This window comes from Malaclemys terrapin, chromosome 5, assembly GCF_027887155.1.
Source record: "Malaclemys terrapin pileata isolate rMalTer1 chromosome 5, rMalTer1.hap1, whole genome shotgun sequence".
NCBI lineage: Eukaryota > Metazoa > Chordata > Testudines > Emydidae > Malaclemys > Malaclemys terrapin.
In genome coordinates, this window is record NC_071509.1 from 117,482,843 (window position 1) to 117,554,931 (window position 72,089).

A 72,089-nucleotide genomic window follows, 5' to 3' on the forward strand; every position below is an offset into this window, starting at 1 on the left:
TTACAGGGTGGTCGCTGGCATTAGCCAAAGAGGAGAGACCATAACCTGAATTACAGGAAGGTCAAGCTGTCAAAGTACCAAAGAGCTCGATATGTCCCATCCTAGAGAGGCTTGTGACATAGACCCTAATTACAGGGTTGTCACGCTGACTAATGGGGCAGAGCACGGCGTAAAGCCAAATGAGCAAGAGGGTAGAGACCCAGACCCCAGTTACAGGGCGGTCACATTGCTCAGTTTAACAAAGAGCTCAATGCCCCTCCAAAGACACGGGGAGGTGACTTGCACCCTGATTGATGAATGAAGGGCAGGTACCAAAATCCTTGATACAGAGTGGTCATGTTGTCCAGGTTCTAGCACATGCTTTACTTCCTTTGACCTAAATCACGCTCATTAAAGGCCATTCATTGCCATCAACCCACTAATAGAAATTCAACCTAAAGAAAGCAGAAGTGGAGAGAGATTCTCCTATGCACTAAAAGATGATATCTGAGCTTTTACTGTTCCCTTTTGTGGGGAGGAGGAGGATAAATATATTAATACACATTCAGCTCTTTTTCCAATTCTGAGGAGAGTAAAGAAAAAGCACTGCAGTGATTTAACTGAAAGAACTCAAAATAAATAAATAAATACAGATGTTCACACCCATTTGTATCACATGCACTCACATACACATACATACAAAAGAAAGGGGGACTTCCCAGAACAGAAGGAGAGCTCACTGCAATAGGTCACTTGACCCACAGTGTTAAACTTGACCAATCTTCCTCCCCTCCAAAAAAAAAGGGAAAAGGCATAAGACCTGGATCCTGCTTACAGGGGGGTCATACTATTCAAGGGATTAAAAGGTTTGAGATCCCCATACAGTGTAATAAGATGACTGGAGGCCTGATTACAGGCAGTTTACTGTGCCCAGAGTCCCTTTCCTTTGCCTCCAGCTTCAGTGACTTCTCTTCTTTCTTCCCCTTGGCTTGACATTCCTCAACCTTTCTTCTTGTCCACTTGTGTTTGAAGATGCCTGAAACAGAGAGAGGGAGCACAGAAGCATGTGTTAGTCAGACACCCTTACAACAACTCCACAACTCTCAGATAAAATTTTCCCCTCCTGAGTCAGAAAAGTACCAAATCTTTCGCGCTGAGCTCCTCTCCTGCATCACCTCAGCCATTCCGGCCCACCCCTTCAGAGACACCTCAGCCTTTCCTGCCCAGGCTCTGACACCCCCCGCAATTCAGAGTCTCCACAGCATTTCCCGCCCAGGCTCCGAACGCTCCCCCCGTTAGGGTCACCTCAGTGTTTCCCGCCCAGGCTCTGACCCACCCCATTCAGAGTCACCACAGACTTTCGCGCCCAGGCTCTGACTCCCCTTCCCCAACCACTTCAGATTCACCTCAGTGTTTCCCATCCAGGTTCTCACCCCGCCCCCACCCGCAGTTCAGAGTCACCTCAGTGTTTTCTTGCCCAGGCTCTGACACCTCCCACTCTTCAGAATCACCACAACATTTCCCGCCCAGGCTCCAACCTCCCCACCCCCTTAGGGTCACCTCAGCTTTTCCCACCCAAGTGCCGGACTCCTCCTCCCCAGCCACCTCAGACTTTCCTGCCCAGACTCCAGGTTCCTCCTCTGGTGTTACCCAGGCTCCGAACCCACCCCCGTTCAGAGTCACCAGAGATTTTCCCATCCAGGCTCTGCAACCCCCCGCAATTCAGAGTCACCACAGCCTTTCCCACCCTGGCTCTGACCCACCCACTTCAGAGTCACCTGAGCCTTTCCCGCTCAGGCTCTGACCCAGCCCGTTCAGAGTCACCTCAGCCTTTCCAGCCCACGCTCTGACACCTCCCCCTCTTCAGAATCACCACAGCATTTCCCGCCCAGGCCCCCACCTCCCCACCCCCTTAGGGTCACCTCAGCGTTTCCCGCCCAAGTGCTGGACTCCTCCTCCTGTGCCACCTCAGACTTTCCTGCCCAGGCTCCGATCCCCGACTCTTTCGGAGTTACCTCAGCCTTTACTGCCAATGCTCCGACCTCACCCCCCTTCAGAGTCACCACAGACTTTCCCGCCCAGGCTCTGACTCCCCCTCCCCAACCACTTCATTTTCACCTCAGTTTTTCGCATCCAGGCTCTCACCGCCCCCGGTCCCCCCCCGCCGTTCAGAGTCACCTCAGTGTTTTCTTGCCCAGGCTCTGACACCTCCACCCTCTTAGGGTCACCTCAGCTTTTCCCACCCAGGCTCTGACCCAGCCCCTTCAGAGTCACCTCAGCCTTTCCCGCCAATGCTCTGACCTCACCCCCCTTCAGAGTCACCACAGACTTTCCCGCCCAGGCTGTGACCCCCACTCCCCAACCACTTCAGATTCACCTCAGTGTTTCCCATCCAGCTCTCACCTCCCCATCCCCAGTTCAGAGTCACCTCAGCGTTTCCCGCCCAGGCTCCCACCTCCCCTCAGCGTTTCCCGCCCAAATGCTGGACTCCTCCTCCTCTGCCACCTCAGACTTTCCTGCCCAGGCTCCGACCTCCGACTCTTTCCGAGTTACCTCAGCCTTTCCCGCCAATGCTCTGACCTCACCCCCCTTCAGAGTCACCACAGACTTTCCCGCCCAGGCTGTGACCTCCACTCCCCAACCACTTCAAATTCACCTTAGTGTGCTGGTCTCCTCCTCCTCAGCCACCTCAGACTTTCCTGCCCAGACTCCAGGTTCCTCCTCTGGTGTTACCCAGGCTCTGGCCTCCCGCCTTCAGAGACACCTCAGACTTTCCCGCCCAGGCTCCGACCCAGCCCCTTCAGAGTCACCTCAGCCTTTCCAGCCCACACTCTGACACCTCCCCCTCTTCAGAATGACCACAGCATTTCCCGCCCAGGCTCCCACCTCCCCATCCCCTTAGGGTCACCTCAGCGTTTCCCGCCCAAATGCTGGACTCCTCCTCCTCTGCCACCTCAGACTTTCCTGCCCAGGCTCCGACCTCCGACTCTTTCCGAGTTACCTCAGCCTTTCCCGCCAATGCTCCGACCTCACCCACCTTCAGAGTCACCACAGACTTACCCACCCAGGCTCTGACTCCCGCTCCCCAACCACTTCAGTTTCACCTCAGTTTTTCCCATCCAGGCTCTCACCGCCCCCGCCCCCGCCCCGCTGTTCAGAGTCACCTCAGTGTTTTCTTGCCGAGGCTCTGACACCTCCCCCTCTTCAGAATCACCACAGCATTTCCCGCCCAAGCTCCAACCTCTCCACCCTCTGAGGGTCACCTCAGCTTTTCCCATCCAGGCTCTCACCGCCCCGTCGTCCCCCGCCCCCCCGCCGTTCAGAGTCACCTCAGCCTTTCCAGCCCACGCTCTGACACCTCCCCCTCTTCAGAATCACCACAGCAATTGCCGCCCAGGCTCCCACCTCCCCACCCCCTTAGGGTCACCTCAGCGTTTCCCGCCCAAGTGCTGGACTCCTCCTCCTCTGCCACCTCAGACTTTCCTGCCCAGGCTCCGATCCCCGACTCTTTCGGAGTTACCTCAGCCTTTACTGCCAATTCTCCGACCTTACCCCCTTTCAGCGTCACCACAGACTTTCCCGCCCAGGTTGTGACCCCCGCTCCCCAACCACTTAAGATTCACCTCAGTGTTTCCCATCCAGCTCTCACCTCCCCATCCCCAGTTCAGAGTCACCTCAGCGTTTCCCGCCCAGGCTCTGACCCACCCCCTTCAGAGTCACCACAGCCATTATGTTTATGTTTATGTATCTTTAGCATCCTCATAGCCAAGATGGAGTCTGCTCTGCAGGCAGCTCTGACCAAGAAAAGGGCCACGTGGGAACGCAGCAGGGAAAGATCCTTCTACCCCAGGGGCATCTGTTCCAACCCCGCCAGAGTGAACACACACACACACACACACCGGAAGAATATAGGAAAGGGAAATATTTGTTTCCACAGGGATGAAAGGAGAAAAATAACAGGGGGAAAGATGTGGGAAGCAGTAAGACAGGATTTCATTCATTACAAGGCCCCACTAGTATCACAGTCGGAAAGAACTGGGGGGAGAACGGTAATTCTATTTTGTAGAGGAGTTTGCTATTTCAAAATCAGATTTCATTCTGATTTGGAATCATATTCAAAAATTTTGAAATTCTGTGTGAAATGGAATTGCTGATCTCCACTGAGCTCTAAAGCAGCCTTGTAGGCTGCCCCAAAGCTGGAGATCCTTGGAGCCTTACAAGACCTAGCTCCACGGTAGCACACCTGGTGGGCTGTCCTGGAGCCATAGACCCTAAGAGCCCTATCTGGGGCTCCCGCAACTTTCAGGCTCCCAGCTTCCCATCAGCCCACCAGGCAGGCAGCTGAGGAGCTGGGAGCCTGGAAACCCAGGTTCCCCAGCAGCGTGCCACATGGTCTATCAAGGAGCCCGGCAGCTGAGCTGTCAGGAAGCCAAGCAAGTTCTGCCTGGCCGGCAAAATTCCATTGGAAACATGCTTGGTTTCTGGTGGATTCTGTCAGAATTGACACAGTCCTGCAGTGTGTTTCAATTTCAACAAAAGAGCAAACTCTGGCAATTGTTTCTTTCTAACAAGCTCCGCTAATTAGCAGTGGAGAGCAACACGACACAATAGTTTTAAACAATAAGGTCATCATAGACAAATCAAACAGCAGGGAAGATAATTTTTAAATAGGCAGAAGGTATGGTAATTATTCAGTGGAAATGCAACCTGCACCAATGCAGTCTTTGAGAGGTTTAGCCAACTTTACACCAGGTTAACTAGCAGCAACCTATTCTATTGAATAGTCAGTCCTGACAGATCTTTTGTTTAGCTGTGGAAGCCCTTTCTTTTTCTAGGTACGCATGATGACTCTGGCTGAGGTATGCTAGAATGGTACTTTGCTGAATTAGAGCCCTCATCATCATACCATCGGGTTTCAGGTCTCTCATAGCGGGCCATTCATCCTCTAAGAAGGAAGAAGCCAGTGCACCTGCGACTCATCAGCTGCCTCTGAATTGGGTTTAAGTGAAGGGGGAAAGGGGCAAGTCAGAGTACCAGTAAACAGAGAAAAGATGACTATTGAATCTATTGAAGTCATGGAGTTCCCCTAGTGTAACTGCAGCTGCTGCACACTTCTTCACGGGCTTTTTCTACAGCAGGCGAACAATCACCTAATATTGAGTATTTGCTTTCCAAGTTGCCCACTTTTGAATAATAAATCATAGGGCAAGGGTAATAAATAAAAAGCACATCCCCATGCATATTTCAATGGAACAAAAAGCACCTGGTATAGGAGAAATGAATTAACAAATGCAAAGAGAGAGAGGCTGTTTCAATTCATTATGCACAAGAGAGTTTTCTTCACAGCATTAGGAAAATTAATGCCTCCATAGTGAATTATATCTTCATGCACCCTACCAAAGTTAATCTCTAGTTCTCTCCCACCCCTATAGAATCTCATTTTTAGTAAAAATTCTGTTTAGTGCTTGTAGATCTCAAAACACTTTACAAATGAGGTCAGTACAATCATCTCCCCTCCCCCACTTTTTTTTTTAAATGGAGGGGGACACTGGCACAGGGAGGCAAAGTGACCACCAAGTGACCCAAGGACAGCCAGTGACCCAGCAGCAGAGGCAGGAATAGAAACCAGGTCGCCTGAATCCCAGGCCAGTGCTCTAAACCACTAGACCACACTACCTCACATGTATTAGCATATTGAAAATTGAGTGCACCGTAAAAGTCAATTTCTGAGAAACTTGGGATTGAATTAAATATAAAAATATTACATTAATCTACTTTTTAAAAAATGTCTGAACGGGAAAGGTGCAGAAACCAGGGGACCTTGCTAGTTTTAGTCCAATCTTATCATAGCCACAATCATATATTGTGCTCAGGAAGTGAGCTCTAGGGCCTGCAGATCTCAAGCAATCTATAAGCCTGGGAACAGTGAAGGAACCAAACAAAGGCCTATTCTTGTGCACCTTAGAAGCTTTAGGAGGGCAACCTTATGCACCTAAGTGGCAGTGCGATCTCCATCCTCAAGATCACACTGCAGTCTGCCCCAAACGTGTGATCCAAGAGAAAAATCAAACTTGCACCACTACAGGGTAGTTACTTCCAACGACCGCATGAAAAGGGTAAAAAGATGTTAATTAAATTAAACGTAACAATACCAAAATTCTTCACAAGTTTATCAGATTCCTTTTTGTTTAGCCAAAGAAAGAACTGAGACTATACTTGAATGTATACATTTTATTCATTGAATTACATAAATAGTAACAAATACATTCATAAATAAGGAGTTACAGAAAGCAAAGCAATGTGATATGACAATCAAAGTTCAATCCATGCATTTAACATGGGGTCGTTATCACACTTTTATCAAATAGGTATAATCAGACCTAGATAATTCATTTCACACATCAGAAAGCGGCGATTTTAGCAAAATCATCTTAATACAGAACAGAATTAACTACCAGTGTAAGTCCTTTAATACAGGTCATTGTTCAACATGGAATTGGCAGAAGTGGAAGTTTTCCACAATTATTACACTTTGAAAAGCTCAATAAGGTTTAAGGGATCCCCTAAAGCTGCAGAAATGCTACCCTCTTGAAAGTCTCTGGAGATATCTTTATTCTGCCTGGTCATCTTCATCCCAGATTTTGGAATTAGGAATGACAGTAAGAACTGAGGTAGCCAGGTGGATCCTGCATCCCTGTTGAGCTAAAAATTCAAACCTCAGTGCTTTCAAACACCTACCCGAAATTAACTTTCACACCAATCAAATTTCACCAAACAGGCAACCTCAGCTTTCCCCTCTAAAGACATCTACTAATGTACGGATACAAAAACATCTAAAATTGCCAACAATTCACACTAAACCAATACCAGAAAAATAGTCATAATCACAAAATACTGCACCTCTACCCAAATACCAAGACTTAACAGAAAAATACCTACCTAAAACATCCACATCATCATCCTTTGAATTCAAGAAGCGTAAAAGACTACTAAAACACCACGACTGCCACTTCCACCAATGGACACAACTACTAAAAACACTCTCACTTCTGACACAATAGGTGCAAAGTTAATATTGAATGTGTGGTACACTTTGGTTGGTGTGACCATTTAAGTAGAGTAGGTGTTTGAAAGTTGTGAAGTGCGGAGAGTAACTGCCAGTTGCCAGAACATTTAGTTTTGTTTGCTTCCTTTTAGAAATGTGTGAGAAATACACAAGTTAGGCCTTCTTCTCCACTTCTGCTTCATGATGCCTGAATCAGAGAGAGGGAGCACAAGGCGTGTGTAAATGAGAACCGCTTTCGACAACGGTCCAAAACCGCCCCGGACACTCACTTTCGGATCGTACCACCAATAGCATGTCAGGTCTCCAAGAGTCCAAGAAGTGAGTAGAAAGCAGGAGACTTGGCTGCAGAATTCCAGGCATGTTGGAAGCGCTGTTGGATGGGCCGGAACTCTGGACACAGTCTCATGGGGGTGCCAGAAATAGTAGTAGATAAGACCTGTACCCTGTTTACAGGGTGCTCATTCAGGGCAGTGGCTGCATTTGGCCAAGTGCCAAGAGACTAGAGGGCACAGACCCGATCCCTGATTACAGGGAAGTCGTTCGCAACAGGTTGTGAAGACAGCACGAGGCCAAGAGACCCAGAGGGCCTCGGAGACGCACACCCTAGTTACAGGGAGGCCAAGCTGCCCACATAACGGAAATGATTCTAATTACCCAGATTTCAAAAGCGAGATGCAACCTGTACCCTGATTACAGCGTGGTCGCTGGCATTAGCCAAAGAGGAGAGACCATAACCTGAATGACAGGAAGGTCAAGCTCTCAAAGTACCAAAGAGCTCAATATGTCCTATCCTAGAGAGGCTTGTGACATAGACCCTAATTACAGGGTTGTCACGCTGACTAATGGGGCAGAGCACGGCGTAAAGCCAAATGAGCAAGAGGGCAGAGACCCAGACCCCAGATACAGAGCGGTCACATTGCTCAGATTAACAAAGAGCTCAATGCCCCTCCAAAGACAGGGGGAGGAGACGTGCACCCCGATGACAGGGCAGTCACCCTCAATAGCCAGATAACGGAGCAGAATGTCAAAACGACACAATAGCACAGACCGGGACCCAGCTTACAGGGCGGTCACGCTGCTCAAGGTATTAAGAGGCTCGAGATTCCCCTACAGTCTAATTACATGACCTGAGGCCTGATTTGAGGTTGGTTACTGTGCCCAGAGTTCCTTTCCTTTTCCTCCATCTTCTTTTCTCCTCTGTGTGTGGCATTCCTGACACTTCCTTCTTCTCCACTTGTGCTTCATGATGTCTGAAACAGAGAGAGAGAGAGTGTGACAATGCAGTTCTGGCGGAACCCAACTGAGAGTGCCAACTCAGGACAAATTGCTAAAACAGGGCAGTTACAGCCCAAGGCTGGGGTTTTTCCACCTCTAAGGCCAACCAAACCAGCCAGACTAAGACTTCGGTCTCATCCCACTGGCTAACCGCAAGTCTCACAAGCAATCTCCTTAGACACTCCAGTTTCCCATTATTACCACCAGTGCCACTCGTTATGGGGACAAATGGTTATGAAAACCAATACCCCAGTAAAAGAAAAAGGTTCTCCTGATCCTAAAGGACCAAGCCCCAGACCCAGGTCAATATACAAATCAGATCTTACCCACAAATCACGCTGCTGCCAATCCTTTAGAATCTAAAATCTAAAGGTTTATTCTTAAAAGGAAAAGATAGAGATGAGAGTTAGGATTGGTTAAATGGAATCAATTACATACAGTAATGGCAAAGTTCTTGGTTCAGGCTTGCAGCGGCGATGGAATAAACTGCAGGTTCAAATCAAGTCTCTGGAATACATCCCCAGCCGGGATGGGTCCTCAGTCCTTTGTTCAGAGCTTCCGTTTGTAGCAAAGTTCCTCCAGAGGTAAGAAGCAGGATTGAAGACCAGATGGAGATGAGGCATCAGCCTTATATAGTCTTTTCCAGGTGTAAGAACACCTCTTTGTTCTTACTGTGGAAAATTACAGCAAGATGGAGCCTGGAGTCACATGGGCCAGTCCCTGCATACTTTGCTGAGTTACAAGGCGTATCTGCCTTCTCTCAATGGGTCCATTGTATAGCTGATGGTCCTTAATGGGCCATCAAGCAGGCTAGGCAGAGCTAATCTCAGCTTGTCTGGGATGTCACCCAGAAGCATAGCATAAGTTTGCCATACAGACAGTATAGAGCCAATATTCATAACTTCGACTACAAAACTGATACACACATATAGACAGCATAATCATAACCAGTAAACCATACCCTTGTCCTAGACACCCCATTTGACCCCCTTTATACAAGATTTGGGTGCCACTACAGGACTTTGGTTGCAACAATGATCTATACGGTCCCAGTTTATGTCAATAACATCACAGAGAGCACAAGGCGTGGGTAAGTGAGAACCGACAATGCCACGTGCCGCACGCAAACTCAGTGTAATCTACTGATACACTGTTCCTTTCCGCATCTGCGGACAGTCTGGATATTTCTTCGGGCAGAATTAGACCCTCGCTAGCTGAGCACCATCTTTCGGAAACCGGCCATCGGCGGGCGCCCCCCGCCGATGGCCTGGCGGCCATCGGCGGGCGCCCCCCTCCGATGGCCTGCAGACATCTTTGGCATCTCACCCCCTTACTGGGTCCCAAACCCATAGAGATGTTCAGCCAGATGGATGAGGTGGAAGCAAGGGACTATGAACTGTTCAAACAAGTCCTGCTGCGCAAGTTTGAGCTGACCCCCCGAGGCGTACAGGAAAAAGGTTCCTGAGTGTGCAGAAGACCCAGGGGGTGACCTATCTGGAACTGGTCACACTGATTGGGGAAATACACCCGCAAGTGGGTGAATGGGGCGGGGCCCAGACCAAGGAGGACGTGATTGAATTATGGAGCTGGAGCAACTGTATGAACTCTGCCCCCCTGACCTGAGGATGTAGTTTGCAGACAAGAGGCCGAAGGACCTGTGCCGTGCAGGGCTGCTGGCGGATGAGTTTGTAGTTAGCAAACTCGGGCAATGGAAGGGAATCCCAGGGGGACAGGCCCACGTCAGTGCAGAAGGGGGGGGGGGGGGTCACCCAGGGGCTTCCCTGAAGGAAGTCTTGGAGAAATCCCTCCTGAGAGGCACAGCCAATACCAAAGCTGACCCACCAGCCCCTGGAGACCAATGGGACCTGAGGTGTAATTACTGTGGGCAGGGGGGCCACAGATGGGCCCGGAGCCAAAAGCTCAGGGACAGAATGAGCAGACCGAGCCCTCAAAGGGGTTGGATCCCCAGGCAGGTGGGACTGGCAGTTTAGCAATGGCCCAAGAGGGAGAAGTCTCCCAGGCCAGCTCCTCGGGGAGGCTTGATGCTCAGTGTACAGGGTGGGTGTGGGGTGGCCCCTGAGGAGCGAGTGCCTCATTCCCCTGGAGGTGGATGGGAAGCAGGTCACTGGGACGTGAGGTGACACTGGCCCGGCCCGAGGTGGTGGCCCCAAACCGGCTGGTGTCCAACACCTACCTAACCCTGACGGGTGTCTGCGAGCCCCCATTTAAGGTACCCATGACCAGGGTACATCTGAAATAGGGGGCCAAGAAGGGCCCCAAAGATGTGGGGGTGCATTATCAGTTGCCTACCGAGGTGCTGATGGGGGGGAGTGACCTGGCAGATTGGCCGGGCAGCTCCCAGAGTGCCCTAGTCATCACTTGTAGCCAGAGCCAGCGAAGGGCATTCTGCCCTGACATGGGGGGCGGTGGCCTGCCGCGGGTGCAGGTTCCTACCCCAGCGGGAAAAGAGTCATTGGGGACAGGACTTGGCGGGGCTGCGGCCTGGGACCCAGCCACTGAGAGGGAGCAGGTCCTCATCCCTTCCCCAGCCGCTGAATTCCAGGCCGAGCTGCGGAAAGATCCCTCTTTAGAGAAGCTAAGGGAACTTGCTGGCCACAGCCCGGCAAAACCCCTGGGGGTAGGCTGCCTGGAAACATTCCTGTGGGAGAAGGGATTCCTGTCTTGGGAATGGGCTCCCCAAGGGGAAGTGGAACTGGGGGAGAGCGGGGGGGGGGAAGGGAGGAGATCAGGAGACAGCCAGTGGTCCCCCAGAAGTACTACCGCAGGCTACTGTACCTGGCCCATGATGTCCCTCTCTCGGGATACCAGGAAATCCAGCGCACCAGGCAGAAGCTGCTACAGAACTTACACTGGCCTGGGATCTTTGATGCCATCCAGCAGTACTGCAGGTCCTGCAATCCCTGCCAGAGGGTGGGGAAGGCCCAGGACAAGGAGAAAGCAGCTTTGAGGCCCCCGCTCATCATAGAGGAGCCTTTCCAGAAGGTGGCCGTGGACATAGTGGGACCCCTCAGCAAGGCAATTCGGACAGGGGAAAAAAATACATTCTGGGGGTGGTAGATTTCGCTACTCCCTATCTTGAGGAGGTGGCCTTGTCTGTTTTCAGCAGAGTGGGGGGTTCCCCAAGGAGCTCCTTACAGACCAGGGCTCCAATTTCATGTCAACTCTGCTCCGGTGCTTGTGGGAGAAGTGTGGGGTCCGACGCACCTGGGCCTCAGCGTATCACCTTCAGTCCAACGGGCTGGTGAAGAGGTTCAATGGGACCCTAAAGATGCTGCTGAAAACCTTCATGAACCAGCACTCACAGGACAGGGACAAGTTGTGATGTTATTGATATAATCTGGGACCATATAGGTCATTGTTGCAACCAAGGTCCTGTAGTGACACCAAATCTGGTATAAAGGAGGTCAAATAAGGTCTCTAAGACAAGGTTCTGGTTTGCTGGTTATGTTTATGCTATCTGGATGCATCGATCATTGTTGTATTTAAAGTTAGAAGTATTGGCTCTATACGGTCTGTATTTCATAATTATGCTGTGCTTCTGGGTGACACCCCAGACAGGTTAGTGTCAGCTCTGCCTAGCCTGCTTGATGGCCCCTTAAGGACCATCGGCTATACAATTGACCCATTGAGAGAAGGCAAATATGCCTTGCAACTCAGCAATGTAGGCAGGGACTTGCCCATGTGACTCCAGACTCCATTTTGCTGTAATTTTCCATAGTAAGGACAAAGAGGTGTTCTTACACCTGGAAAAGACTATAAAAGGCTGATGCCTCATCTCCATCTCGTCTTCAATCCTGCTTCTTACCTCTGGAGGGACTTTGTGTAGAGCTGCCGTTTGTAGCAAAGGACTGATGACCCATCCCAGCTGGGGATGTACGCCAGAGACTTGATTTGAACCTGCAGCTTAGTCTATCACGGCTACAAGCCTGAACCAAGAACTTTGCCATTACTGTATGTCATTGATTCCATTTAACCAATTCTCTCTCTCCTCTATATCTTTTTCCTTTTATGAATAAACCTTTAGCTTTTAGATTCTGGCAACAGCGTGATTTGTGGGTACGATCTCATTTGTATATTGACATGAGTCTGGGGCTTGGTCCTTTGGGATCCAGAGAACCTTTTTTTCTTTTACTGGGGTATTGGTTTTCATAACGAGTGGCACTGTTGGTGATACTGGGAAACTGGAGTGTTTAAAGGGAACTGCTTGTGTGACTTGTGGTTAGCCAGTGGGGTGAGACCAGAGTCCTCTTTGTGGGGCAGGTTTGGTTTGCCTTAGAGGCGGAAAAACCCCAGCCTTGGGCTATAACTGCCCTGTTTTAAGCAATTTGTCCTAAATTGGCACTCTCAGTTGGGTCCTGCCAGAACCAGCATCGTTACAGTGGCGTAGTCGTGCTAGGATCCACAGAACCAGGTCAATTAAGCTCTGGGTCAGAACCCCACGCCATCCAAATTTGAATTTTGGGATTGAGAGTTTGGTTGGTTAAAGAGCAGTTGCAATGGGTAAGCAAAGAGCATATGAGGGCCTTGGCAAAAAAGCCCTGGAAGATTTGTGTTCAGAAAAGGGGATAAGCTTTAGAAAGAAAGCTACAAATCAAGAACTGAGTGAGCTGTTAATGGCCAGTGATCCGGGGGCAAGAGCGCAGCCCTTACCGGAGGCTACAGAAGATGCAGAAAAAATGAGAGTACAGAAGGTAACAAATAAACTGTAACTTGAGCATGAAAGGAATCTAGCAGATCTTCGATTGCTGGAAAAAAAACAAAAAACAGCTGAATTAGAAAGAGAAGCTGATAAGAGAGAAGAAAGAGCTCGTAAGGGGCGTCTGGAGCTGCTGGCTGCGGAGGAGAAAGCTCCACAGATGGAACAGGAGACGGCCAAACTTCAGCTCCAAGTAATGGAAGAGTGGAGAAAGTCATCACCACCTGGTGCTCCACTTCCCCACCGCCACAAGAAAAACTGGGAAAGGATGCGTCCCATTGACAATGATACTGAGGATAGAGAGGAGTTTTTGTCTACCTTTGAATGCCTCTGCAATCTGTACCAGATCCCTGATGATCAGCGAATGCCTGTCCTGCTGGCCAGACTGACTGGAAAAGCCAGGGAGGTATTTAATGAACTGGGGGAACAAGAAGCCTTGGATTATGAGCGGTTTAAAGATTCTGTGTTAAGGCCGTTCAAGGTTACTCCTGAATCTTACAGAGTTAAGTTTAGAAAGTTTAAAGTGTCTAATGATGGCACTTCTGTAGAATGTGCTCATAAGCCCATGGGCTTTGTTAAAAAGTGGGTTGTGGGAAGCAAAGGCGCATGGGAGTTTTGAAAAACTGCTGGATTTAATAATTTTGGAACAACAGTTCTTGGACATTGTGCCTGACCACATGAGAGCAGCTGTGTGTGATAGGAACCCTGAGTCAGTCCTACGGGCTGCAGAGATTGCGGGTGCCCATACCCAAAACAGGGCTCGAGAAGGGTATAAACCCCCAGGGAAAACTAATCACCATTCTCCCCAGTTCAAGGGGTGGGGGGTGGGGAGGGGAGGAAAAGGATTTAAAAGTAAACCTGGCGCTGACTATTCTAAAGGATCTCACGGGGGCCCAGAGGATAGGAACTCTCACCACGAGAATAAACAGGTTAAATGCCATCACTGTGGTGTGCTTGGCCACATGAGACCAGATTGCCCGACCCTGAAGGGCAGCCCAAAACCAGCAACCCCAAATGCCACGGTAAATGCTAATCCTGTTATAAACTCACAGGCAGGCCACACACAGCCCACCGTTGGTGCCCTGTGTGCAAATGCTGTTTCTGTGGTCTCTGAAGAATTTGACCTTAAAACTCATATTAAAGCTAAATATGGGAAAAATAATGCAGAGTTTATTACCAGTGCAGAAGTGAATGGAGTAAGGTGTATGGCATGGAGGGACACCGCAGCCGATATTACTTTGGTTAAAGCAAGTCTTGTCAGGGAGGAAGATTATTGGCCAGATGAAAGTGTAACTGTTGTAGCCTCAGCTGAGTATTTTGTCAGGGCGTCTTTGGCTCAAATCCACCTGAAATGGAAGGGATTTGAGGGCACCATGGTTGTGGGAGTAAAAAACACAATCCCTAAGGATCTTATGATTGGAAAGGATATTAGAGCTATGTTCAGTCAAGTTAACACAAACCAGGCACAGGAGAGGTTGTGTCTAAAGTTGTGTCTTTGGAAGGTTTTTCCAAAGGTTTGTCTTTGGAAAGTAGTAGTTTGGCTGTGAACGAAGTTTCTGAATGTCTGCCTGCCTAATGTTTCAGAAGTGAATCTGGAATTAGATCAAGCACAGAAAGATCTCATTGGTCAGGAAAATGTTTCTCAGGAGCAGCTTAAAGTGGATGGACAGATGGAAGCCCCAGCTGAGGGAGGAAAGGGTAGATTTTTAAGGGGTAATGAATTGGTGGCTAGTACAGCTTATACAAGTGAACCTGAAAAGGGTAACTCTCATTTGCAGACAGTAGCTCAGGGTAGTGAATAGAGCAGCAGTTTATCTGTTGGGAGTGGAAACGTGTCTGGTAAAGAAAGTTTGGATGAGCCTAGACAACCTTGTGAGCTGATGGCTTTATCTAGTCAGCAGTTTGGGAAGGCAAGGATAGCGGAAAACGAGGGCCCCTACACCTTACTTGTTTCCTGTGGGGAGAATTGTGACAGTGAAGGAAATGTGCCTGTGTCCGTCAGGGGTATTTTAACTTGCCTACGGAGGAATCTACCTCGGTCTCCAAGCAGTTGTCTGTGAACAGCCCTGCGTGCCGGGACAAGGGAAATGAGATCCCAAGCTGCGTGTTTGGAAAAGGAGAATGCGGCTCCGGCTCTTCTTTGTGAAGCAGACAGAAGGTGCCTTTCAGCCTGTGATGGTTGAGGATAGTGCAGTGGTCTCAGAGTTGGTTCTGGATTCAACTAAAGCCCAGGAAGGGAATGGTCCTAAGTTTGTGTCTGCTAGGGAGAATGGCACTGTAACTAGGTTGCATCCAGTTAGCGTCTTAGCAAAATCCCAGAGACCGGACAGTTCTGGTGCTTGTATTTTACCTGTTGCTAATGGGTGGTTGGAAAAGGATGTAGCAATTCTGTCTGATCAGGGGGATATCCTAGCCAGGACACCAGGAGAGCAGAAAGGTGATTTGACTGATGGTGTGGAAACTTGTGGCAAGAAGGAAAAACTTCCTGAACTTGTGTGTGGCTAGCTTGTTGGAAAGACACTGGTGTTGGGACAGGAATGTCTCCATGCTAATTCCTTAAATGAGCAGTCTGTGCTTCAGGGTGTGACAGATTTGGTTACTGGTGTTTCAGAGCAGAACAGTTTTATGGCTGAATGCTTGAGGCCGGCCACAGGGGAGAGCAAGCAAACTCTCACCCTCAGCCTCTTGGGATTTGTGTGGTCTCTCTTTAGGACAGGAGTCCAGTCTTCAAATTGGTAGCAGCTAAGAATTTAAAAGCTAGTGTTTGCGTTGATGCAAATTACCTGACTGACTGGGAGAAGACAGACTTGCTAATAGCTGTTAGCACAGACAGCCCACCCAATCAGCCAGGGAATTCTGTTAAGCAAGAGAAATCAGGATTTAAACCTTCAGGACATGGAGGAAAGAGAACTTACTTTGGCAAAGGGAAGCCCCACGTTAACCCTAAAATGCCCAAACCCCAATGGTATGGAGCCAAAGGTGTGGCATAACAAACAGGATTGTAAATGGACACTTGCAATGAATTTGTTCTTATTGCCAACGATAATTTTTGTAACTAATGTGTTGCTATTACCAAGAACTGTAAAAATGTGCAATGTGCCTAATCTGGCGAGGGCGAGAAAAAACAACAAACAAACAAACCACACCACCTTGAACATGTTAAAAGAATTACATGAGAACATACTTTATGTTAAGGGCCTTGTTAAACTGATAATTCACAGTTGATGCCTGTGAACAGTATGGGAATTTTCAACAGGGGAAAAGACATTCCAAACCTAATGTGCTGTATGAAAAGGGAAACCGAGGCATACTACCACATTGCTGTCACGGCTAAATGCCAGGATTCCTATACTATAGACAACATTAATCTCTACATTGACTTGATGTTAACCGGGTTCCAAACATTTGCCAGAGCTTGTATGGATAAAGTAGCTATGTTCTTTAGCATTTGGCAAAAGAAAATGAAACATACAGAAACCATGCTGCAAGAGCAGATCCAATCCATTATTGTTCTAACCAAGTTTTACCTGGAGTTTGTAACGAGATTAAAGCAGGTTATTGAACGGGACTTGGATAAACCATTTCTGTTTTACACGAATACGGCTTCTAACCCAATACTAGCTGTAGTGAGACGGAACCAAGGATGGGGGGCTCTTGGGATGTAGTCAGTGATGTTGGAGTCATCCCTTCCTGCATCAGTTTTGCATTGGGGGTGTGACATTATTGATATAATCTAGGACCATACAGATCATTGTTGCAACCACGGTCCTGTAGTGGCACCAAAGCCGGTAGAAAGGAGGTCAAATAAGGGCTCTAAGACAAGGTTCTGGTTAGGATTATGCTAGCTGGATGCATATATCATTGTTGTATTTAAAGTATTGGCTCTATACTGTCTGTATTTCAAAATCATGCTGTGCTTCTAGGTGACACCCCAGACAAGTCAGTGTCAGCTCTGCCTAGCCTGCTTGACGGCCCATTAAGGACCATCGGCTATACAACTGACCCATTGAGAGAATGCAAATACGCCTTGTAACTCAGCAAAGTAGGCAGGGACTTGCCCATGTGACTCCAGACTCCATTTTGCTGTAGTTTTCCATAGTAAGGACAAAGAGGTGTTCTTACACCTGGAAAAGACTAGAAAAGGCTGATGCCTCATCTCCATCTTGTCTTCAATCCTGCTTCTTACCTCTGGAGGGACTTTGTGTAGAGCTGCCGTTTGTAGCAAAGGACTGATGACCCATCCCAGCTGGGGATGTACTCCAGAGACTTGATTTGAACCTGCAGTTTAGTCTATCACTGCTGAAAGCCTGAACCAATAACCTTGCCCTTACTCCAGTATCAGAGGGGGAGCCGTGGTTGTTGCTTTTTACAGATTCAGACCGAGGCTCCTGGGGCACCTTTAAGACTAACAGAAGGATTGGGAGCGTAAGCTTTCGTGGGTAAGAACCTCACTTCTTCAGATGCGAGATGACTTGCATCTGAAGAAGTGAGGTTCTTACCCACGAAGGCTTACACTCCCAATCCTTCTGTTAGTCTTAAAGGTGCCCCAGGAGCCTCTGTTGCCATTACCGTATGTCATGGATCCCATTTAACCAATTCTCTCTCTCTCTCCTATATCTTTTTCCTTTTATGAAGAAACCTTTAGATTCTAAAGGATTGGCAACAGTGTGATTTGTGGGTAAGATCTGATTTGTATATTGACCTGGGGCTTGGTCCTTTGGGATCAAGAGAACCTTTTTTCTTTTGCTGAGGTATTGGTTTTCATAACCATTTGTCCCCATACCAAGTGGCACGGTTGGTGATACTGGGAAACTGGAGTGTCTAAGGGAACTGCTTGTGTGACTTGTGGTTAGCCCGTAGGGTAGGACCAAAGTCTTCTTTGTCTGACCGCTTTGGTTTGCGCAGCGGTAGAAAAACCCAGCCTTGGTCTAACTGCCCTGTTTTAAGCCATTTGTCCTGAATTGGCACTCTCACTTGGGTCCCACCAGAACCAGTATTTACCCCAGCTGTTGTTCCCCTACTGGGAAGGGGCCCAGAAATCAACCGTGTTCTCTCCTTTCGAGTGGCTGTATGGGAGGAGAGTAAGGGGACCTGTGGACTTGTTGAGGGACGAATGAGAGGGGAAGGCCTCCCCGATGGAAAATCAGAAGTGGAGTATGTACTGACTTTCTGGGAAAGCTTGCTGAGCTCATGGACTTGGCCGGGGAGAATTTAGCCAGGGCCCAACGTAAGCAAAAGGTCTGGTACAACCGCCCAGCGCGTTCCCGCTCCTATGCTACCGGGGACCAGGTGACAGCTCTCATTCCCATAAGAAAGAACAAACTACAGGCTGCCCGGGACAGGCCCTTTAAGGTCATCAAGCAGCTGAATGAGATCAACTATGTAGGGAAACCCTTGCGGCCAGAGTCAGGTGCCAGCACAGTGAGAGTCCATGAAAATGTTACATTTCTTCTGGGATGATTAGATCCTCAACAGCTGAACACATCTTTATGAAACTTAGTCAACCTAAGAATGGCCATACTGGGTCAGACCAAAGGTCCAGCTAGCCCAGTACCCGGTCTTCCACCAGTGGCCAATGCCAGGTGCCTCACAGGAAATGAAAACAACAAGTCATCATGCGATCCACCCCATCGCCCATGCCCAGTTTTGGGCAAACAGAGGCTAGGGACACCATCCCTCTTTCCAACAGATTTTGCAATTTAAAGCAGATTCACCCAGTCCCTTAACTGCCATCATAAAGACACACGTACATATGCTGGACGTGGATGTTCAAGAAGCAAACTTTTACATTTCTACCTTTCTTGTAGGACTCTCCGGGCCAAATGTTTAACAGACCTCCTTACAGGCTTCAACATTTGTAGGCAGATTTCTTTGCATGGCAAATTGATCAGTTACATGTAGTTTCTGGATTTGCTTAAGACTTTGTGCAAATGCCAAGGTTTGGTCCTAAAAGATCTGTTAGCTAGCAGTCAACAGGAAACCAAAACCTACTTCTAAAGCAGATAACTAAAAGTTACCTATTGACTTTGAAATATTGGCCCCACCTCCTCAGTATCTACTGCCTGTCCATTAGTCCTTCCCAGAAGGTCAGTAACAAGAGTAGCCACTTTTATACAGAAAATATGGGCATGCCAAGAAAAGACACCATCAAGGTGAGTTGTCCTAACCCCCTACAACAAGGTATCATGTGGATGTTAAATTGAGGGGAAGACAGTCCCTAAAGTAACAGATTTTTGTTTGAGACTTCCAGCTATGCACAACAGAAGCAGGAAACAACCCCCCTGCCCATCCCAGATGAAGCCCTGGCTGCAGCAATACATGCCTTTACCTTCCACTCTACTGCCTCAATCAGCCCAATCAAGATGAAGCTTCAATTGGTCCAGCATGCTGGCCAAACTCCTGACAGCATCACCTTGGCAACAGCTTATTAGGCCACGGTCAACGCTCTGGAGTGTCTCCCCAGTGCTGGATTTGCTTTGCGGTCCTAGGCCTAATCTATAAAGCCCCAATAATGTGAGCTAGATCGGGGCTCTGTGCAGCCCTTCAAGAATACACCAAGCCACACAGGAAATATGACTGACAGCGCTTGGGGGGGGCGGAAAACAAAACAACAACAAGCCCACCACTCACTGCACAAGTTACACTTCCCTCTGGAGCCGAGAGCCCTCACCTGTGGAGCATCCCTCTGCTGGGGATCAGGAAGAGCCCATATATTTTACAAAATAAAATGCTGGAACATCCTTGAAGGCCTGCCCCAATAGAGGGCAATGGGGCAACCGTCTATTTCTGGAATGGGACACATTTTGAAAATAGATCCCAGAGGGCTCATTTCTATACAGCAATGAACAATTCTTGTTCTAAATAGAATGGTGTTAGCCACCTATATAAAGTATTCGAGCGATGGCTGTTTTACTGTTGGCTAGTGTAGATACATACCCAGCAGCACTTGGCCATGGCACCAGCTGCACTATTACCTAGTGCTTCTATTTTGTGAATTACACTGGGGGGGGATGTGATCCTTTAGTTGGGTTTATTTTCTTCTTTGGGGAATCACGGCTTGCTATGCCAGTGAACAAATGAGTCAGGGGATCTCAGGTCTCTTTGCACGTATGGAATAGGCACATGTATGTATACAAATGAACTGATGTCTGCATGGATATGTTCTGCTTCACCCCAACCCCCCTACTTTTTGCAGTCCAGCATCTTGAGAGTGACAAACACACAAGCAATTCTGAACCATGCAGGTTATGACCTCAGACAGTTAGTGAGCTGGTGAAAAAGGAGTATTTAAGAAAGCACATAATTACAGGAAAATTTAAATGCCACAGTTTTTGGCAAGAGTAGTTCAATCGGGGCTAAGGAAACTGAGGCATTTAGACATACATGCATACCTGGTTGGATGGTCTCTACACTATGCTGTTTAAGACCCTTTATCAAGGCTTTCCATTGGCATTTATACCTGGGAAGAGGAAGAGTTCTGATCTTAGGTTGAAATAATCCTGGGAAATGTAGTTCAGCAAGGGACTACAATCATTTGAATTCGCTGAATTGCAGCATCAAGTCTGTTCTATTATTCTGAGCTACAATGGCTCAGAACTACTCTACCACAAAAGATCCCACATTCCTTCTGCCTTTGAAAAACATAATTAGGGCACTGACAAACATTTAGTTTCAGATTTTCAAAAGGTAGAATGGTGGGAGCTGGCAGGTATGGGGCACTTTTGAAAGTCTGGCCGCTTCACTAAAGCGCCCAAATGGGAACCGAGCTCTTGAAAATGTGGCAACAAGGGATCAATTCTGCTACAGCACATACGTCCGGTGTCTTAGTAGTAAAGTTTCGCACTGGATTCAGGGGATGACTCATGGAATGAAAGTACTGCTCAGTGAAAGTAAAGGAGAGAGGAAGCCAGCCCTTAATGCACAGAATGGGCCTTTTCTAGTGTGGAGTTTATTGTGTGTGCAGCACAATTTATGTAGAATTAAAACAAACAAAGACAGTGTGTGCAGCACAATTTATGTAGAATTAAAACAAACAAAGACAACCTACAACCAAATTTGGGCTAGGCCAGGAGCTAAGTAAATTCAAAGGTTAGCAGCACAATTATTTATATGACTTACCAGCAATACTTATCCCATCCAAAAAAGAAGAATTTCCAAGTAGGCAATCTTGGAGTTCATTTCTTCCAAAGGACCTATGGAATATCGAAGTAAACATTTCAAAAGCACGTGCAACCTGGAGTTGTTCCCCCACCCCCTGAACCGTGTATCCAATATGGACAAAGTAAATCACTTCATGTTAACTTGCTGTTGAAAGAATCCCTTCTGCAGAGAGGGGTCTAGCAGCACATGTACTCACGCAATATAGAAGTGGCCAAGGTCAGTCAGTCAGTCATTTACTGGTCACCAAAGGTGCTGTCATCAGCTGGATGTAGACTAGGGCTGAGATACAGTGCTTGCCGTGAGGGGTAGGAAAAGAGAGAGCGGACAAGGAAAACTACAAAAGTGTAGTTGTTTCAGACACGCTGCAATTAAAGGAATTTAAGAAAAAGCATTGTAACAGAGTTTACTCACCACCCTGCACGGCCTCATGGCCAGGCATGGCATCACAGTATCCTTGTGGGGTAGCAGCCCTTGTCAACAGTCACTCTGGGGCTGTGGTGGTTTCTTTTAGATAACTCACCCCTCCAGCCAGGGCACAGTCTTTAGTGCGGATGGCTGACCCTGGAAGGAACAGACTAAAGTTCTAAACTCTCTTAATAGAAATCAGAAGCTTCCAGCCTCTCCACAGCTCTTCTTCAGCGAGGTCACATTCAGACTGCAGCCCCCTTCCTGGGCTCAGCTACCCTTGTACACCACTTGCTGAGGGCTGGTAGGGGAATCCAGTCCCAATCTCAATTCTGGGTTACAGCCCAGGGCCCTGGACTGCACAACCAAGTCAAATCCTCTACCCATAGTGCAGTTTTCCCTGCACCATTTCCTTCCTCACCTCTTTCCTTCCCTTCTCGGTCTCCCAATCTGTCCCCTGGGTGCTCACTCAAGCCCCTGCAGGCACCTTTTGACTCTCTGCATTCTCTTTCCTCCAGCCCTTCCTCAGCTGGGCCCACTCAGTAGTTAAACCTGGAATCACCTAATTTCTCTCAGGTGGGGCCCATTCTGTAATCAGGGCTGGCTTAGTCAGAGGCTCTCTATTATTATCTCAGAGCTCTGGATGAGCTCTGAGAGTTGATCTCTCTCTTTCCATATATATATAAAAAAATTATTGTCAGGCTTTGGCTCTGATCCTCTTACACCAATCACTGTAACTGACTTCTACTCTGGGTTATCTGGTTTCTTTTCATGATATTGGTCTCATGTTGGGCCAGATTCTCTCCCCCTTATGTTGACTAGTACAATACCCCACAAGCAAGCCCCATTGAAATCAGTGTTAGTAGAGTGAGGTATTACTCAGTGTGAGTAGGGGTGACAGAATCTTGCCTATTATGTCTAACTAGTCTTTCTACACGTAGCAATACCAATTAAAGGCTGTTTTCTAAAGATTACACTTTTAAAAGTAGATTTTTCTCCCTGCCTAATGCAGCTGCCATCTTGTCCTTAAGATGCAGCATGTTACAGTCACTCTGTTTTCTCGGTCATGGAAAATTTCTCTTTGTTCAGTCTTTGGGCCCAATTCTGAGAAGTGCTCAGCACCCACTAGTTCAGTGGGAGTTCAGGGTGATCAGGACCTTGCAGGAAGTGGTTAGTGTCTCTTAGGGTTAAGCCCTTTCTTCGATGTTTTTCCTTGACCTGAAATGAAAACAAATCTAGACCGAAGAGTATGTTTTACTCTGTGAGTATGAGCATGAAAAACATCCTTCCTGAGACGTGGAATCACCTTTCCCATAGCTTGGCGGTTCTTCACCTTGTGTAAGATTTTGTGTTTAGGTAACAACTATAGCACCTCTGTCTTGTCTATTTATGTCCTTCTGCTTGTACGTCAGTCTGTGTTGTGATTAGGGTGACCAGCTGTCCCGATTTTGGGGTCTTTTTCTTATATAGGTTCCTATTACCCCCCCACTCCCTGTCCCGATTTTTCACATTTGCTGTCTGGTCACCCTAGTTGTGATCCTGTGTGTCATATCAGTGCACTTGCATTTCCTCATACATTATACAAAGAAGTATCAGACAGATGTTCAAGGAGCAGATTTATACCACACAGATTTATACCTGGGGAGGATTGATGCATTCTGACTTGCATATTTAGTCTATGTTTTTGAAAGTCAGAAAATGTCAACATAAAAGCTAGTTTAACATTTGATTATTTTCCAAATGTCAGTTGCATTGATGCTGCAATTATCTGCGCATTTGACCATCACCAGCGTGAACCCACAGTCAAGTAACCGAAAACAATCACCCCACTAAATATGAAATTGGTCTTTTGTGAAAGGAGTTGTGCTGAAGGGTTGCCACGTTGTCAGAAGTTCAGACGAATATAGGCCGAGATGAGCTTTTCTTTTAGCCAAAAAGTTCCCCGAGGTTGGAAAGCCCCTCAAGAGAAATTAGGATTAAAGGGGTTTAGTTGATGGCCCTTACTGGTTATCTAACACAGTTTTGGTCTAACAGGGAGATGAAGCTATCCATAAAAGGAAAAGTACAGGCAAGCTTGACAGAGACCGAGAGAGAGAGGAAAAGGAGGAGAAACGATGTGGGAAATAGGCCATGACATTTGTTACGGTGCCATAATTGTTAGATGAACAGTAGGAGTAAGGGAAATATAGAAGATAATTATACAGACCTAGTGGGAAGATCTGTTATTTTCTAAAAGGTATTTCTAGACTGGACAGCCCAACAGCGTTTGGCATTTTATAAAACCTCTAGCTTGGTGAAACAGTTTTTATGATGGTGTCAGGACAATAAAGATAACAGTGTCTAGTAGAATGGAGAAAACATCCTCCCCAAAACAGAAATGGTGGAACAGTAAACTGGGTGCCTTGTATAAATATACAGGGATGAACGCGAAGAAAAAAGACACTAAAAATTGTGAAAAGAAACCACCACAGGAAAAATCCGTCTCTCGCTTAGCAAGAAAATGAGGCGAGAAACACAGAACACATGGGACCAAATGGGGCCACCTCTCATCAAAGCTCAAAAATCTGGCTTTGGGTGGACTGTTTTGCCCCTGAGCCTGCTGGGTTGCCAAGGAATAGCTGCAGTGGTGCTCTAGTGGTAGAGACAAATGGGGTTCCTATACACCTCATCCATTGGTTGTCACCTACTACAGCACAGAGCTGTCTAGTGGCTACACCCGCAGCCCTCCATTCTGTTGCAAAGAAAGGCACCACAAGAGTTCAAGGGCATAGAGACTTCCCAGCACACACCCTGCTCTCAGCACAGTACCGCTATTCTGCTTGTATTCTGGTCTGGTATATAAACAGAGGATAGGGCAGCATGTGTGACTTAATATAGTGGTTGACTAGTTTCTAAAATGTTTGGGAGGTTTCCTACTCTAGGAGGTGCCGGCTTTCATTCTTTTCCACAGCAAAACTGGGCAAAACGGAAGGATGTGTAATCTGATTTCATGAGGTCTTGCCCAAGAAAAGCAAGTATGTCTTAGACCACTTCACCTTTTTACATTGTAGAGACAGTCTCCCTTTGTACAGCTTATAGCCGGTCTAGAGTATCTTCTATCCTGAGATGCAGGACTGAAGGGGATAGGCCTGGGAAATACTTCAGTAACCGCAACACATTTTCAGTGTGTATATTTTCCTCACATAATGCGCTTGAACTGTTTTAAGCATTTTGCTCAATTTTACATAAGGTGGTTACATCTTTACAAAAGGAAATATGATTGTATGTATAATGTACACGTACAATGTAGCATGTGCAATATAAAGTGATGCTCCCTGGCCAATGCAATGTTATAACAAATATGTACACGTGGGACTCAGTTATGGCTCTAAGAGTGGGACGGGGGAGCTGCACTGCCTGAGTGGTGGAGGTACAGAACATCACACCATGAAAATGTTACATTTCTATGGGAGGATTAGACCCTCAATAGCTGAACACATCTTTATGAAACTTGCGGCCACCGTCGATACCGCCTCTGGCCTTGCAGCCAAGCAAGTCAGTATGTACAGCTTTCCTCTGGGTGTCTTCTTAGGGAAACGACCCAGACTATCTACACCTACATGCTGAAATGGAACCTCAATTATGGGGAGTGGCTGGAGAGGGGCCTTGACCTGGTCCTATTGCACCTGGGAGCCATACAAACTCTTCCTCAAAGTCTAACTTCTTCATTACGCCTATAGTGCAGAGGAGAACCTCCTGACAATCATTCCATCACACCGTTTTTAAGCTGTGCTATGTGGAAGAATCTTTTCATCTACTTAAGAGCCATTTGAGGTTATCCATCATCTATGACTTTAGGTCTTCCTGTGGGAAAGCCAGCCACAGGTAGATAAAAGGGGAGGAAAACTCCACCTATACATCCCCACTTAAGCTCACCTTTATCATCCCACTAGCAGACTTTCATCATAGAAATAGATGACCCGATGACTTCTGCACGGAACACAAAATCTTTCCACACAAAGCGCCTGAGTGTCCGCATCACTTCTAGGGCTTTGTGAGACCTGCCTTCTGGTCCCGATCAGCGTGGTTCCATTACAGCCACCCTGCCAGGGCTGCCCCAGGCTGGAACAATGGGTGCTGGGGGTGTGAAGTTTTAAGTAATAAGAGCCACCAAACCATGGTCTCATCGTATACTGGGTTTGCAGTTTTGTTCATTTGCTTTCAGTACCCCGCAACATCTTCCCCTGGGATTTCACCCTGGGGTGGAATACAGATGCCCAACACCGCTGGAAAATCATGGGAGAATGGGGAGCATAGCCCAGGACAGTCTGGGGGCTCTGCTAAGTCTGCTTTCTCTGCTTTGCAGTGTGTCTTTCAAAAATTTGAAGCAAAAGTCTCAAATTTCTTATAAAAGTGCAGGAAAACTTGGGAGACTCGAACCAAATTAATGTGCATAAAAATGTTTTCATGGTTTCTTCGTGTGATTTTTCTTTTCTTGTTGAATTAAAACACATTTCTCTGCAATGATGGAAACTCCAGCACAACAGTCTGCGCTAGGGCTTGAGATCCAGAAAATGAAACGTGACCACAGGAAGGGAAGAGAATTAAACAAACCAGAAGAATTCCCCTGCCCAAGCAAAGGGGAAGGCAAATGTTAAAAGAGAAGGAACCAGCAAAAGTGGTGAACACTGAATTTCAATTTTAAAAAAAATATTTGAATTCTTTCATCCCAGGGACACACTTGGTAAAAAAATACCTAATGTGACTTCTCTGCATAACCTCCTTCTGACCACATTGGAAATCATAGTCATCTATGTGGGTACCTCTCTAGCATGTTTTATTATCCTAATTGCTCATCCTGTTTTGTGATTTATTCTCAATTTTTCACTACTGTCTGCTACTTGGAGTGATCAACAGGACATGATATTCACACCTTTCAACTACATCTATTCCTCAGCTCCGGTATGAATATTAAGATCGGGAAATAACAATTAGTTAAGGTTTCATTTTCTCAGAGCACACTCTCTCCTATAGTTTCACAGAAGGAAGAGACCGACGGTTTGTGCTGTCTACATTTTAAATGTGCCGTCTAAATTGGTGGAAATGGTTAAAGTTGAGATTTGACAATATTTTTGAGGGGCCTAAACCTTTCCTCCAGAGACCCCCCCTGTCCCTAATCACCCCTAGGCCTCCCACGGCCTATCCAACGCCCCCATTCCCCATCCCCCGACTGTCCCGCCCCCCAGAGCCTCTGAACCATCCAAACCCCCCACTCCCTGTCCCCTGACCATCCCCCACGAGACCCTCTGCCCCTTATCCAACTCCTCGGCCCCGGCCCAGCACCTTTAACACACCGCTCAGAGGAGCGTGTCGAAGCCAGACACGCTGATGCGCCGATCCCCGCAGCCCCGCCCCCCAGAGCGCTGCTTTACCGTGTTATAGCCGAATTCCTGTTATAACGGGCCGCCTTATAGCGGGGTAGAGGTGTACTTCCCCTCCACCCCTAAAGTACTCTGACTTCTACATATGTAGTGTGTTTCTATTATGATCAGGGTTGCTATTCATTCATCTGTCCTCATGAGAACTATTTCTAGTATTTCAAGGTTTGAGAAGCTTCCTAGAGACTTTTAAAAAAAATATGAACACACTAAATGACTTGCGAGTTTATGTGTGGAAGAGATATTTTCATTTAATTTATTGAGATCAATTCAATGAAAATTATATTTTTTCCCTTTGTATTTCAACCATTCCCTATTTCCTTTCAGCTCCGGCTGCTGCAACTATTGAGGTTAAAACAGAAGGATGCAGTGGAATCCCTCCTCTCTGCCGATTCTTCCCACAGTGACTTCTAACACTCCAGAACGCTTGACGTGTTATGCGATACATTCACTCTGTCCTCATCATATAGCGGAGCTTGAGAAGTTTCCTAGAGACATTTATAAAATATGTGAACTGAGCATAAGACTTGTAAGATGATGAGGTGTAGAAAGATATTTTCATTTCATGTATTGACGTTAATAAAGGGAAACATTTATTTTTCCCTTTGTGTTTCAACCAACTCTCATTTCATTCCAGCTGAGGATGCAGTGACTACAGAGCTTAAAACAGTTGGAGGAAATTGTATCGTGCAGTGGATTCCCTCCTTTCTACTGATTTTTCCCACAGTGATTTCTAAGGCTCCAAAATGCTTGACCTTGTATTATGCAATACACTCACTCCACAATGACAGGTTTCAGAGTAGCAGCCGTGTTAGTCTGTATCCGCAAAAAGAACAGGAGTACTTGTGGCACCTTAGAGACTAACAAATTTATTAGAGCATTCTTAGTCTCTAAGGTGCCACAAGTACTCCTGTTCTTTTCACTCCATAATGAAATTCCAACTGTCCATATTACAATTTATGTGATAATACTCTGTTGATTTACTCAAAGTTTAAATTGCAAAATGAAGGATATCTATGCAAAAAAGTTACAAGAAAATTAAGAAAGGGTTAAACCTTAAACATTGTTGACATAATGCGTTTGCTATATATTTCTGTGGTTCAACTCTTCTCTGATCAAAATCTCATGTCTGAACTGTACCAGGCAGCTTAAGCACAGTATAACAGCATAACAAATATGAACTGGAAAAACTTTGCAAGAAAAAAAGATGTGCATAATTTTCCTCTAATGTCAGAACGAAGGGAGAGATTTCAGGTGGCCCCAAGGGGTTTTCAAGCCTCGAGTGTCTCTGAAGGGGAACGGCAAGGTGGCAATCTGGGAAATCTTCCTGCTGCTTTTGCAAAAATCTCTCTGAAACGACCTGAGGTGAGAGTTCCATTCAGATATTCCAACACAGACTCACCAGCAAGTTGGGCATGTGGAGACATGTTTGGTTGCAGTGATGGAAAATGGGACTCTCTGACCAGGAGGTAAGGACCATAGGCGTGCGCAGCACATTGCATTAGGGTGTGCACCCAGGGATTTTTTTTTTTAAGGCGAACGTCATAAACGTCTGGGTGTGGGAGGGGGTGCTGTGTGCGGGAAGGGGCTCAGGGCAAGGGATTGGGGGGCTGAGGAGGGGGTGTGGGATGTATGAGGAGGCTCAGGGAAGGGGGTTGAGGTGCAAGAGGGGGCGGAGTGCAGCAGGGGGCTCAGGGCAGGGGTTCAGGGGGGGTGCAGTGTGCAGGAAGGGGCTCAGGGCAAGGGACTGGGACAGAGGAGGGTGTGGGATGTATGAGGGGGCTCAGGGAAGGGGCTTGGGGTACAGGAGGAGTGCGGAGTGCAGGAGGGGGCTCAGGGCAAGGGATTGGGATCCAGGGTGTGGCAGGGGTCTTAGGACAGGGAGTTGGGGTGCAGGAGAGGTGCGGCAGGGGGCTCAGGACAGGGAGTTGGGGTGCAGGAGGGGTACAGGGTGCAGGCAGGGGGCTCAGGGCAGGGGGTTGCGGGGCAAGGTGCAGGCAGGGGGCTCAGGGCAGGGGGTTGGGGGCTCAGGGCAGGGGGTTGGGGTGAGAGGTGCAGTCAGGGGGCTCAGGGCAGGGGGTTGGGATGCAGAAGGGGTGCAGGCAGGGGGTTCAGGGCAGGGGGTTGGGGGCAGGAGGGGGCTCAGGGCAGGGGGTTGCGGGGCAAGGTGCAGGTCGGGGGCTCAGGGCAGGGAGTTGTGGGGCAGGGGTTGGGGTGAGAGGTGCAGGCCGGGGGCTCAGGGCAGGGAGTTGTGGGGCAGGGGTTGGGGGACAAGGTGCAGGAAGGGGGCTCAGGACAGGGGGTTGGGGTGAGAGGTGCAGGCAGGGAGCTCAGGGCAGGGAGTTGGGATGCAGGAGGGGTACAGGGTGCAGGCAGGGGGTTCAGGGCAGGGGGCTGGGGTGAGAGGTGCAGGCAGGGGGCTCAGGGTAGGGAGTTGGGATGCAGGAGGGGTACAGGGTGCAGGCAGGGGGTTCAGGGCAGGTAGTTGGGGTGAGAGGTGCAGGCAGGGGGCTCAGGGCGGGGGTTGGGAGCTCAGGGCAGGGGGTTGGGGTGAGAGGTGCAGTCAGGGGGCTCAGGAAAGAGAGTTGGGATGCAGAAGGGGTACAGGCAGGGGGTTCAGGGCAGGGGGTTGGGGGCAGGAGGGGGCTCAGGGCAGGGGGTTGCGGGGCAAGGTGCAGGTCGGGGGCTCAGGGCAGGGAGTTGTGGGGCAGGGGTTGGGGTGAGAGGTGCAGGCCGGGGGCTCAGGGCAGGGAGTTGTGGGGCAGGGGTTGGGGGACAAGGTGCAGGAAGGGGGCTCAGGACAGGGGGTTGGGGTGAGAGGTGCAGGCCGGGGGCTCAGGGCAGGGAGTTGTGGGGTAGGGGTTGGGGGACAAGGTGCAGGAAGGGGGCTCAGGACAGGGGGTTGGGGTGAGAGGTGCAGGCAGGGGGCTCAGGAGAGGGAGTTGGGGTGCAGGAGGGTAGGCTGTTTGCAGGCAGGCCCGGGGCTGGGGATCTGGGCTCCCCCGCCCTGGCAGGCAGGCTCGGGGGCCGGGCTGGGCGCTTGGGGCCAGGCCGGGAAGAGGCAGCCAGGGTGGATCGCAGGGCGCCGAGCTGCTCCCAGGGCTGGACTCAAGCCCGAGGGTGCCGGGCCGGAGTCCCCGAACAGCGCCGGGGAGCGGAGCTCGCAGCCGGGCTGCGGGAGGGGGCCTGTGGGCCGGGCTCGCCCCCTGCCCCGGGCCTGCTGGGCTCAGGGGCGGCCTGACCCCCCGGGTGGTGCCCGGGCCCCTGGCCAGCGCGGGGAGCCGCAGGCGGGTTTGGGGCGCTGGAGGGGGGCAGCTGCCTTGGGGCAGGGAGCTGGGGCAGCACCCGCGCGGGCCACCTTAAGCGGCTGTGTTGGTGCTGCCGGGTGGGAGGCTGCCAGGGAGCACATGGGGCTGTTAAAGCAGCCAGCCCAGCCCTGGGGAGGGGGAGCCCGGCTCAACGGGGTGCAGGCCGGGGGCTCAGGGCAGGGAGAGGGGGTGCAGGAGAGGTTCAGGCTTACCCGCAGCGGCGCGCTCCCCGCCTGCCAGGGCCCCATGCCGGGCCGCTCCCCGCAGCCCCGGGGGAGGGGCGGGGCAGCACAGGGCTCTGCACGCTGCCCTTGCCACGCCTCCAGGTACCTCCCCTGAAGCTCCCATTGGCCGCAGTTCCCCGTTCCCGGCCAATGGGAGCTTCGGGAGGCGGTGCCTAGAGCAACCCCTTAGCCCCAGAGACCTGCTGCCCTGATGGCTGCTTCGGAAAGCAGCGCGGGGCCTGCGGCACCACGGGGGGCAAATCCCGCGGGCCGGATGCAAAGCCCCGAGGGGCCAGATCCGGATCCGGCCCATGGGCATGAGGGTGTGTGCCCGGGCCCACCCCGTGCGCACGCCCATGGTAAGGACCTATAGTTTCCCAGGGTGAAAGGGAAGAGAGACCAATTTCTTTCATCAGAGACAAGCAGTTCAGCCTCAGTGCTAGCAGGAGAATCCATGTGGAATTATGGGGGTTTCAAATCTAGGACAAACTCACAAAGAAGTTTAGAAATTTAAATACCAACATTTTTAGAAGTACTAATCAAAATCAAGTAATATTTTATACAGGATTTAAAATGAGATGCGGTGGAATTTTAAAAGCTGTTACTATTTAGTCTATCTGTGCACTGTGACAATAGTTTCAGATCATTTTACGCCATTTGTAACAGGATCTTTATGTCAGTCATTTATTTATTGTTCCTATTTATGTAATTATCATAGGCATTTGTTTCTGATCAATAAATAATTATTTTATATAAAAGGGCAACCTATAGCAATAATGATTTGAATTAAATACCTATTGAACCAAAACGAAAAAAGGAGAAGAGAAAAGCCCTGTAATTGTTCAGCCTTAAAACCCCAATTCCAGAGAGTACTTATGCACGTGACTAACTTAAAGTACGTGAGCCATCCCACTGCTGTTAGTGCTCCAATCAGGAACATGCTTAAATACATTGATGAATCAGTGTCCCAGTTCACAATAATTCCATATTAAAAATAATAGTTACTGAATGATAATTAGCCTTTCCATTCAAACAGACCCCACACCACACCTGAACTCTGCCACCTTTTCCTATTCTACTTTTTACCAGGTTATTTTTCCCCAGAAAACCTTGGCCATTTGGATGTTTGGTGTAGTAGACGGTTGTATTGGAAGAGGCTAGATTGGTGCCCTTTCCCCCACTAAGCAAGAGTGCATGCATCCCTTAATACATATCAATTGTTAGTTTGTAATTAGCCTGTCCATACCCCATCCATCAGGTTTATGTGCATTCACATACCCTCTCCCCCCACCCAAATCAAATCAGGTTTGTATGTATCCAACACCTACGCACAATACACTTACTAGCACTGCCCCCACTATTAAGTTTGTGCTCGCATGCACTCTTATCAGGTTTGTGCCCCCACCGCCTGATCCCATTACCTTTGTGTGCACCAGATCCAATTCATTCTTGGGCATACACCACAAACAAAATTACATGTGAATAATGAGAGCAGGAAGAGGCCATTTTGTATTAGGATTATCAAAGTTTCTCTTTGTCACCTCTAAAATGCAGCTCCCCATTTGGTGGAATACATCAATCAGTTACTACTGGAATGGGGATGGGAGAGGCGGAGCAAGGGTGGAGTCGGGCCAGGGCTGGGGGTAGAGGGGGCTTGAGCACCCATCAGCGCCACTAGGGTCTGCGCCTCTGGGGGCTACCCCTTTTGCCCTCCCCCTACCGGCCTAAAATCAAGCTTGTGTGCTCATGGACTGCATGTTCCACCAACAGCCAGTTTTATGAGCACAGTGCGTCAAAATTTCAGTTGTAATGTGAATAATGACTAAAAGTTACGCTAAACCCAATAATTTAAAACTATTTGAAAAACAAAACAAAACTAGCCCTTAGACTGGACCTAGTGAGGATCTACCTCTCTACCAAATCTGGGTACGTAGACAGTATTCTGAAGAGTTGCTACTCAACCCTAGCACTGCCTAGGACAAATTTAAGCCAGACACTAAAACTGGAGATTTCTTATTGAAAAGTTTTTAAAAGAAGTCAAACAGCCACTACATTAAATGTTCCAATAGTATAAAAACAACTTGGGTGTGAGTTCTCACAATGATTGTCAATCTCCCTTTAGAGAAAAACCAGGAACATATTCCCCACAGGCAATCCCTTTTATAATGCAACCGAAAATACGGAGTTGCTAATAGGAGCCTCTGTACATTCAAAGTCAACAGATGGCGCCACTGCAGAAGCCTTTGCTTGTCTTTCCTCTGGGGTTCTAAAACAGTTTTGATGTGGGCCTAATCTTATAAAAATTGTTCTATGGACCCTTTCCTCACCTCTTCGAGATCAGGTAACACCTTCGTGGCAGGTACAGCAAATGCTTCCAAAGAAAAGTAGTACTAGGAACATATTGACAGTAATTTCAGTACTAGGAACGTGAGATCTGCCTGCTCACTGAAGACCACCATCAGGTCCTCCATGTGCCACCACCGATACATAAACCTCAACTTGGGACCTGCTGGTTTAGAGGCACGTACAAGGAGTTAACTCTGACAACAAATGCCTATCCTTTCTTATGGTGCAGGTTTTTTTCAGTAGCTGTGCCTATCGGTAGTAGTAGTTCTTTCCTGCTCAAGTCTCTCTGCCTTCTTTCATTCCTTGGTGGAGTGGAAACCTACAGGTTATATTGACAAAACACAATTACATTAAAATGAGAGCAAAAAACAAAAACAATAGACTGTATAAACAAGTCAAGGATTATAAACAGATTGGTTCACAACCTCCAAGATGTATCCCCCTCTCTGGTGGTACATGGCAGTAACAGAGCATGTGGGAGCCATACACATTCTTCTTCAAAGTCTAACTAAATCATTACCCCTATGGTGCAGAGGGGAACCTCCCGCCAATCATTCCATCACACTGTTTTTAAGCTGGGCTACATATAACAAATGAATTCGTTTCCTTAAGAAGCCATTGGGCGATTTCTATCATCTAGGATTTTAGGCCTTCCTGTGAGAAAGCCAACCTTAGGGGGATAAAAAGGGAGGAATACGCTACCACTAGATCCCCACTTAAGCTCGCCTTTATCCTACCATTGGTAGGTAGGAGGAAATAGTGACAGGTTTGTCTCCAGCTTTCATCCTAGAAAGAGATGAGGCTCTGGTTTCTGTACAGAACACAAGGTGTTTCCACACAACGTAATTTTTGTGCCACTGATATTGCAAGCTACGCCCACTAGAGCTGTGCTAGCACTGCCCCAGCCCAATGTGTGCATGCTCGCTAAAGGCCCCCCACGTGGATCATAACTGTACGAAGAACAATCCAAGAGAGAAGTATGTGCAAAAGCATCTTACTCCATGGCACCTCATCTCACTTCCATGTGGCACAAGTAAGAGTCCCGTGCAGATGGCTCTATCCCTGCACGAATCCTCTGCAGCAGGCTCTGAGCAATTTGTAACTAACTTTCCTCAAGCAAGAGACTAGCCGTTTGCATATATGCTGCAGGGGAGCTGGAACTAGGGGCACTGGGGTGCCCAGCATGAAGTGATATTAGCAAGCGAATGCACGGTTTCCATCATACATGGGGTTTACAGTGTTGTTCAATGGCTTTCAGCATCCCCACTATAAAAATTGTTCCAGACCCCTGAATTGCTGTTACCATAGGTGCCAACCCCTTGGGGGCTCCAGGGCTGGAGCGCCCACTGAAAAAAATTAGTGGGTGCTTAGCACCCACCGGCAGCCAGCTCCCTCCCTCCTTCCCTCCCAGAGCCTCCCACCCGCCACAATCAGCTGTTCCACGGCGTGCAGGAGGCGCTGGGAGGCAGAAAGAGGAGCAGGGATGAGGCACACTCGGAGGAGGGGACAGAAGGGGGTCAGACGAGGTGAGGAGGGGGTGGGGTGGGATGGGAAAAGGCAGGGCGGGGGTTGGGGAAGGGGTGAGGGCAGGACCTGGGGAGCAGCAGGGGGGCGGCAAGAGGCGGAGCGGGGGTGGGAGCTTAGGGGATGGGGGCGGGTGGGGCCGTGGGCAGAGTGAGGGGGGTTGAGTAGCCCTGGAACCCAGAGGAATCCGGCACCTGTGGCTGTTACTGTACAGATTTCCTGAAAAAGGTGATTTGGCTCCGCTCCCATTACCCTGTGTTTATTTTGTCACCTTAGCCTGTCCTAGTATTCACACTACTTATTTCCCTCTCTCCTCAACAGCTTCCCCTGAACTTCACCCTGGTGGGGAATACACATCTCCAACACCCCCAGAAAGTAACCGGAGAATGGGAAACATTGCAGCCATGGCTATCTGGGGGGTCTGGTAAGTCGGCCAGAGTGGTGGAGGTACAGAACGTCACAGCATGAAAATGTTATGTTTCTTCGGGCAGAATTAGACCCTCGCTAGCTGAGCACCATCTTTCGGAAACCGGCCATCGGCGGGCGCCCCCCTCTGGCCTGGCGGAAAGCCGACCAAAAGCCATATGGCTGCAGCTTTTTAAGGCCCAGCCGCCCTGGCCAGGCATTCCTTTTTTATGGCTGGAGAGTTCTGCTTCTGGGGCAGCAGCTTTCTGCTCACATACCCGATGGGATGTCTCTCCCCCTTTCCGTCAATCTGCATTGGCACCACACCCAGCCCTCTTCTGAAGCGTCAGTGAACACCGGAAAGAGCTTGTCAAAGTCCTGCTTTAACAGCACCGAGCCCTTGACCAGAGCCTCTTTCAGAGCACAGAGACCCCTCTGCCACTGCTTGGTCCAGACCACCTTATCTGGATTACCCTTCTTACATACATATCTCATCGCGGCGCTCCAGCCTCTGCTTTGCCCCTCCTGCCAACTCACAATCGGCCACCCGCTCCTCTTTCTCAGGCAGTGCCTGTCGCTGCTTCCCATCCGCCCTCCTCACGGTGCCTGCACCGCTTTTAGCCTCAGCCGCAGTCCCTCTCATGCCGCCATGTGGAAGCCTGGACCGAGCCCCCCGCCTCTGAGGTGCTTGCTTCATCTGGTCCCAACCATTCTGATGTTCCCGGGGTAGCGGGGTTCTACTGGCTGTGGGCAGCTCCTAGTGCCGCTTCTCCCCATTGAGCCCCCCTTTCCCTGAGGGCCTGGAGCAGTGTCAGAATTTCAAAGACCAGGGCCCCCGCCTGGGCATGTGGCCCTCTGCTCCTAAGCCCCGCCCCCGGATCGTGCCACCTCAGAGGTTCTCTCGGGCCCACCTCACAGTCGGCGCTCGCCGTCCTCTAACCTGAAGTCTCGCCTCAGTCTCGAGCTGACTCAGCCTCTCTCTCACACCGAACGCCCTCCCTCTTGAACCAATTCCCGCCCAGTCTGAGCCCCGCCCCCTGGTGGAGCCCCCTGTGGGCTCCGTCCAGCCCTTGTGTCTGCGACTAAGTTTTGGAGTCCTGGTGCCATGGCAGCAGGGCAGCGATGCACAGAGCTGCCTCCAGAGGTGCGAGGGGCGGATCTCACCTGTCAGGCTTCCCATGGCAGCCCCCGCACTGAGCCTGCCCTGGCCTCTTCCTACGGGGCAGGGGGAACCAAACCATCCCCTGCTGTCCCTCAGCAGTGCACAGAGCCTGCCTGCCCCTGCTTCCCCACTGTGCCAAGCTTGGCCCCATCCCTGCTGCTCAGGCTTTAGCACCAAGCCCACCATGGCTTCCCTCGTCCCCAGCAGCGCGGAGCCATCCCAGACTCTTTGGCAGAGCCCACCACCAGCCCAGGGAGGAGTTGGGCCACTCCCAGCCTTAGGCAGTGACTTCCCATTTGCACAGCCCGACTCCATTGACAGGAAAGAGAAACCAGGAGATAGCGACCCACATCCTCAAAGATGTTTGGGCCCTTCACTCCCATAATGGCTATGTACCTTGGAGGAGCTGGGCCAATATAGCCAAAAGATACAGCAAAAGCTTCTAGTGTAAAGAGACATCCCCTGCACAGGCATCAGAAAGGAAATGACCCGCACACTGAAATGTGCTGAGGTGCTATCTACACATCAGTATATTGAGTCCTGGAGGTTCTTCTTTTTATCCATAGAGGTTTAAATTAATCTTCTAGGCAAAGCACTTTCAACCTTGATTTAATTATAGGGATGTGTTTTATAGTACACAAAAATAAAGAGCTTGTAATTTTACAATTCTATCTACAAGAGACCAAATGTCATAACCCAGTACCTTAAACTTTAAACCATTCTAGAGTTACATGGAAATTCTGTTCTTTATTCCCCCTGAAGAAACCGAATATATAGGGTTTGTATGTGTGTTTGAATCTTTAGCGATAATAATCCCAGTAGACAGGCACCTCTGACCAAGAAAAGGGCCGCTCAGGAATGCAGCAGGGAAAGATCCTTCTACCCCTGGGGCAACTGTTCCAAACCCCCCAGAGTGAACACACACACACACACACATCCATATACCGGAAGAATATAGGAAAGGGAAATATTTCTTTCCACGGAGATGAAAGGAGAAAGATAACAGGGGGAAAGATGGGGGAAGCGGTAAAACAGGGTTGCGTTCATTACAAGGCCTCACTAGTACCACAGTCGGAAAGAGCTGGGGGGAGAACAGTAATTCTATTTTATAGAGGATTTTGCTATTTCAAAATCAGATTTCATTCTGATTTGGAATCATATTCAAAAATTTTGAAATTCTGTGTGAAATGGAATTGCTGATCTCCACTGAGCTCTAAAGCAGCCTTGTAGGCTGCCCCAAAGCTGGAGATCCTTGGAGCCTTACAAGACCTAGCTTCACTGTAGCACACCTGGTGGGCTGTCCTGGAGCCATGGACCCTAAGAGCCCTACCTGGCGAGGAGTCACGAGCCTGGCAGCTGGGGCTCCCGCAACTTTCAGGCTCCCAGCTTCCCATCAGCCCACCAGGCAGGCAGCTGAGGAGCTGGGAGCCTGGAAACCCAGGTTCCCCAGCAGCGTGCCACATGGTCTATCAAGGAGCCCGGCAGCTGAGCTGTCAGGAAGCCAAGCAAGTTTCTGATGGAATTCTGCCTGGCCGGCAAAGTTCCATTGGAAACATGCTTGGTTTCTGGTGGATTCTGTCAGAATTGACACAGTCCTGCAGTGTGTTTCAATTTCAACAAAAGAGCAAACTCTGGCAATTGTTTTTTTCTAACAAGCTCCGCTAATTAGCAATGGAGAGCAACACGACACAATAGTTTTAAACAATAAGACCATCATAGACAAATCAAACAGCAGGGAAGATAATTTTTAAATAGGCAGAAGGTATGGTAATTATTCAGTGGAAATGCAACCTGCACCAACGCAGTCTTTGAGAGGTTTAGCCAACTTTACATCAGGTTAACTAGCAGCAATCTATTCTATTGAATAGTCAGTCCTGACAGATCTTTTGTTTAGCTGTGGAAGCCCTTTCTTTTTCCAGGTACGCATGATGACTCTGGCTGAGGTATGCTAGAATGGTACTTTGCTGAATTAAAGCCCTCATCATCATACCATCGGGTTTCAGGTCTCTCATAGCGGGCCATTCATCCTCTAAGAAGGAAGAAGCCAGTGCACCTGCGACTCATCAGCTGCCTCTGAATTGGGTTTAAGTGAAGGGGGAAAGGGGCAAGTCAGAGTACCTGTAAACAGAGAAAAGACGACTATTGAATCTATTGAAGTCATGGAGTTCCCCTAGTGTAACTGCAGCTGCTGCACACTTCTTCACGGGCTTTTTCTACAGCAGGCAAACAATCACCTAATATTGAGTATTTGCTTTCCAAGTTGCCCACTTTTGAATAATAAATCATAGGGCAAGGGTAATAAATAAAAAGCACATCCCCATGCATATTTCAATGGAACAAAAAGCACCTGGTATAGGAGAAATGAATTAACAAATGCAAAGAGAGAGAGGCTGTTTCAATTCATTATGCACAAGAGAGTTTTCTTCACAGCATTAGGAAAATTAATGCCTCCATAGTGAATTATATCTTCATGCACCCTACCAAAGTTAATCTCTAGTTCTCTCCCACCCCTATAGAATCTCATTTTTAGTAAAAATTCTGTTTAGTGCTTGTAGATCTCAAAACACTTTACAAATGAGGTCAGTACAATCATCTCCCCTCCCCCACTTTTTTTTTTTTAAATGGAGGGGGACACTGGCACAGGGAGGCAAAGTGACCACCAAGTGACCCAGCAGCAGAGGCAGGAATAGAAACCAGGTCGCCTGAATCCCTGGCCAGTGCTCTAAACCACTAGACCACACTATCTCACATGTATTAGCATATTGAAAATTTAGTGCACCGTAAAAGTCAATTTCTGAGAAACTTGAGATTGAATTGAATATAAAAATATTACATTAATCTACTTTTTTAAAAATGTCTGAACGGGAAAGGTGCAGAAACCAGGGGACCTTGCTAGTTTTAGTCCAATCTTATCATAGCCACAATCATATATTGTGCTCAGGAAGTGAGCTTTAGGGCCTGCAGATCTCAAGCAATCTATAAGCCTGGGAACAGTGAAGGAACCAAACAAAGGCCTATTCTTGTGCACCTTAGAAGCTTTAGGAGGGCAACCTTATGCACCTAAGTGGCAGTGCGATCTCCATCCTCAAGATCACACTGCAGTCTGCCCAAAACGTGTGATCCAAGAGAAAAATCAAACTTGCACCACTAAAGGGTAGTTACTTCCAACGACCGCATTTAAAGGGTAAAAAGATGTTAATTAAATTAAACGTAACAATACCAAAATTCTTCACAAGTTTATCAGATTCCTTTTTGTTTAGCCAAAGAAAGAACTGAGACTATACTTGAATGTATACATTTTATTCATTGAATTACATAAGTAACAAATACATTCATAAATAAGGAGTTACAGAAAGCAAAGCAATGTGATATGACAATCAAAGTTCAATCCATGCATTTAACATGGGGTCGTTATCACACTTTTATCAAATAGGTATAATCAGAGCTAGATAATTCATTTCACACATCAGAAAGCGGCGATTTTAGCAAAATCATCTTAATACAGAACAGAATTAACTACCCAGTGTAAGTCCTTTAATACAGGTCATTGTTCAACACGGAATTGGCAGAAGTAGAAGTTTCCCACAATTATTACACTTTGAAAAGCTCAATAAGGTTTAAGGAATCCCCTAAAGCTGCAGAAATGCTACCCTCTTGAAAGTCTCTGGAGATATCTTTATTCTGCCTGGTCATCTTCATCCAAGATTTTGGAATTAGGAATGATAGTAAGAACTGAGGTAGCCAGGTGGGTCCTGCATCCTTGTTGAGCTAAAAATTCAAACCTCAGTGCTTTCAAACACCTACCCGAAATTAACTTTCACACCAATTAAATTGCACCAAACAGGCAACCTCAGCTTTGCCCTCTAAATACATCTACTAATGTACGGATACAAAAACATCTAGAATTGCCAACAATTCACACTAAACCAATACCAGAAAAACAGTCATAATCACAAAATACTGCACCTCCACCCAAATACCAAGACTTAACAGAAAAATACCTACCTAAAACATCCACATCATCATCCTTTGAATTCAATAAGCGTAAAGGACTACTAAAACACCACAACTGCCACTTCCACCAATGGACACAACTACTAAAAACACTCTCACTTCTGACACAATAGATGCAAAGTTAATTTTGAATGTGTGGTACACTTTGGTTGGTGTGACCGTTTAAGTAGAGCAGGTGTTTGAAAGTTGTGAAGTGCGGAGAGTAACTGCCAGTTGCCAAAACATTTAGTTTTGTTTGCTTCCTTTGAGAAATGTGTGAGAAATACACAAGTTAGGCGTTACCTGGAGTAAATGTTAATTTTCTGAACCTTAACTTTATTTGAAGAGTTTTGGGGGGAGAATTGGAGGGGAGGGGAGGATTCAAATGTATACCTTCCCTTAAGTGACATCTTTGCACTTCCAGTAGGAAATGATGATTTCTTAATAATAGGAAGTTATAATTCTATACAACTTGAGTGTTTAAGGTCCATGCATTTCAGATTCACAGTTATACCATGGTACTGACACTTCCTTCTTCTCCACTTCTGCTTCATGACGCCTGAATCAGAGAGAGGGAGCACAAGGAGTGTGTAAATGAGAACCGCTTTCGACAACGGTCCAAAACCGCCCCGGACACTCCCTTTCGGATCTTACCACCAATAGCATGTCAGGTCTCCAAGAGTCCAAGAAGTGAGTAGAAAGCAGGAGACTTGGCTGCAGAATTCCAGGCAAGTTGGAAGCGCTGTTGGAAGGGCCGGAACCCTTGACACAGTCTCATGGGGGCGCCAGAAATAGTAGCAGATGAGACCTGTACGCTGTTTACAGGGTGCTCATTCAGAGCAGTGGCTGCATTTGGCCAAGTGCCAAGAGACTAGAGGGCAAAGACCAGATCCCTGATTACAGGGCGGTTGTTGGCAGCAGGCTGTGAAGACAGCACGAGGCCAAGAGACCCAGAGGGCCTCGGAGACGCACACCCTAGTTACAGGGAGGTCAAGCTGCCCATGTTATGGTCATGATTCTAATCCCCCAGATTTCAAAAGTGAGATGCAACCTGTACCCTGACTACAGGGTGGTCGCTGGCATTAGCCAAATAGGGGAGACCATAACCTGAATTGCAGGAAGGTCAAGCTGTCAAAGTACCAAAGAGCTCGATATGTCCCATCCTAGAGAGGCTTGTGACATGGACCCTAATTACAGGGTTGTCACGCTGACTAATGGGGCAGAGCACGGCGTAAAGCCAAATGAGCAAGAGGGCAGAGATCCAGACCCCAGTTACAGGGCGGTCACATTGCTCAGTTTAACAAAGAGCTCAATGCCCCTCCAAAGACACGGGGAGGTGACTTGCACCCTGATTACAGGGCAGTCACATTCACCAACTCTATAACGGAGACCCAAAGGGCCTCGGAGACGCAAACCCTAGTTACAGGGAGGTCAAGCTGCCCATGTTATGGTCATGATTCTAATCCCCCAGATTTCAAAAGCGAGGTGCAACCTGTACCCTGATTACAGGGTGGTCGCTGGCATTAGCCAAATAGGGGAGACCATAACCTGAATTACAGGAAGGTCAAGCTGTCAAAGTACCAAAGAGCTCGATATGTCCCATCCTAGAGAGGCTTGTGACATGGACCCTAATTACAGGGTTGTCACGCTGACTAATGGGGCAGAGCACGGCGTAAAGCCAAATGAGCAAGAGGGCAGAGACCCAGACCCCAGTTACAGGGCGGTCACATTGCTCAGTTTAACAAAGAGCTCAATGCCCCTCCAAAGACACGGGGAGTTGACTTGCACCCTGATTACAGGGCAGTCACATTCACCAACTCTATAACGGAGACGCAAACCCTAGTTACAGGGAGGTCAAGCTGCCCATGTTATGGTCATGATTCTAATCCCCCAGATTTCAAAAGCGAGGTGCAACCTGTACCCTGATTACAGGGTGGTCGCTGGCATTAGCCAAATAGGGGAGACCATAACCTGAATTACAGGAAGGTCAAGCTGTCAAAGTACCAAAGAGCTCAATATGTCCCATCCTAGAGAGGCTTGTGACATAGACCCTAATTACAGGGTTGTCACGCTGACTAATGGGGCAGAGCACGGCGTAAAGCCAAATGAGCAAGAGGGCAGAGACCCGGACCCCAGATACAGGGCGGTCACATTGCTCAGTTTAACAAAAAGCTCAATGCCCCTCCAAAGACAGAGGGAAGTGACTTACACCCTGATTACAGGGCAGTCACCCTCAATAGCCAGATATCGGAGCAGAATGTCAAAACGACACAATAGCACAGACCGGGACCCAGCTTACAGGGCGGTCACGCTGCTCAAGGTATTAAGAGGCTCGAGATTCCCCTACAGTCTAATTACATGACCTGAGGCCTGATTTGAGGTTGGTTACTGTGCCCAGAGTTCCTTTCCTTTTCCTCCATCTTCTTTTCTCCTCTGTGTGTGGCATTCCTGACACTTCCTTCTTCTCCACTTGTGCTTCATGATGTCTGAAACGGAGAGAGAGAGCACAAGGCGTGTGTAAGTGAGAACCGACAATGCCATGTCCCGCACGCAAACTCAGTGTAATCTACTGATACACTGTTCCTTTCCGCATCTGCAGACAGTCTGGATATTTAGGTCCAAGACAGTTCTTTGTGGTCCTCAGACACTTCCACAAGCATTTCCCGCTCCTCCCAAGCTGCACTGGGTGAGAAAACTACTGGGCCCATTCCCCTCTAAAGCCACAATCTCCAGATTTCCCCTTGACAATTATTTCACCAGGCAGCCTCCATACAAAATCAGGAGGAATAAAATGATGAAGGGGGGTAAGGAATTAATTGACAAGTATTCTTAAATCAATGTGACAAGGTATACTGCCTGGAATGACTTAGTCCACAACAGCCCCGGACACTCCCTTTCGGATCTTACCACCAGTAGCATGTCAGATCTCCGAGAGTCCAAAAAGTGAGTAGAAAGCAGGAGACTTGGCTGCAGAATTCCAGGCAAGTTGGAAGCGCTGTTTGAAGGGCCGGAACTCTGGACACAGTGTCATGGGGGTGCCATAAATAGTAGCAGATGAGACCTGTACCCTGTTTACAGGGTGCTCATTCAGGGCAGTGGCTGCATTTGGCCAAGTGCCAAGAGACTAGAGGGCAAAGACCAGATCCCTGATTACAGGGCGGTCGTTGGCAGCAGGCTGTGAAGACAGCACGAGGCCAAGAGACCCAGAGGGCCTCGGAGACGCACACCCTAGTTACAGGGAGGTCAAGCTGCCCATGTTATGGTCATGATTCTAATCCCCCAGATTTCAAAAGCGAGATGCAACCTGTACCCTGATTACAGGGTGGTCGCTGGCATTAGCCAAAGAGGAGAGACCATAACCTGAATTGCAGGAAGGTCAAGCTGTCAAAGTACCAAAGAGCTCAATATGTCCCATCCTAGAGAGGCTTGTGACATGGACCCTAATTACAGGGTTGTCACACTGACTAATGGGGCAGAGCATGGCGTAAAGCCAAATGAGCAAGAGGGCAGAGACCCAGACCCCAGTTACAGGGCGGTCACATTGCTCAGTTTAAGAAAGAGCTCAATGCCCCTCCAAAGACAGGGGGAGGTGACTTGCACCCTGATTACAGGGCAGTCACATTCACCAACTCTATAACGGAGACCCAAAGGGCCTTGGAGACGCAAACCCTAGTTACAGGGAGGTCAAGCTGCCCATGTTATGGTCATGATTCTAATCCCCCAGATTTCAAAAGCGAGATGCAACCTGTACCCTGACTACAGGGTGGTCGCTGGCATTAGCCAAAGAGGAGAGACCATAACCTGAATTACAGGAAGGTCAAGCTGTCAAAGTACCAAAGAGCTCGATATGTCCCATCCTAGAGAGGCTTGTGACATGGACCCTAATTACAGGGTTGTCACGCTGACTAATGGGGCAGAGCACGGCGTAAAGCCAAATGAGCAAGAGGGCAGAGACCCAGACCCCAGTTACAGGGCGGTCACATTGCTCAGTTTAACAAAGAGCTCAATGCCCCTCCAAAGACACGGGGAGGTGACTTGCACCCTGATTACAGGGCAGTCACATTCACAAACTCTATAACGGAGACCCAAAGGGCCTCGGAGACGCAAACCCTAGTTACAGGGAGGTCAAGCTGCCCATGTTATGGTCATGATTCTAATCCCCCAGATTTCAAAAGCGAGGTGCAACCTGTACCCTGATTACAGGGTGGTCGCTGGCATTAGCTAAATAGGGGAGACCATAACCTGAATTACAGGAAGGTCAAGCTGTCAAAGTACCAAAGAGCTCGATATGTCCCATCCTAGAGAGGCTTGTAACATGGACCCTAATTACAGGGTTGTCACGCTGACTAATGGGGCAGAGCACGGCGTAAAGCCAAATGAGCAAGAGGGCAGAGACCCAGACCCCAGTTACAGGGCGGTCACATTGCTCAGTTTAACAAAGAGCTCAATGCCCCTCCAAAGACACGGGGAGTTGACTTGCACCCTGATTACAGGGCAGTCACATTCACCAACTCTATAACGGAGACGCAAACCCTAGTTACAGGGAGGTCAAGCTGCCCATGTTATGGTCATGATTCTAATCCCCCAGATTTCAAAAGCGAGGTGCAACCTGTACCCTGATTACAGGGTGGTCGCTGGCATTAGCCAAATAGGGGAGACCATAACCTGAATTACAGGAAGGTCAAGCTGTCAAAGTACCAAAGAGCTCAATATGTCCCATCCTAGAGAGGCTTGTGACATGGACCCTAATTACAGGGTTGTCACGCTGACTAATGGGGCAGAGCACGGCGTAAAGCCAAATGAGCAAGAGGGCAGAGACCCAGACCCCAGTTACAGGGCGGTCACATTGCTCAGTTTAACAAAGAGCTCAATGCCCCTCCAAAGACACGGGGAGGTGACTTGCACCCTGATTACAGGGCAGTCACATTCACCAACTCTATAACGGAGACCCAAAGGGCCTCGGAGACGCAAACCCTAGTTACAGGGAGGTCAAGCTGCCCATGTTATGGTCATGATTCTAATCCCCCAGATTTCAAAAGCGAGGTGCAACCTGTACCCTGATTACAGGGTGGTCGCTGGCATTAGCCAAATAGGGGAGACCATAACCTGAATTACAGGAAGGTCAAGCTGTCAAAGTACCAAAGAGCTCGATATGTCCCATCCTAGAGAGGCTTGTAACATGGACCCTAATTACAGGGTTGTCACGCTGACTAATGGGGCAGAGCACGGCGTAAAGCCAAATGAGCAAGAGGGCAGAGACCCAGACCCCAGTTACAGGGCGGTCACATTGCTCAGTTGAACAAAGAGCTCAATGCCCCTCCAAAGACAGGGGGAGGTGACTTGCACCCTGATTACAGGGCAGTCACATTCACCAACTCTATAACGGAGACCCAAAGGGCCTCGGAGACGCAAACCCTAGTTACAGGGAGGTCAAGCTGCCCATGTTATGGTTATGATTCTAATCCCCCAGATTTCAAAAGCGAGGTGCAACCTGTACCCTGATTACAGGGTGGTCGCTGGCATTAGCCAAATAGGGGAGACCATAACCTGAATTACAGGAAGGTCAAGCTGTCAAAGTACCAAAGAGCTCAATATGTCCCATTCTAGAGAGGCTTGTGACATAGACCCTAATTACAGGGTTGTCACGCTGACTAATGGGGCAGAGCACGGCGTAAAGCCAAATGAGCAAGAGGGCAGAGACCCGGACCCCAGATACAGGGCGGTCACATTGCTCAGTTTAACAAAAAGCTCAATGCCCCTCCAAAGACAGAGGGAAGTGACTTACACCCTGATTACAGGGCAGTCACCCTCAATAGCCAGATATCGGAGCAGAATGTCAAAACGACACAATAGCACAGACCGGGACCCAGCTTACAGGGCGGTCACGCTGCTCAAGGTATTAAGAGGCTCGAGATTCCCCTACAGTCTAATTACATGACCTGAGGCCTGATTTGAGGTTGGTTACTGTGCCCAGAGTTCCTTTCCTTTTCCTCCATCTTCTTTTCTCCTCTGTGTGTGGCATTCCTGACACTTCCTTCTTCTCCACTTGTGCTTCATGATGTCTGAAACGGAGAGAGAGAGCACAAGGCGTGTGTAAGTGAGAACCGACAATGCCATGTCCCGCACGCAAACTCAGTGTAATCTACTGATACACTGTTCCTTTCCGCATCTGCAGACAGTCTGGATATTTAGGTCCAAGACAGTTCTTTGTGGTCCTCAGACACTTCCACAAGCATTTCCCGCTCCTCCCAAGCTGCACTGGGTGAGAAAACTACTGGGCCCATTCCCCTCTAAAGCCACAATCTCCAGATTTCCCCTTGACAATTATTTCACCAGGCAGCCTCCATACAAAATCAGGAGGAATAAAATGATGAAGGGGGGTAAGGAATTAATTGACAAGTATTCTTAAATCAATGTGACAAGGTATACTGCCTGGAATGACTTAGTCCACAACAGCCCCGGACACTCCCTTTCGGATCTTACCACCAGTAGCATGTCAGATCTCCGAGAGTCCAAAAAGTGAGTAGAAAGCAGGAGACTTGGCTGCAGAATTCCAGGCAAGTTGGAAGCGCTGTTTGAAGGGCCGGAACTCTGGACACAGTGTCATGGGGGTGCCATAAATAGTAGCAGATGAGACCTGTACCCTGTTTACAGGGTGCTCATTCAGGGCAGTGGCTGCATTTGGCCAAGTGCCAAGAGACTAGAGGGCAAAGACCAGATCCCTGATTACAGGGCGGTCGTTGGCAGCAGGCTGTGAAGACAGCACGAGGCCAAGAGACCCAGAGGGCCTCGGAGACGCACACCCTAGTTACAGGGAGGTCAAGCTGCCCATGTTATGGTCATGATTCTAATCCCCCAGATTTCAAAAGCGAGATGCAACCTGTACCCTGATTACAGGGTGGTCGCTGGCATTAGCCAAAGAGGAGAGACCATAACCTGAATTGCAGGAAGGTCAAGCTGTCAAAGTACCAAAGAGCTCAATATGTCCCATCCTAGAGAGGCTTGTGACATGGACCCTAATTACAGGGTTGTCACACTGACTAATGGGGCAGAGCATGGCGTAAAGCCAAATGAGCAAGAGGGCAGAGACCCAGACCCCAGTTACAGGGCGGTCACATTGCTCAGTTTAAGAAAGAGCTCAATGCCCCTCCAAAGACAGGGGGAGGTGACTTGCACCCTGATTACAGGGCAGTCACATTCACCAACTCTATAACGGAGACCCAAAGGGCCTTGGAGACGCAAACCCTAGTTACAGGGAGGTCAAGCTGCCCATGTTATGGTCATGATTCTAATCCCCCAGATTTCAAAAGCGAGATGCAACCTGTACCCTGACTACAGGGTGGTCGCTGGCATTAGCCAAAGAGGAGAGACCATAACCTGAATTACAGGAAGGTCAAGCTGTCAAAGTACCAAAGAGCTCGATATGTCCCATCCTAGAGAGGCTTGTGACATGGACCCTAATTACAGGGTTGTCACGCTGACTAATGGGGCAGAGCATGGCGTAAAGCCAAATGAGCAAGAGGGCAGAGACCCAGACCCCAGTTACAGGGCGGTCACATTGCTCAGTTTAACAAAGAGCTCAATGCCCCTCCAAAGACACGGGGAGGTGACTTGCACCCTGATTACAGGGCAGTCACATTCACCAACTCTATAACGGAGACCCAAAGGGCCTCGGAGACGCAAACCCTAGTTACAGGGAGGTCAAGCTGCCCATGTTATGGTCATGATTCTAATCCCCCAGATTTCAAAAGCGAGGTGCAACCTGTACCCTGATTACAGGGTGGTCGCTGGCATTAGCCAAATAGGGGAGACCATAACCTGAATTACAGGAAGGTCAAGCTGTCAAAGTACCAAAGAGCTCGATATGTCCCATCCTAGAGAGGCTTGTGACATGGACCCTAATTACAGGGTTGTCACGCTGACTAATGGGGCAGAGCACGGCGTAAAGCCAAATGAGCAAGAGGGCAGAGACCCAGACCCCAGTTACAGGGCGGTCACATTGCTCAGTTTAACAAAGAGCTCAATGCCCCTCCAAAGACACGGGGAGTTGACTTGCACCCTGATTACAGGGCAGTCACATTCACCAACTCTATAACGGAGACGCAAACCCTAGTTACAGGGAGGTCAAGCTGCCCATGTTATGGTCATGATTCTAATCCCCCAGATTTCAAAAGCGAGGTGCAACCTGTACCCTGATTACAGGGTGGTCGCTGGCATTAGCCAAATAGGGGAGACCATAACCTGAATTACAGGAAGGTCAAGCTGTCAAAGTACCAAAGAGCTCGATATGTCCCATCCTAGAGAGGCTTGTGACATAGACCCTAATTACAGGGTTGTCACGCTGACTAATGGGGCAGAGCACGGCGTAAAGCCAAATGAGCAAGAGGGCAGAGACCCGGACCCCAGATACAGGGCGGTCACATTGCTCAGTTTAACAAAAAGCTCAATGCCCCTCCAAAGACAGAGGGAAGTGACTTACACCCTGATTACAGGGCAGTCACCCTCAATAGCCAGATATCGGAGCAGAATGTCAAAACGACACAATAGCACAGACCGGGACCCAGCTTACAGGGCGGTCACGCTGCTCAAGGTATTAAGAGGCTCGAGATTCCCCTACAGTCTAATTACATGACCTGAGGCCTGATTTGAGGTTGGTTACTGTGCCCAGAGTTCCTTTCCTTTTCCTCCATCTTCTTTTCTCCTCTGTGTGTGGCATTCCTGACACTTCCTTCTTCTCCACTTGTGCTTCATGATGTCTGAAACGGAGAGAGAGAGCACAAGGCGTGTGTAAGTGAGAACCGACAATGCCATGTCCCGCACGCAAACTCAGTGTAATCTACTGATACACTGTTCCTTTCCGCATCTGCAGACAGTCTGGATATTTAGGTCCAAGACAGTTCTTTGTGGTCCTCAGACACTTCCACAAGCATTTCCCGCTCCTCCCAAGCTGCACTGGGTGAGAAAACTACTGGGCCCATTCCCCTCTAAAGCCACAATCTCCAGATTTCCCCTTGACAATTATTTCACCAGGCAGCCTCCATACAAAATCAGGAGGAATAAAATGATGAAGGGGGGTAAGGAATTAATTGACAAGTATTCTTAAATCAATGTGACAAGGTATACTGCCTGGAATGACTTAGTCCACAACAGCCCCGGACACTCCCTTTCGGATCTTACCACCAGTAGCATGTCAGATCTCCGAGAGTCCAAAAAGTGAGTAGAAAGCAGGAGACTTGGCTGCAGAATTCCAGGCAAGTTGGAAGCGCTGTTTGAAGGGCCGGAACTCTGGACACAGTGTCATGGGGGTGCCATAAATAGTAGCAGATGAGACCTGTACCCTGTTTACAGGGTGCTCATTCAGGGCAGTGGCTGCATTTGGCCAAGTGCCAAGAGACTAGAGGGCAAAGACCAGATCCCTGATTACAGGGCGGTCGTTGGCAGCAGGCTGTGAAGACAGCACGAGGCCAAGAGACCCAGAGGGCCTCGGAGACGCACACCCTAGTTACAGGGAGGTCAAGCTGCCCATGTTATGGTCATGATTCTAATCCCCCAGATTTCAAAAGCGAGATGCAACCTGTACCCTGATTACAGGGTGGTCGCTGGCATTAGCCAAAGAGGAGAGACCATAACCTGAATTGCAGGAAGGTCAAGCTGTCAAAGTACCAAAGAGCTCAATATGTCCCATCCTAGAGAGGCTTGTGACATGGACCCTAATTACAGGGTTGTCACACTGACTAATGGGGCAGAGCATGGCGTAAAGCCAAATGAGCAAGAGGGCAGAGACCCAGACCCCAGTTACAGGGCGGTCACATTGCTCAGTTTAAGAAAGAGCTCAATGCCCCTCCAAAGACAGGGGGAGGTGACTTGCACCCTGATTACAGGGCAGTCACATTCACCAACTCTATAACGGAGACCCAAAGGGCCTTGGAGACGCAAACCCTAGTTACAGGGAGGTCAAGCTGCCCATGTTATGGTCATGATTCTAATCCCCCAGATTTCAAAAGCGAGATGCAACCTGTACCCTGACTACAGGGTGGTCGCTGGCATTAGCCAAAGAGGAGAGACCATAACCTGAATTACAGGAAGGTCAAGCTGTCAAAGTACCAAAGAGCTCGATATGTCCCATCCTAGAGAGGCTTGTGACATGGACCCTAATTACAGGGTTGTCACGCTGACTAATGGGGCAGAGCACGGCGTAAAGCCAAATGAGCAAGAGGGCAGAGACCCAGACCCCAGTTACAGGGCGGTCACATTGCTCAGTTTAACAAAGAGCTCAATGCCCCTCCAAAGACACGGGGAGGTGACTTGCACCCTGATTACAGGGCAGTCACATTCACAAACTCTATAACGGAGACCCAAAGGGCCTCGGAGACGCAAACCCTAGTTACAGGGAGGTCAAGCTGCCCATGTTATGGTCATGATTCTAATCCCCCAGATTTCAAAAGCGAGGTGCAACCTGTACCCTGATTACAGGGTGGTCGCTGGCATTAGCCAAATAGGGGAGACCATAACCTGAATTACAGGAAGGTCAAGCTGTCAAAGTACCAAAGAGCTCGATATGTCCCATCCTAGAGAGGCTTGTAACATGGACCCTAATTACAGGGTTGTCACGCTGACTAATGGGGCAGAGCACGGCGTAAAGCCAAATGAGCAAGAGGGCAGAGACCCAGACCCCAGTTACAGGGCGGTCACATTGCTCAGTTTAACAAAGAGCTCAATGCCCCTCCAAAGACACGGGGAGTTGACTTGCACCCTGATTACAGGGCAGTCACATTCACCAACTCTATAACGGAGACGCAAACCCTAGTTACAGGGAGGTCAAGCTGCCCATGTTATGGTCATGATTCTAATCCCCCAGATTTCAAAAGCGAGGTGCAACCTGTACCCTGATTACAGGGTGGTCGCTGGCATTAGCCAAATAGGGGAGACCATAACCTGAATTACAGGAAGGTCAAGCTGTCAAAGTACCAAAGAGCTCAATATGTCCCATGCTAGAGAGGCTTGTGACATGGACCCTAATTACAGGGTTGTCACGCTGACTAATGGGGCAGAGCACGGCGTAAAGCCAAATGAGCAAGAGGGCAGAGACCCAGACCCCAGTTACAGGGCGGTCACATTGCTCAGTTTAACAAAGAGCTCAATGCCCCTCCAAAGACACGGGGAGGTGACTTGCACCCTGATTACAGGGCAGTCACATTCACCAACTCTATAACGGAGACCCAAAGGGCCTCGGAGACGCAAACCCTAGTTACAGGGAGGTCAAGCTGCCCATGTTATGGTCATGATTCTAATCCCCCAGATTTCAAAAGCGAGGTGCAACCTGTACCCTGATTACAGGGTGGTCGCTGGCATTAGCCAAATAGGGGAGACCATAACCTGAATTACAGGAAGGTCAAGCTGTCAAAGTACCAAAGAGCTCGATATGTCCCATCCTAGAGAGGCTTGTAACATGGACCCTAATTACAGGGTTGTCACGCTGACTAATGGGGCAGAGCACGGCGTAAAGCCAAATGAGCAAGAGGGCAGAGACCCAGACCCCAGTTACAGGGCGGTCACATTGCTCAGTTTAACAAAGAGCTCAATGCCCCTCCAAAGACACGGGGAGCTGACTTGCACCCTGATTACAGGGCAGTCACATTCACCAACTCTATAACGGAGACGCAAACCCTAGTTACAGGGAGGTCAAGCTGCCCATGTTATGGTCATGATTCTAATCCCCCAGATTTCAAAAGCGAGGTGCAACCTGTACCCTGATTACAGGGTGGTCGCTGGCATTAGCCAAATAGGGGAGACCATAACCTGAATTACAGGAAGGTCAAGCTGTCAAAGTACCAAAGAGCTCGATATGTCCCATCCTAGAGAGGCTTGTGACATGGACCCTAATTACAGGGTTGTCACGCTGACTAATGGGGCAGAGCACGGCGTAAAGCCAAATGAGCAAGAGGGCAGAGACCCAGACCCCAGTTACAGGGCGGTCACATTGCTCAGTTTAACAAAGAGCTCAATGCCCCTCCAAAGACACGGGGAGGTGACTTGCACCCTGATTACAGGGCAGTCACATTCACAAACTCTATAACGGAGACCCAAAGGGCCTCGGAGACGCAAACCCTAGTTACAGGGAGGTCAAGCTGCCCATGTTATGGTCATGATTCTAATCCCCCAGATTTCAAAAGCGAGGTGCAACCTGTACCCTGATTACAGGGTGGTCGCTGGCATTAGCCAAATAGGGGAGACCATAACCTGAATTACAGGAAGGTCAAGCTGTCAAAGTACCAAAGAGCTCGATATGTCCCATCCTAGAGAGGCTTGTAACATGGACCCTAATTACAGGGTTGTCACGCTGACTAATGGGGCAGAGCACGGCGTAAAGCCAAATGAGCAAGAGGGCAGAGACCCAGACCCCAGTTACAGGGCGGTCACATTGCTCAGTTTAACAAAGAGCTCAATGCCCCTCCAAAGACACGGGGAGTTGACTTGCACCCTGATTACAGGGCAGTCACATTCACCAACTCTATAACGGAGACGCAAACCCTAGTTACAGGGAGGTCAAGCTGCCCATGTTATGGTCATGATTCTAATCCCCCAGATTTCAAAAGCGAGGTGCAACCTGTACCCTGATTACAGGGTGGTCGCTGGCATTAGCCAAATAGGGGAGACCATAACCTGAATTACAGGAAGGTCAAGCTGTCAAAGTACCAAAGAGCTCAATATGTCCCATGCTAGAGAGGCTTGTGACATGGACCCTAATTACAGGGTTGTCACGCTGACTAATGGGGCAGAGCACGGCGTAAAGCCAAATGAGCAAGAGGGCAGAGACCCAGACCCCAGTTACAGGGCGGTCACATTGCTCAGTTTAACAAAGAGCTCAATGCCCCTCCAAAGACACGGGGAGGTGACTTGCACCCTGATTACAGGGCAGTCACATTCACCAACTCTATAACGGAGACCCAAAGGGCCTCGGAGACGCAAACCCTAGTTACAGGGAGGTCAAGCTGCCCATGTTATGGTCATGATTCTAATCCCCCAGATTTCAAAAGCGAGGTGCAACCTGTACCCTGATTACAGGGTGGTCGCTGGCATTAGCCAAATAGGGGAGACCATAACCTGAATTACAGGAAGGTCAAGCTGTCAAAGTACCAAAGAGCTCGATATGTCCCATCCTAGAGAGGCTTGTAACATGGACCCTAATTACAGGGTTGTCACGCTGACTAATGGGGCAGAGCACGGCGTAAAGCCAAATGAGCAAGAGGGCAGAGACCCAGACCCCAGTTACAGGGCGGTCACATTGCTCAGTTTAACAAAGAGCTCAATGCCCCTCCAAAGACACGGGGAGTTGACTTGCACCCTGATTACAGGGCAGTCACATTCACCAACTCTATAACGGAGACGCAAACCCTAGTTACAGGGAGGTCAAGCTGCCCATGTTATGGTCATGATTCTAATCCCCCAGATTTCAAAAGCGAGGTGCAACCTGTACCCTGATTACAGGGTGGTCGCTGGCATTAGCCAAATAGGGGAGACCATAACCTGAATTACAGGAAGGTCAAGCTGTCAAAGTACCAAAGAGCTCAATATGTCCCATGCTAGAGAGGCTTGTGACATGGACCCTAATTACAGGGTTGTCACACTGACTAATGGGGCAGAGCACGGCGTAAAGCCAAATGAGCAAGAGGGCAGAGACCCAGACCCCAGTTACAGGGCGGTCACATTGCTCAGTTGAACAAAGAGCTCAATGCCCCTCCAAAGACAGGGGGAGGTGACTTGCACCCTGATTACAGGGCAGTCACATTCACCAACTCTATAACGGAGACCCAAAGGGCCTCGGAGACGCAAACCCTAGTTACAGGGAGGTCAAGCTGCCCATGTTATGGTTATGATTCTAATCCCCCAGATTTCAAAAGCGAGGTGCAACCTGTACCCTGATTACAGGGTGGTCGCTGGCATTAGCCAAATAGGGGAGACCATAACCTGAATTACAGGAAGGTCAAGCTGTCAAAGTACCAAAGAGCTCAATATGTCCCATCCTAGAGAGGCTTGTGACATAGACCCTAATTACAGGGTTGTCACGCTGACTAATGGGGCAGAGCACGGCGTAAAGCCAAATGAGCAAGAGGGCAGAGACCCGGACCCCAGATACAGGGCGGTCACATTGCTCAGTTTAACAAAAAGCTCAATGCCCCTCCAAAGACAGAGGGAAGTGACTTACACCCTGATTACAGGGCAGTCACCCTCAATAGCCAGATATCGGAGCAGAATGTCAAAACGACACAATAGCACAGACCGGGACCCAGCTTACAGGGCGGTCACGCTGCTCAAGGTATTAAGAGGCTCGAGATTCCCCTACAGTCTAATTACATGACCTGAGGCCTGATTTGAGGTTGGTTACTGTGCCCAGAGTTCCTTTCCTTTTCCTCCATCTTCTTTTCTCCTCTGTGTGTGGCATTCCTGACACTTCCTTCTTCTCCACTTGTGCTTCATGATGTCTGAAACGGAGAGAGAGAGCACAAGGCGTGTGTAAGTGAGAACCGACAATGCCATGTCCCGCACGCAAACTCAGTGTAATCTACTGATACACTGTTCCTTTCCGCATCTGCAGACAGTCTGGATATTTAGGTCCAAGACAGTTCTTTGTGGTCCTCAGACACTTCCACAAGCATTTCCCGCTCCTCCCAAGCTGCACTGGGTGAGAAAACTACTGGGCCCATTCCCCTCTAAAGCCACAATCTCCAGATTTCCCCTTGACAATTATTTCACCAGGCAGCCTCCATACAAAATCAGGAGGAATAAAATGATGAAGGGGGGTAAGGAATTAATTGACAAGTATTCTTAAATCAATGTGACAAGGTATACTGCCTGGAATGACTTAGTCCACAACAGCCCCGGACACTCCCTTTCGGATCTTACCACCAGTAGCATGTCAGATCTCCGAGAGTCCAAAAAGTGAGTAGAAAGCAGGAGACTTGGCTGCAGAATTCCAGGCAAGTTGGAAGCGCTGTTTGAAGGGCCGGAACTCTGGACACAGTGTCATGGGGGTGCCATAAATAGTAGCAGATGAGACCTGTACCCTGTTTACAGGATGCTCATTCAGGGCAGTGGCTGCATTTGGCCAAGTGCCAAGAGACTAGAGGGCAAAGACCAGATCCCTGATTACAGGGCGGTCGTTGGCAGCAGGCTGTGAAGACAGCACGAGGCCAAGAGACCCAGAGGGCCTCGGAGACGCACACCCTAGTTACAGGGAGGTCAAGCTGCCCATGTTATGGTCATGATTCTAATCCCCCAGATTTCAAAAGCGAGATGCAACCTGTACCCTGATTACAGGGTGGTCGCTGGCATTAGCCAAAGAGGAGAGACCATAACCTGAATTGCAGGAAGGTCAAGCTGTCAAAGTACCAAAGAGCTCAATATGTCCCATCCTAGAGAGGCTTGTGACATGGACCCTAATTACAGGGTTGTCACACTGACTAATGGGGCAGAGCATGGCGTAAAGCCAAATGAGCAAGAGGGCAGAGACCCAGACCCCAGTTACAGGGCGGTCACATTGCTCAGTTTAAGAAAGAGCTCAATGCCCCTCCAAAGACAGGGGGAGGTGACTTGCACCCTGATTACAGGGCAGTCACATTCACCAACTCTATAACGGAGACCCAAAGGGCCTTGGAGACGCAAACCCTAGTTACAGGGAGGTCAAGCTGCCCATGTTATGGTCATGATTCTAATCCCCCAGATTTCAAAAGCGAGATGCAACCTGTACCCTGACTACAGGGTGGTCGCTGGCATTAGCCAAAGAGGAGAGACCATAACCTGAATTACAGGAAGGTCAAGCTGTCAAAGTACCAAAGAGCTCGATATGTCCCATCCTAGAGAGGCTTGTGACATGGACCCTAATTACAGGGTTGTCACGCTGACTAATGGGGCAGAGCACGGCGTAAAGCCAAATGAGCAAGAGGGCAGAGACCCAGACCCCAGTTACAGGGCGGTCACATTGCTCAGTTTAACAAAGAGCTCAATGCCCCTCCAAAGACACGGGGAGGTGACTTGCACCCTGATTACAGGGCAGTCACATTCACAAACTCTATAACGGAGACCCAAAGGGCCTCGGAGACGCAAACCCTAGTTACAGGGAGGTCAAGCTGCCCATGTTATGGTCATGATTCTAATCCCCCAGATTTCAAAAGCGAGGTGCAACCTGTACCCTGATTACAGGGTGGTCGCTGGCATTAGCCAAATAGGGGAGACCATAACCTGAATTACAGGAAGGTCAAGCTGTCAAAGTACCAAAGAGCTCGATATGTCCCATCCTAGAGAGGCTTGTAACATGGACCCTAATTACAGGGTTGTCACGCTGACTAATGGGGCAGAGCACGGCGTAAAGCCAAATGAGCAAGAGGGCAGAGACCCAGACCCCAGTTACAGGGCGGTCACATTGCTCAGTTGAACAAAGAGCTCAATGCCCCTCCAAAGACACGGGGAGTTGACTTGCACCCTGATTACAGGGCAGTCACATTCACCAACTCTATAACGGAGACGCAAACCCTAGTTACAGGGAGGTCAAGCTGCCCATGTTATGGTCATGATTCTAATCCCCCAGATTTCAAAAGCGAGGTGCAACCTGTACCCTGATTACAGGGTGGTCGCTGGCATTAGCCAAATAGGGGAGACCATAACCTGAATTACAGGAAGGTCAAGCTGTCAAAGTACCAAAGAGCTCAATATGTCCCATGCTAGAGAGGCTTGTGACATGGACCCTAATTACAGGGTTGTCACACTGACTAATGGGGCAGAGCACGGCGTAAAGCCAAATGAGCAAGAGGGCAGAGACCCAGACCCCAGTTACAGGGCGGTCACATTGCTCAGTTGAACAAAGAGCTCAATGCCCCTCCAAAGACAGGGGGAGGTGACTTGCACCCTGATTACAGGGCAGTCACATTCACCAACTCTATAACGGAGACCCAAAGGGCCTCGGAGACGCAAACCCTAGTTACAGGGAGGTCAAGCTGCCCATGTTATGGTTATGATTCTAATCCCCCAGATTTCAAAAGCGAGGTGCAACCTGTACCCTGATTACAGGGTGGTCGCTGGCATTAGCCAAATAGGGGAGACCATAACCTGAATTACAGGAAGGTCAAGCTGTCAAAGTACCAAAGAGCTCAATATGTCCCATCCTAGAGAGGCTTGTGACATAGACCCTAATTACAGGGTTGTCACGCTGACTAATGGGGCAGAGCACGGCGTAAAGCCAAATGAGCAAGAGGGCAGAGACCCGGACCCCAGATACAGGGCGGTCACATTGCTCAGTTTAACAAAAAGCTCAATGCCCCTCCAAAGACAGAGGGAAGTGACTTACACCCTGATTACAGGGCAGTCACCCTCAATAGCCAGATATCGGAGCAGAATGTCAAAACGACACAATAGCACAGACCGGGACCCAGCTTACAGGGCGGTCACGCTGCTCAAGGTATTAAGAGGCTCGAGATTCCCCTACAGTCTAATTACATGACCTGAGGCCTGATTTGAGGTTGGTTACTGTGCCCAGAGTTCCTTTCCTTTTCCTCCATCTTCTTTTCTCCTCTGTGTGTGGCATTCCTGACACTTCCTTCTTCTCCACTTGTGCTTCATGATGTCTGAAACGGAGAGAGAGAGCACAAGGCGTGTGTAAGTGAGAACCGACAATGCCATGTCCCGCACGCAAACTCAGTGTAATCTACTGATACACTGTTCCTTTCCGCATCTGCAGACAGTCTGGATATTTAGGTCCAAGACAGTTCTTTGTGGTCCTCAGACACTTCCACAAGCATTTCCCGCTCCTCCCAAGCTGCACTGGGTGAGAAAACTACTGGGCCCATTCCCCTCTAAAGCCACAATCTCCAGATTTCCCCTTGACAATTATTTCACCAGGCAGCCTCCATACAAAATCAGGAGGAATAAAATGATGAAGGGGGGTAAGGAATTAATTGACAAGTATTCTTAAATCAATGTGACAAGGTATACTGCCTGGAATGACTTAGTCCACAACAGCCCCGGACACTCCCTTTCGGATCTTACCACCAGTAGCATGTCAGATCTCCGAGAGTCCAAAAAGTGAGTAGAAAGCAGGAGACTTGGCTGCAGAATTCCAGGCAAGTTGGAAGCGCTGTTTGAAGGGCCGGAACTCTGGACACAGTGTCATGGGGGTGCCATAAATAGTAGCAGATGAGACCTGTACCCTGTTTACAGGGTGCTCATTCAGGGCAGTGGCTGCATTTGGCCAAGTGCCAAGAGACTAGAGGGCAAAGACCAGATCCCTGATTACAGGGCGGTCGTTGGCAGCAGGCTGTGAAGACAGCACGAGGCCAAGAGACCCAGAGGGCCTCGGAGACGCACACCCTAGTTACAGGGAGGTCAAGCTGCCCATGTTATGGTCATGATTCTAATCCCCCAGATTTCAAAAGCGAGATGCAACCTGTACCCTGATTACAGGGTGGTCGCTGGCATTAGCCAAAGAGGAGAGACCATAACCTGAATTGCAGGAAGGTCAAGCTGTCAAAGTACCAAAGAGCTCAATATGTCCCATCCTAGAGAGGCTTGTGACATGGACCCTAATTACAGGGTTGTCACACTGACTAATGGGGCAGAGCATGGCGTAAAGCCAAATGAGCAAGAGGGCAGAGACCCAGACCCCAGTTACAGGGCGGTCACATTGCTCAGTTTAAGAAAGAGCTCAATGCCCCTCCAAAGACAGGGGGAGGTGACTTGCACCCTGATTACAGGGCAGTCACATTCACCAACTCTATAACGGAGACCCAAAGGGCCTTGGAGACGCAAACCCTAGTTACAGGGAGGTCAAGCTGCCCATGTTATGGTCATGATTCTAATCCCCCAGATTTCAAAAGCGAGATGCAACCTGTACCCTGACTACAGGGTGGTCGCTGGCATTAGCCAAAGAGGAGAGACCATAACCTGAATTACAGGAAGGTCAAGCTGTCAAAGTACCAAAGAGCTCGATATGTCCCATCCTAGAGAGGCTTGTGACATGGACCCTAATTACAGGGTTGTCACGCTGACTAATGGGGCAGAGCACGGCGTAAAGCCAAATGAGCAAGAGGGCAGAGACCCAGACCCCAGTTACAGGGCGGTCACATTGCTCAGTTTAACAAAGAGCTCAATGCCCCTCCAAAGACACGGGGAGGTGACTTGCACCCTGATTACAGGGCAGTCACATTCACAAACTCTATAACGGAGACCCAAAGGGCCTCGGAGACGCAAACCCTAGTTACAGGGAGGTCAAGCTGCCCATGTTATGGTCATGATTCTAATCCCCCAGATTTCAAAAGCGAGGTGCAACCTGTACCCTGATTACAGGGTGGTCGCTGGCATTAGCCAAATAGGGGAGACCATAACCTGAATTACAGGAAGGTCAAGCTGTCAAAGTACCAAAGAGCTCGATATGTCCCATCCTAGAGAGGCTTGTAACATGGACCCTAATTACAGGGTTGTCACGCTGACTAATGGGGCAGAGCACGGCGTAAAGCCAAATGAGCAAGAGGGCAGAGACCCAGACCCCAGTTACAGGGCGGTCACATTGCTCAGTTTAACAAAGAGCTCAATGCCCCTCCAAAGACACGGGGAGTTGACTTGCACCCTGATTACAGGGCAGTCACATTCACCAACTCTATAACGGAGACGCAAACCCTAGTTACAGGGAGGTCAAGCTGCCCATGTTATGGTCATGATTCTAATCCCCCAGATTTCAAAAGCGAGGTGCAACCTGTACCCTGATTACAGGGTGGTCGCTGGCATTAGCCAAATAGGGGAGACCATAACCTGAATTACAGGAAGGTCAAGCTGTCAAAGTACCAAAGAGCTCGATATGTCCCATCCTAGAGAGGCTTGTAACATGGACCCTAATTACAGGGTTGTCACGCTGACTAATGGGGCAGAGCACGGCGTAAAGCCAAATGAGCAAGAGGGCAGAGACCCAGACCCCAGTTACAGGGCGGTCACATTGCTCAGTTGAACAAAGAGCTCAATGCCCCTCCAAAGACAGGGGGAGGTGACTTGCACCCTGATTACAGGGCAGTTACATTCACCAACTCTATAACGGAGACCCAAAGGGCCTCGGAGACGCAAACCCTAGTTACAGGGAGGTCAAGCTGCCCATGTTATGGTTATGATTCTAATCCCCCAGATTTCAAAAGCGAGGTGCAACCTGTACCCTGATTACAGGGTGGTCGCTGGCATTAGCCAAATAGGGGAGACCATAACCTGAATTACAGGAAGGTCAAGCTGTCAAAGTACCAAAGAGCTCAATATGTCCCATCCTAGAGAGGCTTGTGACATAGACCCTAATTACAGGGTTGTCACGCTGACTAATGGGGCAGAGCACGGCGTAAAGCCAAATGAGCAAGAGGGCAGAGACCCGGACCCCAGATACAGGGCGGTCACATTGCTCAGTTTAACAAAAAGCTCAATGCCCCTCCAAAGACAGAGGGAAGTGACTTACACCCTGATTACAGGGCAGTCACCCTCAATAGCCAGATATCGGAGCAGAATGTCAAAACGACACAATAGCACAGACCGGGACCCAGCTTACAGGGCGGTCACGCTGCTCAAGGTATTAAGAGGCTCGAGATTCCCCTACAGTCTAATTACATGACCTGAGGCCTGATTTGAGGTTGGTTACTGTGCCCAGAGTTCCTTTCCTTTTCCTCCATCTTCTTTTCTCCTCTGTGTGTGGCATTCCTGACACTTCCTTCTTCTCCACTTGTGCTTCATGATGTCTGAAACGGAGAGAGAGAGCACAAGGCGTGTGTAAGTGAGAACCGACAATGCCATGTCCCGCACGCAAACTCAGTGTAATCTACTGATACACTGTTCCTTTCCGCATCTGCAGACAGTCTGGATATTTAGGTCCAAGACAGTTCTTTGTGGTCCTCAGACACTTCCACAAGCATTTCCCGCTCCTCCCAAGCTGCACTGGGTGAGAAAACTACTGGGCCCATTCCCCTCTAAAGCCACAATCTCCAGATTTCCCCTTGACAATTATTTCACCAGGCAGCCTCCATACAAAATCAGGAGGAATAAAATGATGAAGGGGGGTAAGGAATTAATTGACAAGTATTCTTAAATCAATGTGACAAGGTATACTGCCTGGAATGACTTAGTCCACAACAGCCCCGGACACTCCCTTTCGGATCTTACCACCAGTAGCATGTCAGATCTCCGAGAGTCCAAAAAGTGAGTAGAAAGCAGGAGACTTGGCTGCAGAATTCCAGGCAAGTTGGAAGCGCTGTTTGAAGGGCCGGAACTCTGGACACAGTGTCATGGGGGTGCCATAAATAGTAGCAGATGAGACCTGTACCCTGTTTACAGGGTGCTCATTCAGGGCAGTGGCTGCATTTGGCCAAGTGCCAAGAGACTAGAGGGCAAAGACCAGATCCCTGATTACAGGGCGGTCGTTGGCAGCAGGCTGTGAAGACAGCACGAGGCCAAGAGACCCAGAGGGCCTCGGAGACGCACACCCTAGTTACAGGGAGGTCAAGCTGCCCATGTTATGGTCATGATTCTAATCCCCCAGATTTCAAAAGCGAGATGCAACCTGTACCCTGATTACAGGGTGGTCGCTGGCATTAGCCAAAGAGGAGAGACCATAACCTGAATTGCAGGAAGGTCAAGCTGTCAAAGTACCAAAGAGCTCAATATGTCCCATCCTAGAGAGGCTTGTGACATGGACCCTAATTACAGGGTTGTCACACTGACTAATGGGGCAGAGCATGGCGTAAAGCCAAATGAGCAAGAGGGCAGAGACCCAGACCCCAGTTACAGGGCGGTCACATTGCTCAGTTTAAGAAAGAGCTCAATGCCCCTCCAAAGACAGGGGGAGGTGACTTGCACCCTGATTACAGGGCAGTCACATTCACCAACTCTATAACGGAGACCCAAAGGGCCTTGGAGACGCAAACCCTAGTTACAGGGAGGTCAAGCTGCCCATGTTATGGTCATGATTCTAATCCCCCAGATTTCAAAAGCGAGGTGCAACCTGTACCCTGATTACAGGGTGGTCGCTGGCATTAGCCAAAGAGGAGAGACCATAACCTGAATTACAGGAAGGTCAAGCTGTCAAAGTACCAAAGAGCTCGATATGTCCCATCCTAGAGAGGCTTGTGACATAGACCCTAATTACAGGGTTGTCACGCTGACTAATGGGGCAGAGCACGGCGTAAAGCCAAATGAGCAAGAGGGTAGAGACCCAGACCCCAGTTACAGGGCGGTCACATTGCTCAGTTTAACAAAGAGCTCAATGCCCCTCCAAAGACACGGGGAGGTGACTTGCACCCTGATTGATGAATGAAGGGCAGGTACCAAAATCCTTGATACAGAGTGGTCATGTTGTCCAGGTTCTAGCACATGCTTTACTTCCTTTGACCTAAATCACGCTCATTAAAGGCCATTCATTGCCATCAACCCACTAATAGAAATTCAACCTAAAGAAAGCAGAAGTGGAGAGAGATTCTCCTATGCACTAAAAGATGATATCTGAGCTTTTACTGTTCCCTTTTGTGGGGAGGAGGAGGATAAATATATTAATACACATTCAGCTCTTTTTCCAATTCTGAGGAGAGTAAAGAAAAAGCACTGCAGTGATTTAACTGAAAGAACTCAAAATAAATAAATAAATACCGATGTTCACACCCATTTGTATCACATGCACTCACATACACATACATACAAAAGAAAGGGGGACTTCCCAGAACAGAAGGAGAGCTCACTGCAATAGGTCACTTGACCCACAGTGTTAAACTTGACCAATCTTCCTCCCCTCCAAAAAAAAAGGGAAAAGGCATAAGACCTGGATCCTGCTTACAGGGGGGTCATACTATTCAAGGGATTAAAAGGTTTGAGATCCCCATACAGTGTAATAAGATGACTGGAGGCCTGATTACAGGCAGTTTACTGTGCCCAGAGTCCCTTTCCTTTGCCTCCAGCTTCAGTGACTTCTCTTCTTTCTTCCCCTTGGCTTGACATTCCTCAACCTTTCTTCTTGTCCACTTGTGTTTGAAGATGCCTGAAACAGAGAGAGGGAGCACAGAAGCATGTGTTAGTCAGACACCCTTACAACAACTCCACAACTCTCAGATAAAATTTTCCCCTCCTGAGTCAGAAAAGTACCAAATCTTTCGCGCTGAGCTCCTCTCCTGCATCACTTCAGCCATTCCGGCCCACCCCTTCAGAGACACCTCAGCCTTTCCTGCCCAGGCTCTGACACCCCCCGCAATTCAGAGTCTCCACAGCATTTCCCGCCCAGGCTCCGAACGCTCCCCCCGTTAGGGTCACCTCAGTGTTTCCCGCCCAGGCTCTGACCCACCCCATTCAGAGTCACCACAGACTTTCGCGCCCAGGCTCTGACTCCCCTTCCCCAACCACTTCAGATTCACCTCAGTGTTTCCCATCCAGGTTCTCACCCCGCCCCCACCCGCAGTTCAGAGTCACCTCAGTGTTTTCTTGCCCAGGCTCTGACACCTCCCACTCTTCAGAATCACCACAACATTTCCCGCCCAGGCTCCAACCTCCCCACCCCCTTAGGGTCACCTCAGCTTTTCCCACCCAAGTGCCGGACTCCTCCTCCCCAGCCACCTCAGACTTTCCTGCCCAGACTCCAGGTTCCTCCTCTGGTGTTACCCAGGCTCCGAACCCACCCCCGTTCAGAGTCACCAGAGATTTTCCCATCCAGGCTCTGCAACCCCCCGCAATTCAGAGTCACCACAGCCTTTCCCACCCTGGCTCTGACCCACCCACTTCAGAGTCACCTGAGCCTTTCCCGCTCAGGCTCTGACCCAGCCCGTTCAGAGTCACCTCAGCCTTTCCAGCCCACGCTCTGACACCTCCCCCTCTTCAGAATCACCACAGCATTTCCCGCCCAGGCCCCCACCTCCCCACCCCCTTAGGGTCACCTCAGCGTTTCCCGCCCAAGTGCTGGACTCCTCCTCCTGTGCCACCTCAGACTTTCCTGCCCAGGCTCCGATCCCCGACTCTTTCGGAGTTACCTCAGCCTTTACTGCCAATGCTCCGACCTCACCCCCCTTCAGAGTCACCACAGACTTTCCCGCCCAGGCTCTGACTCCCCCTCCCCAACCACTTCATTTTCACCTCAGTTTTTCGCATCCAGGCTCTCACCGTCCCCGGTCCCCCCCCGCCGTTCAGAGTCACCTCAGTGTTTTCTTGCCCAGGCTCTGACACCTCCACCCTCTTAGGGTCACCTCAGCTTTTCCCACCCAGGCTCCGACCTCCGACTCTTTCCGAGTTACCTCAGCCTTTCCCGCCAATGCTCTGACCTCACCCCCCTTCAGAGTCACCACAGACTTTCCCGCCCAGGCTGTGACCTCCACTCCCCAACCACTTCAAATTCACCTTAGTGTGCTGGTCTCCTCCTCCTCAGCCACCTCAGACTTTCCTGCCCAGACTCCAGGTTCCTCCTCTGGTGTTACCCAGGCTCTGGCCTCCCGCCTTCAGAGACACCTCAGACTTTCCCGCCCAGGCTCCGACCCAGCCCCTTCAGAGTCACCTCAGCCTTTCCAGCCCACACTCTGACACCTCCCCCTCTTCAGAATGACCACAGCATTTCCCGCCCAGGCTCCCACCTCCCCATCCCCTTAGGGTCACCTCAGCGTTTCCCGCCCAAATGCTGGACTCCTCCTCCTCTGCCACCTCAGACTTTCCTGCCCAGGCTCCGACCTCCGACTCTTTCCGAGTTACCTCAGCCTTTCCCGCCAATGCTCCGACCTCACCCACCTTCAGAGTCACCACAGACTTACCCACCCAGGCTCTGACTCCCGCTCCCCAACCACTTCAGTTTCACCTCAGTTTTTCCCATCCAGGCTCTCACCGCCCCCGCCCCCGCCCCGCTGTTCAGAGTCACCTCAGTGTTTTCTTGCCGAGGCTCTGACACCTCCCCCTCTTCAGAAACCACCACAGCATTTCCCGCCCAAGCTCCAACCTCTCCACCCTCTGAGGGTCACCTCAGCTTTTCCCATCCAGGCTCTCACCGCCCCGTCCCCCCCCCCCCCCCCGCCGTTCAGAGTCACCTCAGCCTTTCCAGCCCACGCTCTGACACCTCCCCCTCTTCAGAATCACCACAGCAATTGCCGCCCAGGCTCCCACCTCCCCACCCCCTTAGGGTCACCTCAGCGTTTCCCGCCCAAGTGCTGGACTCCTCCTCCTCTGCCACCTCAGACTTTCCTGCCCAGGCTCCGATCCCCGACTCTTTCGGAGTTACCTCAGCCTTTACTGCCAATTCTCCGACCTTACCCCCTTTCAGCGTCACCACAGACTTTCCCGCCCAGGTTGTGACCCCCGCTCCCCAACCACTTAAGATTCACCTCAGTGTTTCCCATCCAGCTCTCACCTCCCCATCCCCAGTTCAGAGTCACCTCAGCGTTTCCCGCCCAGGCTCTGACCCACCCCCTTCAGAGTCACCACAGCCATTATGTTTATGTTTATGTATCTTTAGCATCCTCATAGCCAAGATGGAGTCTGCTCTGCAGGCAGCTCTGACCAAGAAAAGGGCCACGTGGGAACGCAGCAGGGAAAGATCCTTCTACCCCAGGGGCATCTGTTCCAACCCCGCCAGAGTGAACACACACACACACACACACCGGAAGAATATAGGAAAGGGAAATATTTGTTTCCACAGGGATGAAAGGAGAAAAATAACAGGGGGAAAGATGTGGGAAGCAGTAAGACAGGATTTCATTCATTACAAGGCCCCACTAGTATCACAGTCGGAAAGAACTGGGGGGAGAACGGTAATTCTATTTTGTAGAGGAGTTTGCTATTTCAAAATCAGATTTCATTCTGATTTGGAATCATATTCAAAAATTTTGAAATTCTGTGTGAAATGGAATTGCTGATCTCCACTGAGCTCTAAAGCAGCCTTGTAGGCTGCCCCAAAGCTGGAGATCCTTGGAGCCTTACAAGACCTAGCTCCACGGTAGCACACCTGGTGGGCTGTCCTGGAGCCATAGACCCTAAGAGCCCTATCTGGGGCTCCTGCAACTTTCAGGCTCCCAGCTTCCCATCAGCCCACCAGGCAGGCAGCTGAGGAGCTGGGAGCCTGGAAACCCAGGTTCCCCAGCAGCGTGCCACATGGTCTATCAAGGAGCCCGGCAGCTGAGCTGTCAGGAAGCCAAGCAAGTTCTGCCTGGCCGGCAAAATTCCATTGGAAACATGCTTGGTTTCTGGTGGATTCTGTCAGAATTGACACAGTCCTGCAGTGTGTTTCAATTTCAACAAAAGAGCAAACTCTGGCAATTGTTTCTTTCTAACAAGCTCCGCTAATTAGCAGTGGAGAGCAACACGACACAATAGTTTTAAACAATAAGGTCATCATAGACAAATCAAACAGCAGGGAAGATAATTTTTAAATAGGCAGAAGGTATGGTAATTATTCAGTGGAAATGCAACCTGCACCAATGCAGTCTTTGAGAGGTTTAGCCAACTTTACACCAGGTTAACTAGCAGCAACCTATTCTATTGAATAGTCAGTCCTGACAGATCTTTTGTTTAGCTGTGGAAGCCCTTTCTTTTTCTAGGTACGCATGATGACTCTGGCTGAGGTATGCTAGAATGGTACTTTGCTGAATTAGAGCCCTCATCATCATACCATCGGGTTTCAGGTCTCTCATAGCGGGCCATTCATCCTCTAAGAAGGAAGAAGCCAGTGCACCTGCGACTCATCAGCTGCCTCTGAATTGGGTTTAAGTGAAGGGGGAAAGGGGCAAGTCAGAGTACCAGTAAACAGAGAAAAGATGACTATTGAATCTATTGAAGTCATGGAGTTCCCCTAGTGTAACTGCAGCTGCTGCACACTTCTTCACGGGCTTTTTCTACAGCAGGCGAACAATCACCTAATATTGAGTATTTGCTTTCCAAGTTGCCCACTTTTGAATAATAAATCATAGGGCAAGGGTAATAAATAAAAAGCACATCCCCATGCATATTTCAATGGAACAAAAAGCACCTGGTATAGGAGAAATGAATTAACAAATGCAAAGAGAGAGAGGCTGTTTCAATTCATTATGCACAAGAGAGTTTTCTTCACAGCATTAGGAAAATTAATGCCTCCATAGTGAATTATATCTTCATGCACCCTACCAAAGTTAATCTCTAGTTCTCTCCGACCCCTATAGAATCTCATTTTTAGTAAAAATTCTGTTTAGTGCTTGTAGATCTCAAAACACTTTACAAATGAGGTCAGTACAATCATCTCCCCTCCCCCACTTTTTTTTTTTAAATGGAGGGGGACACTGGCACAGGGAGGCAAAGTGACCACCAAGTGACCCAAGGACAGCCAGTGACCCAGCAGCAGAGGCAGGAATAGAAACCAGGTCGCCTGAATCCCAGGCCAGTGCTCTAAACCACTAGACCACACTACCTCACATGTATTAGCATATTGAAAATTGAGTGCACCGTAAAAGTCAATTTCTGAGAAACTTGGGATTGAATTAAATATAAAAATATTACATTAATCTACTTTTTAAAAAATGTCTGAACGGGAAAGGTGCAGAAACCAGGGGACCTTGCTAGTTTTAGTCCAATCTTATCATAGCCACAATCATATATTGTGCTCAGGAAGTGAGCTCTAGGGCCTGCAGATCTCAAGCAATCTATAAGCCTGGGAACAGTGAAGGAACCAAACAAAGGCCTATTCTTGTGCACCTTAGAAGCTTTAGGAGGGCAACCTTATGCACCTAAGTGGCAGTGCGATCTCCATTCTCAAGATCACACTGCAGTCTGCCCCAAACGTGTGATCCAAGAGAAAAATCAAACTTGCACCACTACAGGGTAGTTACTTCCAACGACCGCATGAAAAGGGTAAAAAGATGTTAATTAAATTAAACGTAACAATACCAAAATTCTTCACAAGTTTATCAGATTCCTTTTTGTTTAGCCAAAGAAAGAACTGAGACTATACTTGAATGTATACATTTTATTCATTGAATTACATAAATAGTAACAAATACATTCATAAATAAGGAGTTACAGAAAGCAAAGCAATGTGATATGACAATCAAAGTTCAATCCATGCATTTAACATGGGGTCGTTATCACACTTTTATCAAATAGGTATAATCAGACCTAGATAATTCATTTCACACATCAGAAAGCGGCGATTTTAGCAAAATCATCTTAATACAGAACAGAATTAACTACCAGTGTAAGTCCTTTAATACAGGTCATTGTTCAACATGGAATTGGCAGAAGTGGAAGTTTTCCACAATTATTACACTTTGAAAAGCTCAATAAGGTTTAAGGGATCCCCTAAAGCTGCAGAAATGCTACCCTCTTGAAAGTCTCTGGAGATATCTTTATTCTGCCTGGTCATCTTCATCCCAGATTTTGGAATTAGGAATGACAGTAAGAACTGAGGTAGCCAGGTGGATCCTGCATCCCTGTTGAGCTAAAAATTCAAACCTCAGTGCTTTCAAACACCTACCCGAAATTAACTTTCACACCAATCAAATTTCACCAAACAGGCAACCTCAGCTTTCCCCTCTAAAGACATCTACTAATGTACGGATACAAAAACATCTAAAATTGCCAACAATTCACACTAAACCAATACCAGAAAAATAGTCATAATCACAAAATACTGCACCTCTACCCAAATACCAAGACTTAACAGAAAAATACCTACCTAAAACATCCACATCATCATCCTTTGAATTCAAGAAGCGTAAAAGACTACTAAAACACCACGACTGCCACTTCCACCAATGGACACAACTACTAAAAACACTCTCACTTCTGACACAATAGGTGCAAAGTTAATATTGAATGTGTGGTACACTTTGGTTGGTGTGACCATTTAAGTAGAGTAGGTGTTTGAAAGTTGTGAAGTGCGGAGAGTAACTGCCAGTTGCCAGAACATTTAGTTTTGTTTGCTTCCTTTTAGAAATGTGTGAGAAATACACAAGTTAGGCCTTCTTCTCCACTTCTGCTTCATGATGCCTGAATCAGAGAGAGGGAGCACAAGGCGTGTGTAAATGAGAACCGCTTTCGACAACGGTCCAAAACCGCCCCGGACACTCACTTTCGGATCGTACCACCAATAGCATGTCAGGTCTCCAAGAGTCCAAGAAGTGAGTAGAAAGCAGGAGACTTGGCTGCAGAATTCCAGGCATGTTGGAAGCGCTGTTGGATGGGCCGGAACTCTGGACACAGTCTCATGGGGGTGCCAGAAATAGTAGTAGATAAGACCTGTACCCTGTTTACAGGGTGCTCATTCAGGGCAGTGGCTGCATTTGGCCAAGTGCCAAGAGACTAGAGGGCACAGACCCGATCCCTGATTACAGGGAAGTCGTTCGCAACAGGTTGTGAAGACAGCACGAGGCCAAGAGACCCAGAGGGCCTCGGAGACGCACACCCTAGTTACAGGGAGGCCAAGCTGCCCACATAACGGAAATGATTCTAATTACCCAGATTTCAAAAGCGAGATGCAACCTGTACCCTGATTACAGCGTGGTCGCTGGCATTAGCCAAAGAGGAGAGACCATAACCTGAATGACAGGAAGGTCAAGCTCTCAAAGTACCAAAGAGCTCAATATGTCCTATCCTAGAGAGGCTTGTGACATAGACCCTAATTACAGGGTTGTCACGCTGACTAATGGGGCAGAGCACGGCGTAAAGCCAAATGAGCAAGAGGGCAGAGACCCAGACCCCAGATACAGAGCGGTCACATTGCTCAGATTAACAAAGAGCTCAATGCCCCTCCAAAGACAGGGGGAGGAGACGTGCACCCCGATGACAGGGCAGTCACCCTCAATAGCCAGATAACGGAGCAGAATGTCAAAACGACACAATAGCACAGACCGGGACCCAGCTTACAGGGCGGTCACGCTGCTCAAGGTATTAAGAGGCTCGAGATTCCCCTACAGTCTAATTACATGACCTGAGGCCTGATTTGAGGTTGGTTACTGTGCCCAGAGTTCCTTTCCTTTTCCTCCATCTTCTTTTCTCCTCTGTGTGTGGCATTCCTGACACTTCCTTCTTCTCCACTTGTGCTTCATGATGTCTGAAACAGAGAGAGAGAGAGTGTGACAATGCAGTTCTGGCGGAACCCAACTGAGAGTGCCAACTCAGGACAAATTGCTAAAACAGGGCAGTTACAGCCCAAGGCTGGGGTTTTTCCACCTCTAAGGCCAACCAAACCAGCCAGACTAAGACTTCGGTCTCATCCCACTGGCTAACCGCAAGTCTCACAAGCAATCTCCTTAGACACTCCAGTTTCCCATTATTACCACCAGTGCCACTCGTTATGGGGACAAATGGTTATGAAAACCAATACCCCAGTAAAAGAAAAAGGTTCTCCTGATCCTAAAGGACCAAGCCCCAGACCCAGGTCAATATACAAATCAGATCTTACCCACAAATCACGCTGCTGCCAATCCTTTAGAATCTAAAATCTAAAGGTTTATTCTTAAAAGGAAAAGATAGAGATGAGAGTTAGGATTGGTTAAATGGAATCAATTACATACAGTAATGGCAAAGTTCTTGGTTCAGGCTTGCAGCGGCGATGGAATAAACTGCAGGTTCAAATCAAGTCTCTGGAATACATCCCCAGCCGGGATGGGTCCTCAGTCCTTTGTTCAGAGCTTCCGTTTGTAGCAAAGTTCCTCCAGAGGTAAGAAGCAGGATTGAAGACCAGATGGAGATGAGGCATCAGCCTTATATAGTCTTTTCCAGGTGTAAGAACACCTCTTTGTTCTTACTGTGGAAAATTACAGCAAGATGGAGCCTGGAGTCACATGGGCCAGTCCCTGCATACTTTGCTGAGTTACAAGGCGTATCTGCCTTCTCTCAATGGGTCCATTGTATAGCTGATGGTCCTTAATGGGCCATCAAGCAGGCTAGGCAGAGCTAATCTCAGCTTGTCTGGGATGTCACCCAGAAGCATAGCATAAGTTTGCCATACAGACAGTATAGAGCCAATATTCATAACTTCGACTACAAAACTGATACACACATATAGACAGCATAATCATAACCAGTAAACCATACCCTTGTCCTAGACACCCCATTTGACCCCCTTTATACAAGATTTGGGTGCCACTACAGGACTTTGGTTGCAACAATGATCTATACGGTCCCAGTTTATGTCAATAACATCACAGAGAGCACAAGGCGTGGGTAAGTGAGAACCGACAATGCCACGTGCCGCACGCAAACTCAGTGTAATCTACTGATACACTGTTCCTTTCCGCATCTGCGGACAGTCTGGATATTTCTTCGGGCAGAATTAGACCCTCGCTAGCTGAGCACCATCTTTCGGAAACCGGCCATCGGCGGGCGCCCCCCTCTGGCCTGGCGGCCATCGGCGGGCGCCCCCCTCTGGCCTGGCGGCCATCGGCGGGCGCCCCCCTCTGGCCTGGCGGCCATCGGCGGGCGCCCCCCTCTGGCCTGGCGGCCATCGGCGGGCGCCCCCCTCTGGCCTGGCGGCCATCGGCGGGCGCCCCCCTCTGGCCTGGCGGCCATCGGCGGGCGCCCCCCTCTGGCCTGGCGGCCATCGGCGGGCGCCCCCCTCTGGCCTGGCGGCCATCGGCGGGCGCCCCCCTCTGGCCTGGCGGCCATCGGCGGGCGCCCCCCTCTGGCCTGGCGGCCATCGGCGGGCGCCCCCCTCTGGCCTGGCGGCCATCGGCGGGCGCCCCCCTCTGGCCTGGCGGCCATCGGCGGGCGCCCCCCTCTGGCCTGGCGGCCATCGGCGGGCGCCCCCCTCTGGCCTGGCGGCCATCGGCGGGCGCCCCCCTCTGGCCTGGCGGCCATCGGCGGGCGCCCCCCTCTGGCCTGGCGGCCATCGGCGGGCGCCCCCCTCTGGCCTGGCGGCCATCGGCGGGCGCCCCCCTCTGGCCTGGCGGCCATCGGCGGGCGCCCCCCTCTGGCCTGGCGGCCATCGGCGGGCGCCCCCCTCTGGCCTGGCGGCCATCGGCGGGCGCCCCCCTCTGGCCTGGCGGCCATCGGCGGGCGCCCCCCTCTGGCCTGGCGGCCATCGGCGGGCGCCCCCCTCTGGCCTGGCGGCCATCGGCGGGCGCCCCCCTCTGGCCTGGCGGCCATCGGCGGGCGCCCCCCTCTGGCCTGGCGGC

The 72,089-nt window shown here is 49.3% G+C and overlaps 2 long non-coding RNA genes across 2 annotated transcripts; both read right to left on the bottom strand.

Annotated features, from left to right (window-relative positions):
* Window positions 1–6,265: 6,265 nt before the first annotated feature.
* LOC128837610 (uncharacterized) lies at window positions 6,266–21,847 on the bottom strand. The gene is made up of 3 exons (XR_008445001.1): window positions 21,609–21,847; window positions 21,156–21,229; window positions 6,266–8,295 (listed from the first exon to the last, which is right to left on the bottom strand). It is a non-coding gene; the product is annotated as an uncharacterized LOC128837610 (long non-coding RNA).
* Window positions 21,848–27,261: 5,414 nt separating this feature from the next.
* On the bottom strand, window positions 27,262–31,272 carry LOC128838156 (uncharacterized). Its single transcript, XR_008445111.1, has 2 exons — window positions 30,540–31,272; window positions 27,262–27,507 (listed from the first exon to the last, which is right to left on the bottom strand). It is a non-coding gene; the product is annotated as an uncharacterized LOC128838156 (long non-coding RNA).
* Between the last annotated feature and the right edge of the window lie 40,817 nt (window positions 31,273–72,089).